The 60,948-nt window shown below is 42.7% G+C and overlaps 2 protein-coding genes across 2 annotated transcripts; both read right to left on the bottom strand.

Moving 5' to 3' along the window:
* Positions 1 to 22,396: 22,396 nt before the first annotated feature.
* On the bottom strand, positions 22,397 to 27,917 carry FBXO5 (F-box protein 5). The gene is made up of 4 exons (XM_065402113.1): positions 27,199 to 27,917; positions 26,508 to 26,598; positions 24,784 to 24,966; positions 22,397 to 22,648 (listed from the first exon to the last, which is right to left on the bottom strand). Exons 1-4 carry the CDS (start codon positions 27,915 to 27,917, stop codon positions 22,397 to 22,399), a joined length of 1,245 nt encoding a protein of 414 aa, XP_065258185.1.
* Positions 27,918 to 35,890: 7,973 nt separating this feature from the next.
* Positions 35,891 to 59,906, bottom strand: MTRF1L (mitochondrial translation release factor 1 like). The gene is made up of 7 exons (XM_065401788.1): positions 59,606 to 59,906; positions 48,296 to 48,375; positions 45,443 to 45,626; positions 41,614 to 41,777; positions 40,517 to 40,634; positions 37,278 to 37,414; positions 35,891 to 36,106 (listed from the first exon to the last, which is right to left on the bottom strand). Exons 1-7 carry the CDS (start codon positions 59,904 to 59,906, stop codon positions 35,891 to 35,893), a joined length of 1,200 nt encoding a protein of 399 aa, XP_065257860.1.
* Positions 59,907 to 60,948: the final 1,042 nt, after the last annotated feature.

Consider the following 60,948-nt stretch of genomic DNA (forward strand, 5'->3'; position numbering starts at 1 on the left):
CCAGTGCAAATGGGGACTTACAATGGAGCAGTTTAATTCAGCAAGTGTTCAGTAATCAGTTTTATAGTCCTTTTTTTCTAATCTATTCCTTGATCATGCAAGCACTAATCCATGTTAATTGTTTTTACTTATTGTGGCAACTTGGTCAATGGAGCAACTTGAATCAGCGATTTATCTTTGTGAATAAGGGATTGCAGGACATGCCAGTGGACAATGACCCTGTCTAGACTAGGACATGACAAATTATGCTATCCTGGTTAAGCCCCACTTTGTGCCAATACATCATGTCTATATTAGGGCTTTGCATTGGTGTAACTCCATTGACATAAATACACCAGTGAAACTTTTATTAATGTTGATAAACCCAGTGTCTTCTAACAAAATAAAACTTCTATATTCAAATTTCTCACCTATCATATATATTTTTAATTTTGTATGTGTTAACTTGGAATAGTGAAATGCTATCTGTTCTGCAACTCCCACGTGTCCTTTTTATAGAAATTCAATGTTAGTCCTCAGAATTCAACCTGCAGGCCAAGATTGTACAGTAAATAGAATTAAGGCAGTATGGTCTAGTGGATGGCATTGGTTCTAGTCCTCGTTCTGCCACTGATCTCTGGTTTGCAGAGATTTGGAAAAATCTCTGGTCCTCTGTTTCCCCTCCCACCTTTAGTATCCTAAGCTCCTTGGGGCAGGGCCTGTCTCTTACTGCATGTATATACAGTAGTAAGAACTTTGGGTCCTCTAAATGTTCCCACAATATAAATAATAATAGTTGGTCTACAGAAGGAGAGCTCCAGGACAGATAAACAAAGGAGCAAGCAAATAATAAACTAAAGAAAGTAACTTTATCAACTTTATCTACTTCAGACTTAGCAATACCAAACCAAAGGATGTTTCGTTAACGCTTCCTGCGCTGGGATGGACAGCAAACTGCCCAGATGTATCTTTTAGTTTTGTTTCATCCTCAGATTATAGAGGAATAAGAAACCAGGAGCGTAGGAAGGTTTAGTAAACTCTTTTTTTAAAAGTAGTCTGACTCTTTTGTACTTGGTCCCCGGTGGCCACTGACTAAGAGGACCTTCTCAGAGGTCAAGTCTGCTGATTCAGAGAGTCTTAACTTGAAAGCTCATGAAAGGCTCTTGAAAGTGTTTAAATCTGCCATATCAGCAGCATGATGGGAATAAGATGATGGGGATCAGGGATTAAAACACAAAAAGTTTTATTAAAATTATACAAAGCCCTAAACTGACAATAGAATTTAAGATTTTATAAAGTACACAATAAAGCTAAGCAAACTAGATGACATCTTCCATTATCAAGTCTTCCTTTGCTTAACTAAATATCTAACTATATCTAATTACACTTACTGGAGGGAATTTTATTCTCCTTTTTCTATTCATTCAATTTAATCTTAAGCAAAAGTCCTATTTTTACTCTGAATTCGAAGTTGACGCCATCTAAGGTGTAATGTGAAATGAAAGTGCTGCTTTCATTTCACTCAGAGAGCCAACACTCATCACTTGGAAGAAATGGCTCTAACTTCAAAACAGTTGAATAATGTTAATGTTACAATCTGAGGGGAACTGGTTCTTCGTAATTGTCTCACAACAGCAGTGCAGCAAACTCTCTGAGAAATTCATTCATCTCTCATGCGACACTACTGAGTACACTGGTGATGCACCAGGGAAGAATTTGGCCCTTCACTTTCCCGAGCTGCCTCTACATTGGCTAGCTCTCTGGCATATTCTGTGCATAAATTGGCAGAGGTTTGTGACACCGTTTTTTGATTTTCTCACATTTAGGTTCACAGTCCTTAATGTTTTGCATCTCAATCCTGCAATGAGCTATATGCAGGCCCCCGAAAGACATGCTTGGGACAGGCTTTTGGGGTGGTGCCTCTTGTTATGTTAAACTTTAAACAGACACCCTCATTTGCTGGGTTTAAGTAACTTTCAAAGATATGCTTTATGAAGGGTTATCAATGTGAAGAGAACTGAAATGGTGACCTACTTTCTTCTGATCCTGCAAGCATTACCAGGTATAGCGCTTGGTACCAGGAAATCATGAGATTCGTGGTGTCTTATAATGAAATACTGTGCTTTTAATTAAATACACTTTTTAGTTATGCATCTTTTTGATCTGGAATGTGACATGCTGTATTGAGCACTTCTGTGATAGTTCCATGAATTTCTGAAGAATTTAAAGTGCAGTTCTTATTCTATGTCTATCATCTGTCTAATCCCATTGTCTTTGACAAATGGGCTTTCATTTTAGCTCTATGACAATTTTACCTGAATTCAGACTTAAATGATCAAAAATGAAAGAAAGATCAAAACTAAAGTGGGTCAAATTTTTTCGGTCAAAAATGAAACCTGTTGCCAAAACTTGTCAATGTTATGGTAATTTTCTATTTGTTTCAATATTTTCTGTGATTTTAACTGAATATTTTACAAAGTTCATTTTAATAAGAACATGCTGTTTTGGTAAAAAAATTTAAAACGATCTTGATAAAAATGAGGATTAAAATATGGAAAATGTCACAAAATATGGAAAATGGATCCATTTTGAACACTGAGAAATGGAAACAACTGCAAAATTTCAAAAAGAGTCTGCAAAATATTTTCTCCATAGCTCTAATCACAACTTTTAGTGGAGGATTGTGACCAATATAATGTATGTATTAGCCTTGAGTAAGCGATCTTCAAAGGAACAGTGACAAGTGCCTATAGAGAAACCCCTGGAAAAGAACAATTCTTTAACCTGAAGTAATAAGTAGAGTTGGCTGGAATATTTTATAAAAGAGTGAAAGTTTAATGAAAACTGAAAACATGTTCAAAAATGTTTACACACTTTCTTTTCCATGTTATGACCAGCTTTCTTTATAAGTGTATTTCTCTGAAGATCTCTTTGCCCTTCCATATGACTGGTTAATCCAAAGAGTGTTATAAATTTGATATAAAAATCTGTCGCAGATGATCCTAGTTGTTTCTTAGATGGAGAATGAGACAGGTCTTCACTTACATTTGGAATTAAGACATTTCATTGATTCCCAAGGACTACACATGATAGCAATACCCAGAGTAAAACACCTGCTATCCTCTTCTACCCATTTGAGGCCTGATCCAAAGCTTTCTGAAGTCTAAGGGTTACACACAAATAAAATCTAGCCCAGCGTTACACACAAATAATATCAAGTTATTTTAAAATGCTTTCTCTGGACAGATTTCACAGCACTCCAGGGTCTATCTAGCCTACTCTGGGCACTCACTGGCTGCTGAGAGAGTATGGGTCTTATAATTCTCCACTGCAAGCAAAAGACACAGACTCGCTGTAAATTCGTCCTGTTCTAATCTTCAAACAAATTGTCTGCACAGGATGAAGCTGTAATTGAATGTGCTAACTCTCCTACCAGCCAATTTTCTTTAATAGTGCCAGAGTTTGTCATCATTTCACTTAGCACTTCAATACTTCTCACTACTGTTTATTCATATACAACAGCTGTTTGCTCCTTAAATATTTTGTATATGTGTTTTGCTATAACTACTTAAAAATATGCCCCAAACTTAGCTTTGATTTTAGATACCAGCTTTCTGGGTATTAGCAAGGAAATGAACTGATAAAGTATCTCACTTTACATCAGAATCATGTAATGGTACAAAGTATTTTAAAGTCAGCTTTGCCCAAGCCTGGCATATAAACAAACACTTTGACCTACCATAGATGAGAAGAATTGTGACAAAATCTATTTGTCTGAAGGCAAAGCTGAATAGGTCCACTGCAGTCCACACTCATTACAGGAATGGAGGCTAAAAGTGGAGCAAACCGTTTCTCAGTTGTGGTTTGCAGAGCACACAAAAAGGGGCTCTATGCATCCAAAACAGCAGCCAAACCTTTCCATTTTTTATTCTAGAGTTATGACACTACCATGAGAGCACTCTGACTTGGAAGAGCATTCTGGGTATTAACATGCAAATGATCACAAGATCACATTCCCATATCTGTACCATGAGTGTTCTGTTTCATGGTTATCTCATAGCAGTGATATGACTTTGGTGGTTGCACTGAGCACTAAGAACGCTAGATATTCACACTGAATCTTCAGTGGATCAGGGGGTTGGTTCATTAAAGAGGACATGTCTTTATTTTGAATTATTTCTAAATATGACATTCCCAGGGAAAGGGCAGGGGGAGGGGAACAATGTATAAAGCAAGCCAAATGCACACAAAGGGCTTCTCTGAATTGGAATCTAGTGGAGTGCAAATGTGAGATACTTAACTGTTGGGTTTTTTTTGCCTACATCTAGAATACAGTATGTGGGACAACGAACAATGGGGAGCTACAGAAAATACATGGAAAAAATAACTAATGTAAAAATATAAAACAAAACCGACCAACCAAAACCCCACACATGCACTTTTTGTGAACCAACCCCTTAAAGTTTAACCTGAAAAAGTAACTTTTTTTTTTATTAACTTGTCAGTAAATGAGAGACAAGTAATATGTAAGGAGTGTGTAAAATGCCTTTATTTTGTACATCAGCTACCTTCCTGATTTCCCAGTTTTTGCTATTTAAAGAAAAAAACAAATCAGGATGGGGAATGGGTTAGTTGGCTGTGTGAAGTTAAGTGTGTGTGTGGGGTGGAGGAGATCAGGGCCTACATTTGTACTCAGAACTTAGAGATGACCTACACATGATTTTCTAAAAATGTGATTTGTGCCCCCTTTTTTTCTTTATGATGTATAAAGAAAGCCTAAAAGGTGGTGTGGGGGGGGGGGTTGGTTTCCAGGCCAGATTTTACCTTAAAAATATTCTGAATGTCGAGCCTGTTTTTCTGGCAGACTCTCACAATGTCTCAGGTCATGCATGGTAGTAGATAGTGCACCGGACTGGGACTCAGGACACCTGCGTTCTATTACTGGCTCTGTTGCTGGGAGATTTAGGGCAAGTCATGTCAATGCTCAGTACCTCAGTTTCACTATCTGTAAAATGGGGATAATGGCACTGACCTCCTTTATAAAGTGCTTTGAGATCCACTGACAAAAAGTGTTATAAAAGATTACTTTTTTTTTTTACATTGTGATGTCTCACACTTTTATGGTAGAGCCTTACACAAAAATATTTAGGTCCACAATAAATATGTACTGTGGCATATAGAATCTTCCCAACATGGACAGCAATAATGCTGTGGCATGTCAGTAGTGCTGTAATAATTGGCTCTACAAATTTACCCTAATTGTGCCCTCAACTGAAAAAGTATGCAAAATTTCATAAGATGTCACAATAACCTATAGTAGCAAATGAGACTGGGAAAAGGTACAAAAGGAAGACAGAAAGACTGAATTATTCCAAATAAAAAGGCCCACTGATATAACTTGGGGACCGTGTTAAGATCATGGTCAGTAAACAAAAGAATAAAAAAGGGTGGAACTAGAAATCAGTGAGCCAAAATTGGTGTGTCAGAAACTAGGCCTAACTGGTGGACAAAATAATGAGGGAATAGGCTATTCCACCCATCACTCCCTTTGTAGGTCCTTAAAGAAACAGACTTTGGGGAGAAAAATTGGCTACTGGAGTGAGCTTTGCCATCATGGCTACCACCTCCACCATCTTCTGGGACCACAGACTTTCTTGATCCTGAGAGATGTCCTGACCAGACCTGGCCAGAGAGAGGGACCCAAATGACATTGCTATCTCCACCAGCTCCAGCTGAATCCCAAACACCAACTGGGATATGAGGCTCCCTCCCTCCCACAGTGTGTCCTTTTCAATCCTGCCTTATTTCTCCTCATCCTGTCTTTTTCCTTCTGTCTAATGAGAGTCTGGCTTAGCCAGGCAAGATTGTATATTTTGCAGTGTTGCTATAAGCCTATGATCAGAGAGGGGCAAATAAAAGCAATGCCCTAAACAGCCCGATGCTGGTCCAAATTTGCCAAGTCTTAGAGTGGCTGATAAGACTGTGCCTTGCCTGTGTTTTTCCAGCAAGTGAAAGTCAACACCAAAGACAGAAGCTGCATTTTCTATCTTTGCTGTTCTTTTCTCTCCTCTTATATATGTGTTTGTCTTGTTTTGTCTTCTTAGGAAATGGGGTGAGACATAAACAACAAAAGAAACAATAATAGATCCAACCCATCTCAACTAACTTCTTATTTCCTCACAGAGGACAGTTATTACCATCTTTGATACGATCTAAGACTGTCAAACAAGGGTTTTTTTCCTTCTAAAACTCTCACCAGCTAAAGGGAAAGGGATGTTGTTAAAATGAAAGCCTGATTTAGTACTTTATTTTTCAAATGTTTTAACTGATTGTCCTTTTCCTGTGTCTGTATTAAAAAGGTAAAAGGATTTTAATGGTGTATTAGCCATGGAACTAAACAAACTGAGATCCCTATATGCCAAACCCCAGAATGTTGAACAGTGACTGGGTTATGTTTACACCTGTAGTCCATATATTCCATCTGTGAAGGGGCACACCCTCATTTTGGTGGAGAGGAGACTGATGAGGGCTTCTGGGCACTAATGAGACACACCTGTAAGGGGAGTGTGGGCCGGGCCGGGGGTAAAAAGGGAAAACCTGCCACAGGGGGTAGTAAATAGGAGGAAGACTGCCACACCTCAGAGATTGATCACCCAAGAGGGAAATAGTTGTAGACCTCACTGCCCCTGAAAGTGCATGGACCAGCTGTAAAGCAGAGTACCCAAGAGGAGAGGCTGGAAGATAAGGACAGTAGGCCTAGTTAAGGACAGTAGGCCAGCTGATAAACCAAGTCCCAAAAGGGCTGGTGCCAAAAAGACTGCCTACAAGACAGGCCACATGAGTTTTTCATTTCTTTTACTCAGATTCCCCTTTCTCATAAGGGAGACTGAGGGAAAAGGACCTTTCTTTAGTTTGTTTGGGGAGCTCCTTGTGCTACAATCAGGGGAAGGACATTATAAACAACTTGAATTGGGCACTGGTGTGGACTCAAGGGTGCCCTCCCCCACACTATCTAAATTCCTACAACAGTAGGAAAACAACAAAAATATTCTTAATACAAGGAAATACCTTTTCTTGTAAAGGAAACAGAGAATAACTACAGTTGTTACCATCAGCTGGCTGTTCAGTGGTCTAGGTGAGTTAGGTTGGGTGGTAACAGTCCAGTTCCCTGTGCAGCATCTACTACCAAAAGGTCACTACCAAAGCTGTTGACAGGCTGAGCAGAGAGGCCAAACACTGAATAGGCTTTGGAATAATAATAATACTGACCTCTAATAGAGTACTTTTCAGCTGTAGCTCTCAAAGCACTTTACAAAGGAGAGCAGAATCATTATCCCAGTTTTACAGGTAGGGAAACCAAGGCACACAGCAGTAAGGTGACCTGCTCAAGTTCTCCCAGCAGACCAATGGCAGAGTCAAAAATAGAACCCAGGGCTCCTGGTTCAGTATGCTATCCACCAGGCCACACTCCATCTATAAGATAATACTCACTTCTTGCATCTAGAGGAGACCCCAGTAGTTTAAGCTTGAGCCACACAAGCATGGAAGCTTGTACAGATGCTGCCCGTGCTGTAACTGTACAATAAATACTGGACTTCAGTCTCTAGGACTGTCATTCAGGCAACTGTCACACACAAAATTTAAGTGAATGTAAAGTGTTACCTTAACATAAGAAGGGAAGACTAGAATTATTAGCAACCAGCTGCTGTTCCAAATTGCTATCTAGAATCTATGCTGGCTAGAATAAAACCTTGCTTTATTTTCATTGCTTTGTTTTCCTTCAACATATGATGACAACTCTGCCATCAGATTGTTTCTACCCACCAGAGCGAGCTTTTCTCGCTATAATTTATGTAATGATCCATTACACAGTCATTAAATGCAGTAAGTAAGGAATGGCAGAGATATGTGAGCCATTGGGGGACTCTTTCATTTTCATGTCAGCACCTGGTCACACCACGTAAATGTATCAGAGGGAGCTAGTGCTACATTATTCCACTGCCTCGATGTAAATATGTTTTGGTTTGGGCAATGCAAAGCATTCTAATTTGAAATAATTTGTATGTTCTTTTGCAAGCAGCTGGTGTTTAAAATGTATTTGTAAGCAAATTGCAACTGACTTCTTCCCTAGTAATTTGGTGTCCTGGGACAAGCTTGAAAAATTAGTTCTAAATACGACTAAGGAAAAACTGTAGTATAATGCAATTAGCTAAACAGAGATAGACTCTCATAAACTGACATTAAATGTACAAGGTGTCTCTCACAGGCCTTGTATCATACTGTTTGCATTATGATTCATGCACTATAAAGCTACCATAAAGTCCCTTGGATGAGAGTTCGTCACTCATGTAGTTTATTGAAAAGGTGTTACTGCGACCTCTAGTGGAAAAAGAAAAAATGAGCACAGAAATCCAGAGTTTCAACAGGTAACAATCATTATCATACTTAGCAGTTATATAGAAGGTTACAATATTCATTGCTCTTTCCATACAATAATCTATTAAGTAAAAACAACATAAAATAAAAGACAGTGTTCAAGCCTTTGGCAGTGCATGATGATGGGCACTTTTGAAATGCTTAAATGCAAAGGCAGACAGAAAATACAAATTACACTCTAAACTTGGTTAAGAGAATGATACATCAATGTTTCGGGTAAATTCCCTGATTAGAAAATGACACAAAGGCAGTACGTTAACTTGAGGAGTCAAATGGTTTGTTTTATCTTCTTTCTTAGTCCTATCAAAGGAAAATTGTTTCTTCCTCACACTGTAACTGATTGACTTGATCAAAGGGTACACACAAGTTGCCTTGATTTAAGTATTGTGATATAATAAGATATGCAAAATTAGCCCTATCTAATAATCTATGCTTTAATTTAGTGATGATTGGAGCAGCTCAGAAAATGAGCATTTTTCTGAAACAATAAATAAATAAATAATATACTTCTCAATGAAAAGTTGAAAGCCAAAAAATTTCAGTTCTGAACTGCTGCCTTGGTGACTTGTGGAAATTATAGTTGGGGTGTCTTTATGCTCTCATTCTGCTCTGTGTGATGGCTCCCTGGGTAGACTACATCTCCCATGATAAACCATAGTCTCTTCTCCTGGTGAAGGGAAGTGGTTGCATCATGGGAGATTTGAACAAATAAAATTATGGACTTCTGAAAAAAAAGGGGAGGAAAGTAGCAAATATGGAATAAACTGCAGTTTGCTAGGAAGAGCTTGGATCTTACACAAATCTTTCCCACACAGACCTCCAGAATTATTGGCTGGTTAGTATTTCAGAAACATCATCTGAAATACATCATGTACTATTCTCAAGGAAGCAGGCAATCTCAGGTTAATTACTTTCATTTAACAATTACATCAACAGCATAATGGATTAATCTGAATTCAGTATGTTATTCTAAGAAGCGCTTATCTTAACCTGCCTCCATGGCTCTGTCCAGCCTACTTCCTCTTTCATAGCTGCAGTTACCACAAGATGGCACTTTGATACAGAATATGTGTGCACATGCTGGCTGTGGTTTGGACATCGGCTTACTTCCTCTGTCCCTCCCCCATATTTTTTGTTATAAAATATTAAACTCCTATTATCCAACACAAAACACACTCTTCCAAGAGTATATTTTAATGCACAGAATTATAAACAAGTATGTACCAATACAATGGAAATAAGAAAAATAAGTGAGAAAAACTTGAAGTTTGTAACAAAAATATTGCAATCAGGCAACAATGTTGTCCTAAGAAATATACTAATGCAGTAATCCTAGGAGGAACTATCTCTAACCATAAGAAAGGGCAATAAAGGCTCTATTGACCTCAACAGAGCTATAGTTTACACCATCTTAGGACCCATCCCTTTGCTTGTGCTGTGCCTTCTTGCTGCTTCTTTACATGTCAAGACAGCCTCAGAGATCCTCTGCTTATTTTGTTTTATGTTACAGATATCAGCTCTTGACTTTCCTGCCTTTGCTAGAGTGCTCTCTGGTGGACTGGAGAACTACAAGAGTGGGATAATGATAAATTGAGTGAAGCCTGAGCTGCTGTTTCCACAACCTCAGCTAAGAGGAGAAAGGATGTGTATGTAGCCAGAATACACAAAACTCGGAGTTCTGTTTGTTTGTTTTTGTAGAAACTGATTTAATTCAAACTACTGAAAACTGCTGAAGAATCCCTCTGGGCTAGACTGACCAAACAGTGCATACTGGTGGCAGCCCAGAGTGAGAAGCACCACTCCAGAGGGATTGTCAGGAGGCATTCTGTCTCAGGAAAGCAGACTGTCTCCCTAGCTTCCTCCTGTGCAGAGGGAGTGCACACATACTGTTAGCCCCCTCTGGGGTCCAGCAGACTCCCTTCCTTTGAGTGCAGATTGCAATTCTGCCAGACTCTTAAATAGCCCATGTGGTGATAGGAGAATCCTTTCTGCTTTTGAAACTTATTAGCTAAGGTTGCAGTATCACCTGATGCCTCTTTTACCCAAAGACTGAAGTGCCCCAGAAATAAAAGAAAACATTGTTGAAATTGTAAAATATTTTGGAATAACCAGTCTACATCAGCTTCTGTAAAACAGCCAGAGGGTCAAAATTTTCCTACCCCAAGATGTAGAGTGGAATTTGGTGGCTGTTTGTTTTGATCACTTTGTTAAGAACTGGCCTATCATGATGATACTTTGTGAGTAAAATTATGACAAACAGATGGTACCATCACTACCAAGAAGTAAACAAAGAACTGGGAGAGAAATGTAGGAGACATGCTCAGTTCATGGAAACCCATTTCAATTGCTTTCATCCAACTGCAACCAGACAAGCAGTTACATTGTTGCTGGGGTTGAAATTTGGAAGGAACTTTAGGAACCACTACAGAAAAAGATACATAAGGATACATTGCAAGCAGTGAAGAAACTGATCAGCAAGCACTTAGTGCTCCTTATTTTTTGCCCATATTTGCACCCCAAAATACTAATACACGTTCAAATACAAATGAGATGGATGCTGCAATGACATGGGTAACTACAGATCAACCATCAGTCATGCCTACCATGATACACTTCAGGGCTGGAGAACTATTCAAAAATATATTTGCTGCTGAAGATATCAGTAAAAGTAAACAGCACTGATGAAAATTGCTGATCAGCCCTATCAATGTAGAGTTCCTGGAAATTAATAAACCAGCTAACCTCTACAGTAACAGTGAACTAAATTAAGGTAGCAAATGAAGATACTGTATCCTAGAAAAATCTCTCAATTACTTGTTTATTTGGTTTATTACTGAAACTTACTTTACCAGCAACTTATTGACTTTTATTATACAGCACATCAGCAAGTTTTGATTTCAAAGTAGTATTTAAAAAAAAATCAGTGAAAGAAAGGAATATTCTGAAGAAGCAGAAACAACCTTCAAGGGATAAAAAGTATTAGCTATTTAAAACAAAAGCCATATGATGATGTAGCTATGTGGAATATTTTGTTATTGAGAGTATAAAATCCTAATAAAGGTAATTGTAAAAAAACCAAATCTTCTAACATGCACCTTTTAGAGATTTTGTTTGTTTTAATTTGTTTATTTAGGTCTATTTACACACTAAATAAGAATGTCTATCCATTTGCTATCAGTGCCCTTGACATAACTTAAAAGTACAACAGAATTAATACCTAAGCATAATTAAAGTGCATCAGTACAATTCAATATAACCCACTCGGAGCAACTAAGACAGGTAAAAGCTCAACTCCTCTTCCCTTCCATCAATTCCCCACCTTTATAAATTCCCCCTCCTTCCCATTTTTAAGTGCCTTGTGGGGGCAGGGAAGAGCTTTTTCCTCATACCCCGAAGGTCATCTGATTCAGTCTATGTTGCACTGTGGGTGGGGACTGATTTCCAAAACTGAGAGCACAAGCACATCACAGAGCATGCCCAATCCACAGCACCATCTTGTAGACAGTATACCACTTGGGGCTTCAGTTCAAGCATCTCTGCTGATTTCATCTATGGCAGGATGGCACAAAGAGAGGAACTCTGTCAGATCCTCCTTAGCCATTTAAGGCTTTTTAGGTCAAAACCAACACTTCCAACGTCACTCAGAAACAGCCAGTGTAATGCTATTATATAGCTTACATGAATGTTGAATGAGTGAAAGCCTAGTGAAACAGAGATATTCAGTCAGATCCCCAGGCCTGGCCAAGCTGCACTTGCTGTGGGACCTGAAATGGGGGAGGGAAGGAGACAGTTTGGCAAACAGCATAATTTACAGCAGCCTAATGACCATCCCCCCTGCTTGTCCCAGAACACCCACTGTGTGAAAGCTGGTGAGCAGAGCTGGATGAAATGTTTAGCCCCAAACTTTTGAATTTTGCAAATTGTTTTGGTTAAAAAATGATCAAGCACAAATGTTAGAAAAATTGAAACATTTTGCTTTGACATATCCAAACGAAACATTTTAATTTTTCTATTCAAAATGGATTTTGTTTTTAAATTTACTTCCGTTTTATCTTAAGGATGTTTTTAAAACTTCAAAAGCAAAATGAGCCATTTCATTTCAGGCTGAAGAAAACATTTTGTTGGACTCTCCACTCCCACCTCCCCCCAAAAAAAGTAAAAAAAGTTTTGGTTTGCTGAAAAATCAGTTATTTGCACAATGCCAGTAGGGAGTCAGCAATGTTGGGTCAATTATTTATTATTCCCAAGCCCTCCTCAGCTTTTCACCCCCTTTGTGTCTTCAGAGTGGTACAAAGGGCACAGAGTTGGGGGCCAGGACTTGGCCCATAACATTTAGTAACTTTCATGGTAACAATGAAGTTTCTGAAGAAATGTAATTTATTTAGTAAAGCAAGTCACTGCTTGAACAAGATGCATACATTTTACCGAACAGCACTGTTAGCCTTTTAGATAGGTAGCCTACACTTCATCAAATAGAGATAACAAAACAGGATTGCCTCTGCTATCAACAGTTGAGAATGAACATTACTTTTGGAACCAAAGTTTAAAATCAGGGCTTAAATTCAAGTTTGTTTGTTTTAGCTGTTGATTTAAAACTAATACTATGAACACTAATTTTTGACTGCAAAATCCATAGCAAGTTAATGATCAGTTTCAATGCCATCACTCTATATGCAAGGGAAATAGATTAAGAGATTCCTGATGATGCCAGCAAAAGGAAGTTTATGAAACTCACTTTGTGCAATGTTTCAAGAGCACCATCTTGTGGTTTTCCATTTGCATGGCACATTTTAGCTTTAAGAACTCTTTAATATAGTATAATTGCCAGGAAGGAAAATTCTAGTCTTATCTGAGAGTTTCCTTTCTTGGACTCTTCATATCTCACAGTCTCACATGGGTTTCTTCTCCTGCTATGTGATTTGACAGGCAGACAAAACCTTTGGTCCTGATTGGAGCATACTGCCTTTGAACCTTTCCCAGAATGATAATTTCCAAAGCTATGAAAGACTAATTTTTTTGTTAACCAAAATACTTCATCATGTAAAATGTAAGCCATTTGTAAGTGAGCCTTCAGCTACTGGCAATGTGTCTGAAATATAGCTTAATTCTGCAATTTCTTAGACAATCTACCACGTGAGGGTCAGAATAGGTTGTGGAACATGAAGGGTCCAAAACCCAAATTGATCAGGTAAGTTTTTCCCTTATGTTTCCTCCATGCCAATCTCAAGAATGGGATTCTCACTGCAGGAAAGGCCATTCCTCACAGGTGGATTACATTAATAGCTTAGATTCTGGGGGAATATGCTTTTCTTTGGAGTTTTTGTCATCCTTCACTACATCTGGCTGCTGAGGTTGGATCTTTAATATAATTATCTTCTTTGAAAATAACAGGAGTACTTGTGGCACCTTAGAGACTAACAAATTTATTAGAGCATAAGCTTTCGTGGGCTACAACCCACTTCTTCGGATGCACAAGTACTCCTGTTATTTTTGAGGATACAGACTAACACGGCTGCTACTCTGAAACCTATCTTCTTTGACTATCTGAAAAGGTACAGGAGAAGTCTCCTGGAGTGTCATCTTCCTCAATCTCACTGGGACAGTTCCCTCTTCTTTTGGGAACAATAAACTAAAGTGACAAAACTTTTTCTTGCTTTTTGATTTCTTAGACTTGTCTTGAGGTAAATGACTTCTTTGAATTGCAAAGGGCTAAGGCTTAAAAACCTTTCTAATTCTTAAGGGGCTAGTCTGGGTCAAAAGCAGAATTAGGGCACAAGATTATCTGTCTATTGTCTTTCTTCCTATTATTAGATCTTTAATGTTGGGGTGGGGTGAGTTCTGGGGATAAGTGAGACTCATGGAAGGCATTTTTCTTTTTGCTTTACTTCTTTGGGGCAGGCTGAATATCCCTCTGACCGAGGATTGTGGAATTGGTTCTCAGCCCTTTCAAGTATCGATTCTGACAACTGGCAATCTGGGATTGAGGCTGGGAACCTTGGACAGCAATAGAAGCCATAGAAGCAATGTCCCATGAATTGGGATGCAATAGTATTTAGAGCAGGGGTTCCCAAACTTGGTTCACAGCTTGTTCAGCGTAAGCCCTGGCAGGCTGTGAGATGTTTTGTTTACCTGAGCGTCTGCAGGTACTGCCTCTCGCAGCTCCAAGTGGCCGTGGTTCGCTGTTCCCGGCCAATGAGAGCTGTGGGAAGCGGCGTGGGCCAGGCCACCATTTCCTGCCGCTCCCATTGGCTGGGAACGGCGAACCGCGGCCACTGGGAGCTGCGAGCAACCATACCTGCAGAGGATCAGGTAAACAAAGCGTCTCAAGGCCCGCCAGGGGCTCACCCTGAACAAGCTGCAAGCCAAGTTTGGGAACCCCTGCTCTAGACATAGTGGTGCTGGAGAACAGAAGACACATTGGCCCAAATCCTCAAAGGTGCTTAGACCAATGGTTTTCAAACTGTGGGTTGTGACCCAGTACTCCATCGTGGTTACCTTTTCTGTAACTGGTGTTCTTCGAGATGTGTTGCTCATGTCCATTCCACAATAGGTGTGTGTGCTTACCACGTGCACCAGTGCCAGAAAGTTTTTCCCTTAGCAGTACCCATAGTGGAGCGCCCCTAGTGACCCCTGGAGTGGTGCCACCATGGCGTGGTATAAGGGGTGCTGCGCGCTCCCCCACCCTCTGTTCCTTCTTGTCAGACAACTCCGACAGAGGGGAAGGAGGGCGGGATGTGGAATGGGCATGAGCAACACATCTTGAAGAACACCAGTTATGGAAAAAGTAACTGTCTTTTCTTCTTCGAGTGATTGGTCATGTGCAGTCCACAATAGATGATTCCAAGCTATATCTGTTGGAGGTGGGTAGGAGTTCACAGACACTCAGGATGGAACACTGCCCTGCCAAACCCAGCGTCCTCCCTAGTTTGGGAGACGATTGCATAATGTGAGGTGAACGTTTGGACCGAAGACCATGTGGCAGCCCTACAAATGTCCTGAATAGGGACGTGAGCCAGAAAAGCAGCTGACGAGGCTTGCGCCCTAGTCGAGTGCGCCCTTATAATCGGCGGTGGGAGAACTCCTGCCAGGTCGTAACAAGTACAGATACAAGAGGTGATCCAGTTGGAGAGCCTCTGAGTGGAGATTGGCCGACCTTTCATGCGCTTGGCCATGGCGATGAACAGCTGCGAAGACTTCCTGAATGGTTTTGTATGTTCTAGGTAAAAGGCGAGAACCCATCTTACATCTAGCATGTGAAGGCGGTGCTCCTCACTGGATGGGTGGGGTTTGGGACAGAGCACAAGCAGGAAAATGTCCTGGCCCATATGATAGGCGGAGACCACCTTAGGGAGGAACGATGGGTGCAGGTGGAGCTGGATTTTATCCTTATGAAATACCATGTACGGGGGCTCGGAGGTCAGGACCTTGAGCTCCAACACCCTCCTAGCAGACGTGATCTCCCCAAGAAAGTCTACTTTCCAGGAGAGGTGAGACCAGGAGCATATAGCAAGCGGCTCAAATGGAGGTCCTGTTAGCCTGGCCAACACCAAGTTCAGGTCCCACTAAGGGACCGGGGGTCTAACAAAGGGAAAGAGGTGATCCAAGCCCTTAAGGAACCGACCGGTCATGGCACGAGAGAATATCATGTGGCCCTGCACTGGCGGGTGAAAAGTCGATATGGCTGCCAGATGCACCTTGACGGATGAGGGCGCAAGGCCCTGGGCCCTAAAATGAAGGAGGTAATCTAGTATGAGCTGGATCAGAGCAGCCACTGGTGAGACGCCCCGATTGGTGGCCCACCAGGAAAACCAAGACCATTTCGCCAGGTAGGCCTGACATGTGGAGGGCCTCCTGCTCTCCAGGAGGACGTGCTGGACTCCCTCCGAGCAAGTTCTCGCCTCCCGGCCTAACCATTGAGCAGCCACGCCATGAGGTGAAGGGCTGCTATGTTGAGGTGGAGGAGGCGACACTGGGAGAGAAGGTCCAGGCAGGTTTACAACAGCTGGGGGTGGGTGACTGCCAAGTTTGTGAGAGTCCCGTACCAGTACTGCCTGGGCCATGCCGGGGCAATCAGAAGGGCTCGAGCCCTGTCTGTCTTTATCTTTTCCAAGACCTTGCCGATTAGCGGAATCGGGGGAAAGGCATAGAAAAGCTGACCCGACCAGGACAGAAGGAAGGCATTGGAGATTGTGCCCCTGCCCAGCCCTCTCCTGGATTAGAAAAGGAGGCACTGGCGGTTCTGCCTGGTCACAAAGAGGTCCACTTGGGGAGTGCCCCACGTTCAGAAAATCCTGCGCACCACCTCCGGGTGCAGCGACCATTTGTGCTGAGAGGAGAAGTCTTGGCTCAGCCGATCTGCCCAAGAATTTCGGACGCCCGGTAAGTGGTGGGCTTCCAAGTTGATATCGTGGGCTATACAGAAGTCCTACAGCCTGAGGGCTTCCTGGCAGAGGGCTGAGGAGCGGGCCCTGCATTACCTATTGATGTAGAACATCGAGGCCGTGTTGGACCACCAGCGGAGGGGGGCTAGCACAATTTGGGCACAGTGAGGACTTTGTCCATCCTGTCTCTAGACTGGGAGAATGCCAAGGCCAACCAGAGCTGCAGGGGCCACATCCTGAGTCTGGCGTGATGAACTACGTACGTACACGCTGACATATGACCCTGGAGTTGGAGGCACACTCTGGCAGTCATCACAGGAAACCTCGTGACCACCCTGATGAGCTCCCTCAGGGTTTTGAATCTGTCTGGTGGGAGGGAGGCTCTGGCTGATGTCGCGTCCAGAATCGCGCCAATGAACTCTATGTTTTGCACCGGAACCAATGTGGATTTGGTATTGTTTACCAGCAGCCCCAGTGTGGTGTACGTGGCCAGGAGGAGTGTTACGTGATCCTGTACCTGTGATCTGGAGCTGCTTTTGACCAGCCAGTCATCGAGGTAGGGAAAGATCTGGATCCCCTGACGCCTGAGGTAGGCCGCTACCACAGACATACACTTTGTGAAGATTCTGGGTGCCGTCGATAGGCCAAACAGGAGGACAGTGAACTGGTAGTGCTCCTGCCCTACTGTGAAGCGGAGGAAATGCTCGTGGCCCTCGAATATATGAATGTGGAAGTACGAGTCCTGTAGATCGAGGGCGGCATACCAGTCTCCGGGATCCAGGGAGGGGATGATGGAGGTCAGAAAGATCATGCAAAACTTGAGCTTTACCATGTACTGATTCAGGCCTCACAGATCCAGGATGGGCCTGAGCCCCCCTTTTGCCTTTGGGATAAAGAAATAGCAGGAGTAGTGCCCCTTGTATCTGAACTCCGCCGGTACCACCTCCACTGCTCCTAAGGAGAGGAGCCTCCACACCTCTTGCTCGAGTAAGCTCTCATGAGAGGGGTCCCTGAAGAGGTACGGGGAGGGAGGGAGATACGGTGGGTGGCTGGGGTAGAACGAAACTGGAGGGTATAGCCCAGGAAAATGGAGTTGAAGACCCATCAGTCCGAGGTCAGCAGCAATCACTCCGGGAGGAAAGTACATAGGTGGTTGGAGAAGGGAAGGTCGGGTGGATCCCTGATACAAACTGGTAAGTCGCTCCCGAGCATCCCATCAAAACTGGCACTTACCCGTCTGCTTGCCCTTAGAGGGCCCAGACTGGGGCGCAGGCTGGGATTGCCGTTGTTGGCGCTTTTTATAGTCCCTTGATTTTTTATAAGGGGCTTCATATCTGGAGTGGGTGGCCTGACTGGGAGCCTACTGCGGTTTGAATTTGGTCCTGGCCGGGGCTGGGACATAGAGACCAAGGGTCTTTAATGTTGTGCAGGAGTCCTTAAGCACGAGACCGTGATCTCGGTGTGGAGGAGCAGGAGTACCGTCTGTAGTGGCTGCTCCACGAACGGCTTATATGGGCGGATCCATGACGGCATGGTGCTGGCGATCTACATCTGGGGCAGTGGGAGCAGTGCCATGGTGGGGACCTCAAGCGTGACGATGAGGGGGAGTGGCGTCGACATCCGTACCACAAAGGGCTACGATAGCTTCTCGGAGACGACCTCCGGTGCCGTCTGTCCCGGTGGGGCATGCTCTCATCGCGAGATCTGCGGTTCCTCGAGGCGAAACAGTGCCTGGAACCCCTGGTGCTCAGCACCCAGCCAGACAACCTGGTGGGGGTCGACGGAGACTGGTGCGGGCTGCGTGCGGGACGGTCATTGTGCAGAGAACAGCATCGGGAACCTTCCCTCAACCGTGAGCGATAGCATCCGGGTGCTGACTGTGGAGGTCCAAGCGGCGGCTTGCCTCTGGACTGGGGAGCTGCTGGCATCGGTGCAACTGGTACCGGTAGAGACATAACATCTCGAGCCGCCTGCAGGGCCTCCAGCGTGGAGGGGACCCAAATGTGGGCACTGGTGCCTGGGGAGGTCGGCTCGGAGTGGGCCGGGCTACTCCGCTCCACTTGAGTGGGAGGCTGCGAGGCTGAGGGGGATCGAGAGCTGCCCAACGCAGGTCTAGTCTCTCCCCCAGCCTCGCTCTGGTGCCTTGGCAGAGAAGACCACTTCTTTGCCTTTTTAGAGTGTCCCGTGGATGGGGAGCAGTGCTGACTGGTGGAGGGCACCATTGGGTAGCCACGCATCAATGCTGCAGTGCTTGGTGCGGACTTGGAGGTGCAGCAGTGTCGGGGTCAGGGCCAACTCCATCAAAATGGCTTGGAGCCGTATGTCCCACTCCTTGGTCTGAGGCTTAAAGGATCTGCAAATTTTGCAGTGATTGCTGAGGTGGGTTTCCCCCAGACAGCACAAGCCAGGGGTTCTCAAACTGGGGGTTGGGACTCCTCAGGGGGTCATGAGGTTATTACGTGGGAGGTCACGAGCTGTCAGCCTGCACCTCAAACCCCACTTTGCCTCCAGCATTATAATGGTGTTAAATATATAATTTTTTTTTTAATTTATAAGGGGGGGGGTCACACTCAGAGGCTTGCTATGTGAAAGGGGTCACCAGTACAAAAGTTTGAGAACCACTGGCGTAAACAGTCCGCATGCAGATCACTCACAGGCATAGGTGGCTTGCAAGTGTTGCACAACTTAAAGCCCGGGGCACAGGGCATGCCCCGACCTGGGCGCACATCAATTTTCTTCAACGGGGTCACCAGAAAAAAAGTTTGAAAACCACTGGCTTAGACATTGCTCAGTTCAATATTGCAATGCCTGCCTGCTACATGCCCTGTTGCCTAGTAGAATCCTCAGCCACCAAGTAGGCACTCACACTTCCCAAATAATTCACCATGCCGGTTAGGTCTCTAAGGACTTGTTTACATGATGTGTTAGTGCACACCAGCTGGGTGGTAAATTCTAGTGCACACCAGCATGTCATGCACTAACCTGTCCATATGGACCCTGCTGGCTCATACCAAGTTTCTTGTGTGTGCTGACATAGCGCTGTGAAACTGAACTACAACACACACTAGGAACTTTTAATGGAAACCAGCAGGCTCCACATGGCCATATTAGCACACAACACGCTGGTATGCAGTAGAATTCACACCCCAGTTGGTGGGCACTAACACTGTAGACAAGCCCTAAGAAAGGAATTCTCAGAAGCCAGCAAGCTGAGCAGGGAGCTGCCCAAGCTAGCTAGGAATAAAATGCTGAGAATGGCTTAGGCACCTAAGCAGCTGACTGACCTGGTTGGTGGGCTAGATAAGCACCGCACTCTACTTGGAATCCTCAGCTGTGAACTTCTCCTGGAATTAAACATCTAAGCCAGGTCAGCTGCTTAGGTAGCCCATGTTTAATAGCCAAAACTGCATGGCTCCTGCTCATTCACAACACCTCATGCTTGCCTGTTTCCTGGCTTTCTTGAGTGCTGTCCTGCACCCAACCGATCAGTGGCCTGCATTAGAGCACATCTACAGAACTGTGTCCCGCTGGCAAGATAGGTGTTCTCCTTAGTCTGACTGCTCCAAAAGGCAAATTTGCTGGCTAAATAAACCTAAGTTCCAAAGCAGGCATAGAAAAGTTTTGAGTTAAGACATCTGAATGTTCTGCCAAAAAGGTCCGAGACTTAATGCTTGACTCTGTTGGCAGAGATCTGCAGAAGAAGGGGAAGTCCTATGGCCCCAACCAAAATGTCTGTTCTGTAGAAAGTGTTATAACTGTGAGACATGATGGATACAACAAAACATATTTTACAATCCATAAGTTTGTTAAACTATAAATCTTTGTATTGAGCTCAATGTATCATCTTACAACTATATGAAAAAGCAATCACTAAAGCAACCTTATCTTTTCCAGTTCCCGGCCATCTCCCCTGCAAACACTATTCTTCCCCTGGCCAGAAAAGCATGTCTACATTAGACTTAAAAATATTCTTACCATTATAGCTCCACTTGTAGGAGCACTAGTATAGATGAGGCTCAGGCAGACACTGGCATGTTAACCATTTAGGTCTGAGTTAACCAATGTTAGACAGTGACTAACATGATAGAGGTTGATCTGCACTACTATTCCCAACATGATTGCAAAATTAAGAAAAATGCTGAGCATACACCAAGTCAGGATGCAGCATTCTGACAGAACTCTATGAACAAGCACTAAGAACAGGAAGGCTTGAATTAAATATGACCTACTGTGCTGCTCTCTCATTGTCTGAAATCTATCTACTGAGGCTGTAGCGGCCCACGATGGTTGACAAAACTCAGGTAGTTACATTTGGCAGCACAGTCAGTCGGCTCCTGTTTCAGAGCCTGCCTTTAAACACCACAGAACGATAGTGACAAGTGGTCTGTGGGCTGGACCCAGAAAATTAGGACCAAAAACTACTCAGTCCACAGTAGATCTTCCACATGGGCTTGTTCTTGGAGTGATGAGCACTCACTTCATTATCTTTCATGGGAATTGCAGATAGCCTGAACCTCAGGAATAGATTCAATGTGAGTTTTACACAAAAAGGGAATGTAGAATTTTTTTTTATAATTAAACTTTTAGGGATTGGAAATCCCAAAAAATGTTAGATGTGAACTAATATTAGAACTGATATTATGATGTAACAAAATCAAGAACTACAGAGCATCTACATTAAATTCTGTTGAAAACATTTTAATTTATTTTCACATTTACAATACAAAAGGTAGACAGACAAATATTTAAAGTCATATTTACATATATACAAACACCTAAAATTTAACATACAATTTGGAGAAAAGTGACAAACCATTTCTCTAGCAATGTCACAATATATTTTTTACTTTTTGGGATGGAGTCAGTATGGCAAGAGTCCTAGGTCAGTTTGTAGCTCCTTGATCATACCAGCAGGGGAGGAATGAAGAAACACCAGTCAAATCCAAGATTAATTTCAGGTAAATCATCAGACCAGCTAGTGTTTTGAAAATTAAACTAACGTACAGTTCCAATTTTAGACTGATGAGGAAAAGCTCAAACGCAAAGCACGTACTCTAAAACGAAGAGTCCCACAATTTTTTGACTATACAAGGACCTCATTAAGATGCACACTCCAATTCAAATTTCCACTGTAAACTCATTTAAAAGACTTTTCTGGAGCAATAAAATCAAATATTATTTAATTAAAACAAAATTTAATCCTTAACAATTCTTCTTCCACCCGCCATTGAAAAATGCTAGCTTCAGACATGCAGGAATACTTGCCAAAAATGACCAGTTAACCTTGCTCTTTTTTTTTTTAAGTTAATAGTTAAGAACATTTTTTAAAAGATAATGTAGAATTCATATCCAAAATTTTCTTTTAAATTTTATAAATCAGTAAAAAACATGTTTGGGTATGGACAAATTTCTGAAAATTCTCAAAAGTTTTTTAAAAATTGCCTATAACTGAGAAATGGATCTAGAATATATTCAACTTATTTTCTTTTTAAAAACAGATATTTACTAAGAACCACTTCCACATTCACTTTTCTTTAGGATAACCTTCATCTCTGAATTAACCTTGGTGATATAATAGCTGCTCCTGATAGCACAACAGATCACAATCTCCGCAAATTTTGTTTGCTCTTTTTGGTGCCAGGAAGAAGTCCTAGCTGAGAACTTGATTTCACAGGTTTGCCACTTGCACAGTCTCTGGAATTGTGGTAGCAGCACAGGCACTTGGTGCAAAAGTCAAAGCTACAGCTTTCACGGCTGCATGTTGCCCTCTGTAGATAGGAGTCATATTTTGCAGGTGAGCTGCAGCGACTACAAACCTTAAGGCTTTCAGTGTTTTTCAAGGTCTTGGCAGCCTATTGGGAAAATATACATTTATTTTTAGTGAAATAATCACTGGAACAAGTAAATACACAAACACCAAGTCTTCCCCCTTGTTTTATAAAAGCCTGAGTTTGTTAGTCTCCAGGGAATGTTGCAAGACCCTTGTTTTCTCCCTTCTCCCTAAGGATGAGTGAAAGAGCTGGAGAGTGGTGGTGTGGAACTCTGGTGGGGATTCTGTGGTGAGTTTAATCAACTTACTAGAGTTATACTGTTAATGAGCTATTGGATATGTACAATTTTAGGGAAACAGATCTAAGACACTTTTAAAAACATTGTCAAGGGTAACCAGAACATTGGACTAAGTCTCTCATTGCAGAGTAATAAATATATAAATAAATAAATACAAATAAGGCTGGATCCCTCAGCCCTCATCTAAAGAACATATATGATGGGGCCTCAACTACATTTACTTTCACAAGGGACAACATCCATTTAGAATTACATTCAACTTAAAACGCTGTAAATAGAACTAATTTTCAGAAGTGGTGAGCACCCACCCTCTGGAAATCAGCCCCTGTCTCCCAAAAGATGCCTCAAGTTGGGCACTCAAACAGAGGCAATCACTAATCACTCTTCAGATTACATTTCAATTTTAGTCTTATGGATTTTATGGAAAACATTATACTAGAGTTTGATGTGGAATGGCTAAAAGTAGCAGCAAAAGAACAGCAACGCTGAAAGTTATGAATGTGGGTTTACAGAAACTTTATACTTGTTTGTATTGGTGAAGTCAGTATCTAAATGTATCATCAGATGAATTAACAGATCCGCCTAACCTGGACACTTTGCCGTGGACTGTAATATTTGTAACTTATTCCAACTATGAAGCACTTGGTTAACCTCAAAATCATCTCTAAACAGGTAAAATACTGAATTTGCAGCAGCTATTAGCCAAGCAATACACCCAACTAAAATGAAGTAAGAAACTACTCTGATTTGAAAGACACCAGGCAAATGAACTGAACTGGAAAATTTGGAGGTTAGTACACTGTTGAACAGCAAAAGCCACTGGTCCTACAGTGCAGATTCAGCACATCAAGGACAACAGTCCTGTGGCCAAAGTAGGAAAAGATTAGTCTTAATTTTGAGGCAAACTATAAAGACAAAACAAGAGATACAGTTTACCACAGAAACCACACAAAACTATGCTCAATGTTCCATACAACTTGATCGGGGAGGAGTGGGGGGAGATTCAGCACATGTATTTACAATTCATCTTTAACGAGTAATTAGAATTCTCTCTTTTCACCATTTATGCTTCTTGGGAGATAGACTGGTCTGTTTAGTCAGTTTCACCATCTGGTTGACAATGCTGTTATTTGGGGAACAACATTTTTAAAACATAGTTGTCAAGAAGTTTCATTGAAACACAGATTTAGCCTAGTTTTAGAGGCATGGCTATGATCCCTTCTACACAAGATGAACTGTGTTATGAAAGGCTTCTTCAATGAAGGTTGCAGAGTAGGTGAGGCCTTACTCTTGGGTGAGTAAAGGGGCTAAGAATACAACACAAAGTTTCAGCAGTCTCATTATAAGGAACGCTAGTATGTACATTTTTTGAAAAAGAGTCTTTTTTCAATTCCATACAACTAGAAGTAAGAGAAGCATAGCACGGGCAGGCAATATACAGATTTCCTTCCACAGTTATGCTGATATACGTCAATCTTTAAAAATAAGCTAGTACAGGCCTATTAGTCATTGACTTTTCTTGAGTAGACACTGCTAGTCATGTTATATTACAAAGTGAGACAGTTCTTTGAGGGCAGGGACTGTGTCTTACTGTATGTTTGGAAAACACACTGTGCATAGATGGCAATTAGGGGGAAGCCACAAAATTACTTTTTGCTTGTGCCCTGAGCTAAGCTTTACACCCAAGTATTCTTCTTATTCAATGAAGAACATCCCATCGTATTATATAACTCCCCACCCAATTTTATACATACAGCAAAAACAGGTTCCATAATCTAAATTTGACAGTTATGCTTGGAAAGTGTTACTCGCGGTTAGAGTTGTGGTGTTCATTTTAGAAACGCGAGTTAAAAACTGCTCATGTGCTATTCTTCACAGCACATCAGTAGTTGAAAAGGAATAAAAACATCAGCATTACCTCAGAAAACTCCAGGTGTCGGCTGTAAGAACCATTTTGATTGCTCTGGTTGGATGCTTTGGATCTGGATGCTTTTTTGGATGAGCTGTTTGGAGGGGCTGCTGTCTGAACAGAAGCTAAAGCTGCTCGATACAGAACATATTCCCTTGTTACAGTATGTTCTGAGGGCTGTACACAACCATCCTGTCAAGAGGTAAAATGAGGTTAAGCTTTAACAAGGCTCCTCTTTAAGTAACAGTCAGAATAAAAATTTCACTTTGATGTAAAGTAGCTGTGTTTGTCTTTAAAATAAAGTATTGAGGTTTTCTTTGTAAACTTTTCTCTGGCTAGCAAGTCCATGGTAATTTTTTCAAACCTTGATAGTAAGCTATGTGGCTATCATTTTACCTGTACCTTTGGTGTAAGTAGCTATTCTCATTACTATTTTAAAGTAGGGCTGTCAAACGATTAAAAATATTAATTGCAATTAATCGCAAGATTAAAAAATGTGATTAATCACACTGTTAAACAATAGAAGACCAATTTAAATTTATTATAAATATATTTGGATGTTTTTCTACATTTTAAAATCTATTAATTTCAATTACAATGCAGAATACAAAGTGTAGAGTGCTCACTTTATATTGTTTTTTATCACAAATATTTGCATTGAAAAAATGATAAAAGAAATAGTATTTTTCAGGTCACCTCATACGAGTACTGTGGTACAATCTTTTTATCGTGAAAATGCAAAAGATAGTGCAATCTACAAGTCGAAGCATGAAGGGGCATAGGAGTATTCAGCATATCTGGCACATAAATGCCGGCTACAACAGTGCCATACAAACACCTATTCTCACTTTCAGGTGACATTGTAAACAAGAAACGAACAGCACTACATCCCGTAAATATAAACAAACTTATTTGTCTTAGCAACTAGCTGAACGAGAAGCAGGACTGAGCGAACTTGTAGGCTCTAACGTTTTACATTGCACTCAAAAACAAAACATTATGTAAAAAAAATAATTCTACATTTGTAAGTTGCACTTTCACAATAAAGAGATTGCACTGCAGAACTGAAAAATACTATTTCTTTTTTACAGTGCAAGTGAGCACTGTACACTTTGTATTCTGTGTTGTAATTGAAATGAATTATATTTGAAATTTGGTATCTATTATTTAAATTGATATCTATTATTGTTAACAGTGTGATTAAAACTGCAATTTATTTTTTTAATCGAGTTAATTTGTTTCGAGTTAATTGCTTGAGTTAACTGCAATTAATGGATAGCCCTATTTTAAACATCCAAGGGACAACATGGTTTAGGCCACCATTAACTTCAATAGTCTTCAATTATGCGGAACATTATTTCCAAGTTACCACAACTTTTAACCATTTAGACAAATCATGCAATTGAGACAAGAGCAAAATTTTAAAACAACAAAAATTTTTCATTAATGTTTTGTTGTGATGAATAGGAATGTTTGTATCTTTTCCACCAAAAAGTGAACTTTTAGTTCAGATTTTTCAGGTTTGCACTTCAGGTTAAAAAAAGGATGTCAACCTGAACAAGATTTCAACACCTCAGTTTAAATATCACAGGACCCAGCTCAGAGAACACATTTTCAATATATAATCAAATAATTTTTTTAAGATCTTCATCCTCAAGAGCCACAGCTAGCCCTCAGGCAACAGGTTGTATATCACTGATTCAGATTTAAAGTTATCAAATGCAGGAACTTACAGAAAGGCTTTTCACTGCTTTACTATACACTTGGAAAGCCCATTTATCTTCCTTTAGAATTTTCTTCCATGTTGGACTCACTTTAGCCACACTGTAGTGAAAACACAAACATCTTAACAACTTCTGAAAGTAAAAAATAAACTTGTTGCTCAACAATATGTCCAAGATCTAGTCCACTAATGTAAGTGTTCTCAAGAGACTGAGTCCACACCCTCCCCCTCCTCCCCGCCCCCTCTTTCAGGAGGCAGGCTACTCCATCACCTCATTACTATTTATATCTGGCAGTACTCAAAATGTCCTAGACTTGTGCAAATATAAAAGGTGACAGGGTGCCTGTCCCAATGAGCTTACCATATGAATGGAGAAGAAAATTTTTTAAAATTTTGAACAGGCAAATAAACATTGTGTCATGGTAAGGGCGGATGAGCAAATTTTGGTAGCTTTTCATGGTAGTTTTGTAGAGCTGGAGTATTATATATTATAAGTTTTCTATGAAAGATGCACATCACTACTATATAGGAACATGCATCATGTTGAGTAATGCAACTTTTTAGAATACTTTTGAAGTTATAACATAATACTAACCAATGTGCAGAAGTCAAGCTCATATGGACAGAGCAGCATCCCTTCTGCTTCCCACTAGCACTATCCCTTTCCCAATAACAAACTCCCACAAGGTTAGTAAACTTACTTTATTAAGTCCATCTCCTCAAGATGTCTTAAGATGTTTGCTAAAAGATGTCTGAGGTCCCTTTGGAAGAGTTCACCAAGAATGTCTATTGCATTTAATCCCATTTTCCTGCCAATTAGATTCCTAAGTCCAATGCTTCCCCGGGAAACAATTCTGTCCACAATAGCCCATGATTTAAGATTTCTTTTACCACTTTTTTTCAAAGTTGAGCAAACCAGTTCTTCAAAATGGGTAACTGGTAGCAAGGTTTTTTTGGAAAGCTGTGCTTGGCTTTGGTTCATGAGACAGTGATTTGGTGTGCCATATATATTTCCCGCCAGTAGTATACTGTCCTCATGTTCTGTTGGATCATTGTACTCGCTGCTCAACATAGAGGAGTAACCACTCTCCTCATTAAACCTACTGTTTTCTAATGCCTCCATTTCACAGGCACCTTCACCAAATCTGTACAATACGTGCTGGTTTTCTTTGTTATGTACAAGCCTTCCTTCAGTTTTGTGGTCAAAATTCCTGGGGGTTGCATTCTGCAGTTCACTATGCAATAGCCTCTGAGATTCTTTAACACAGTCTTTACAAGACCCTTCCTCATAATTCGAGATAGAGGATTCTTCTAGTCTTTTCTTTACTGCATCAGTCTTTAACTGTGCAAGTCCAGAACGGACATGGTTACAATTAAAATCACATTTCATTTTGGCGGAGTGGTTAAGGTTTGCTTTCATTATTTTCTGGTTTGTATCCTGCAACAAAACAAAAAAGTATTAATCCAAAACAGCATTAGCCAGAGCAAGTCAGTTGCACAGTTAATCCACATTTCTCTATGGCAAACAAGTATTGTAGGCTTCCACCTAAGTGATGAGATTCCCTGTGACAAGAGGATTCACTAATCCCTATGCTAAAAGTACACAACACCAAGAAGAAAATGTTTAAATTGGAAGACATTTACCATCATATAAATACCAGGACAACCTGCCAAACTACTTGGCTCACCTGTCCATCTAAAATTCATCCTATATAGAAATGCTCTAAGAACCTATCAATACAAGACATCCGTCCTTTCCAAACAGGCCTTTACTCTTAAAGAAAAACATTCAAATAAATGTTTGTATCAAATTTAATACTACAGAATAGATTATGATGATCTTTTTAATGAAAGAGCAAGTAAAAAAATGTATTTGAATGTTTCACCATGCATCTTACACTAATGGACAATTTGTGTCAATTTCCAGTTTTCCACAGAATACACACCTATTCTCCTATACCTTCTGAGATGTCTGGGATGGAGAGTTCTACCTTCTCACTAGCTGCTAGATAGCATAAGTGGAGAGGGGGAGCTTTCCTCTCTATCCTTACAAAAAAAAATGCTGTGAAGGAGGGAAAGGTATCACATAGCTCCGCTTCATTTCTTTTCATAGTAGATAAACTCCATTTTATAGTTTCTCTATTTCTCTCCTGCAGACATGAAACTCCAGAATATCTTGGACCATCTGGTATGTGCCTAGTCAGCCAGCTGCCCTGCATTGACTGAGTGAGCATGTGTCCCTAAGCTGAAGTTCTACTTATACTGTCTGAATTTAGTCAGAGCCAGTTCTTTTAATGGGGCTCCACAAAGACCCAAATTCCATAACTGGGAATTCCATCTATCATTTACAAAACTGACATTCACAGCACATTTGAACCACTTGACTGCAGCCAATTTGGAATGAAATGCAAAAGCTATTTTAGACCAACTCCACTATACATTTTTCAGAACAAAACTGAATAACTTCTCCAACTGAATATGCAGGAGAGTGAGTTAGTGGGCAGAATGCAATTTCCCAATTGTAATTTGGATACAATACAGGCATCACTTTTAACTCTTGCAAAAAGTGCCATCAGATCTTATTATGAATAGCTAGCTCTTCTCCAAATCCACACAAAACAGTACTTACTGAAAATAGTACTAAAAAAACCCCACGTATCTTGCCAGCTTTCAAAAGCCAAGCACAGTTGGGCCAAGTCAGTACTTGAAGGAGATCCTGGGAGAGGAAAACAACACAGTGCTGTAGAAAGTCAAGTAGGTGATTCAAAATGTGGCATTCTCTCCAGAGACAGTTCTGAATCTATACTCCAGCATGGTGTTAGGGCACTCTACTGCTTGAGTGCATGCCTTTCAGGTCCCAACCAGTGATAATTAAAATTCCAACAGCACCTTTTCATAAGAATAGAGTGTTACTCTGGATATAATTGTGCTAAAAATAATTCACTAAAACTTCCCCCCCCCCTGTCTTTTAGGATGGATATAATGGCACTCTCACTTCCTATCTTAAACGCCATGGTACAATTCAATGTATTTCCAAGCGGCCCCTAGAACAGTGGTTTTCAAACTGCAGGTCATGGCGGCTCTGGTCAGCACCGCTAACCAGGCAGGCTAGTCTCTACCTGTTCTGACACCGTGCTGCACCCCGGAAGTGGCCAGCAGCAGGTCCGGCTCTTAGGCAGGGGGACCATAGGGCTCTGCGTGCTGTCCCACCCCGAGCACTGGCTCCGCACTCCCATTGGCTGGTTTGCACCCCAACCGCAGCCCAGAGCTCCCTCCCATACCCTAAACCCCTCATTTCCAGCCCCACCCCACAGCCCTCACCCTCGCACCCCAACCTTCTGCCCCAGCACTGATCCCCTCCCACGCCCCAAACCCCTCATTCCCAGCTCTGTTGGGTCACAGGCATCAACAATTTTCTTCAACTGGGTTGACAGAAAAAGTTTGAAAACCACTGCTCTAGAAGGAACAGAGTGTTAGTGAGAGGGTTCCATGACTTAAGGAGGACAGTTGGGATGCAGCCAGAAGTCAGGCGGGCAGCCACTGAACTGGACATGCTGCTTCTTGGATATTAATTTGCCAGCAGGCAGAACCATGATAGGGGCTCCTGCACAGAGTACCAGGCCAAAGTACACTTCAGAGGCAAGGTGGAGGTGGCCCAACCCCCACCATGAGGGGGAGGAAGTGGTGGTTGAGGGGGAGGAGAAGCCACCCCAAGGCACAATTTTGTTGACTGGGGGCAGGGCATGTGTTTGGGAAGCTGAGAAGTATCCCTTAATGTTAATAGAAAGATCCCTTCATATATGTTAATGGTGCAATAGGAGGGTACCCCATGTATGCTGTGATGGATATTTCTCCTATGTGTTCATAGTGTGGGGAAGAGAAGTGATCTCCTACACACTGGGAAGAACCTGAGAAGTGTCCTTCCATGTGGTCAGAGTACAAAGGCAAAACCATCTCATGTGTTTGAGGAGACTGAGGAGTCTCCAGGATTTTTATGTGGTTACAGTCATAGGCATTTCCAGGAGTTTGGGGAAAAGGGTGTTCCATAAATTTTTGAGGTGGAGGGAAGAAGTGTCCCCTGTATATTTAGGGTGATGCATATCCTTTTTTTTGGAGTGAAATAAAAATAATTGGTTTCCTCTGTGTACTGTGAATGGGGCAACGATGTGGTTCTTGCATAGCTGAATTAGTGAAGGTGAACCCCCCCTCCGGGGTGTGGTTAGAGAAGGTGCCCCTAATGGCCTAGGTTGCAGCACAGATAAGGTCGTTGCCGCCTTCTGGGGTCACTAAGCTACATCAGCTCAGTGCATCTGTTCCTAGCGTGGTTAGTACATTGCAGGGTCTGAGAGCTGTCAATCTATTTCCATGCCTAACACCCTGTGCCTGAGCTGGGCCGCTGCCGGCAGAAGAGCCCCCAGTTCTGCCATCCTCATACTGAGGCAGGTCTTGCCTCCTCTTTCCCTCATTTTTAATCGTTTCCCCCCAAAAGGGGGCCGCGGGGCCAATCTGCCGCCAGTTTGGGCAGTGTCCCCTCCCGGCGGCATGGCCTGGACGGGCGGGAGACGGGGCGGCGCGGCTCCTCCTCAGCCTTCCTCCCGCCCGCCGAGACCCTCGGGACTGGTGCTTCCCTCGCTTGGGGGGAGCAGCGCGGGGCCCGCCATCCCGCGGCAGGGGGGGGGAACCCGAGAGGAGTGACCGGGGGGCAAGTGGCTGCAAGGCCCTGAGATGGGGGGAGGGGTGATGGGAGGCAGGCAACTCCCCAGGGACCCCCGGGCTACCCGAGTCTGTGCCACTCGGCGGCTGCCCTGGGGAAGCCCCCGCCCCACAGCACGTTCGGTTTCCCCAGCACAAGAACCGAGGCCCGGAGCTACAGCCCCGCTCCCGCCATCCATCCCCCGGCGCCCCAGCCCGGCCAAGGATGCCCGGGCACCGAGCCCGCCTTGACCCGGGACGTGTCACAGCCCCGCGGCCCACCGCCTCTGAGACGGGGGCAAGTCAAACCTCCCGCCGCTGCGGCGGCTCCTCAGCCCCGTTCCCCCCCGGTCCGGCCACAGTACCTGGACGCTGCTCCCTCCGCGCGAACCGCGGCCGGTGAGTGACTCTAGGCGGCTACCGCGCTTGCCGGGTACTTTTAAAAACTTTGAATTTGGTATCCAAAATCCCGGCGGCCAATCAGGTGCCGCCCCACGAGCTCGGCCGCCAATGGCGGGGAGGCTGTAAACGGCGGCCAATCCCGGGCCTCGCGCTGAGCCCCGCCTCCCTCGCATTTTCCCTCTTTTGAGGGAGAAGAGCGAGGCAAGCGCGAGCCCGCGCCCATGGGCGTGTCCAAAAGCAGGGAGGGAGCCTGGCAGCGCGCGCGCGCGCTCTCTTCGGGGGTGGACACGTGGAGCGCGGGAGAGAGAATGCGGCGCCGCTCCAGCAGCGGTGGCGGCTTTTCTGAACCTCCTCATTGCCGCTCTGGGTCCCAGCGCTCGCACTGCTCCATACAGTCACCCCGCGCCTGGGTTCTCTGCACTGGCTGTGCCGATCACTTTTTCAGGAGAAAGTATTTACTGCAGAGGACTGGGACATGCGGTTGCTACTGAGGTTTAGTTCTAAGTCAGGGGTCGGCAACGTTTGGCACGCGGCTCGCCAGGGTAAGCACCCTAGCGGGCCGGGCCAGTTTATTTACCTGCTGACGCGGCAGGTTCGGCCGATCGCGGCCCCCACTGGCCGCGGTTCGCCAGTGGGGGCCGCGATCGGCCGAACCTGCCGCGTCAGCAGGTAAATAAACTGGCCCGGCCCGCTAGGGTGCTTACCCTGGCGAGCCGCGTGCCAAACGTTGCCGACCCCTGTTCTAAGTTCTCTGACCATGGGTAAATCATTCCCTCATCTTTGTGTCGCAGTTTCCCCAATCTATAAAGTCGGGATAATTGTACCCCATTGGCAGCCTGTAGGGCGGCCTAGCACCTATGCAAACTCCTTGGGAACATCCCAAGGGAGATGCGGAAATGAAGGTCATTCCAAGGTGCTAGCACAAGTAGAGCAGGCTCATGTTAACCATAAGCTGCAGTGTAGTCCACTCCCACTGGAATGCTGCACAATGCAGAATTAATATTCTCTGCAACATTTTATTTTTTCCTGCAGAATTTCTTACCCCCTCGTCCCCACCACCAGCACTCCCTGGCAGGGGCAGCTGGGGCTCCCACAGCCAGAGAGCCTGAGTCTGAGAGCTGGAGCATGATGATACTGTGTTATTCTGACAAATAAGATGTGCTGAATTTTAAAATATTTGGTGCAGAATTCCCCTAGGTGTAATATTCCCTGCAAATTAATGTTTCCTGCCCCTTTATATGTTATTACACCATTTAATTATTCCCTTGAACTACAGGAGCTGCAGTTTCACTTACCCTTTGCTGTGGTTTGGTTTATGTTATGTTGTCAGGTTCCAACCTTCTCCCTCACCCCCAGTTGTGAGCTGACCAAAGTTCTTCAGTACCCCCAAATATTCAGTGTCACCTAGACAATAGTGGAACAGAGTTTAGCAGGCAGAATCCTGACTCAGCACTGGCTTGTCTAGCACTTCTAGGCTGCGCAAAATATGTTTAACAAGGATCCTCCATGTGAGCAATGTGGGATTTACTTTATTTGGAGGAAGGAGAGGATGGAACAGGTTGCCATGCTCCCCCATAATAAAACCAAAAATCCACTTGCTTTAGACTCTGCTTGCCTGGCTACTAAATAAATTTCCAAGGCTATTAGAACAATGGCAATGCTTATTCCTTTAAATACTTCTTGTCTATAAGATGCTCAGTTGCAGTGGAGAAGCAATTCAGGATTAAGTCCACCATCTGCATAAGACAAGAGTCCAGGTCTAGAAATAGGCAGCAACAAAGGATACTGGCTGTGGCCAAAGCTCTAGGTGGCAATGGAGGACATACTGTCCACGTGGGCAACTATTAGGTTTAAATAAGCCCTTCTCTTTCCAGCAGCCATTTTGTTCCTTAAGTGATCCTGTATTCTGACCTTAGTACTAGAATGGCAGGGAGGTGATTTTAAGAACTCAAGAACTTGAAGAGAATGGGGGTTGCACTTACAGATACACAATATGACCGTACTCTTCTGATTTTGCATATAAATATATCAAAACTGTGAAGAGTAGGGCTCCATTCTTGCAAAAAGTGGTGCAGATACCTAACTGAGTGTAAGTACTCCCATGACTTCAAAGGAACTAATTTAATGGGTAAAGTTAAGCTTGTGCATCACTGCTTTACAGAATAGAGCTTAGTACGAAGGCCAGCATACAGGATCATTTTAGGAAACAAAATAGCCTCTGGAAAGCCAGGTTTAAATGAGCCCTTAATTTTATACAAAGAGCTTGTATATTTACTGGTTCAAACTAGAGCAGCAAGTAAATGTAAGATAATGGAATGTAGATATAAACTCGATTATGTTTCGTTTTATAATTGCATTCCTTAATTTACAACACATTAAATTACATTTTATATATACATTATTGAAATTATGCTTTTTATAAGCAAACTCCTGCTAAGTTTGTTGCAAATACTAACTTATTTTTATTCTAATATGTTATGGTGATTTTGTTAAATAGAAATCAGAAGTAAACATTTTTACCCATAGCAAATTTTTTCCTCATTATATGACTCATTTGTTGCCTTATAGATTTTATTATACATGCAATACATGATGGTATGGTCTGGTATAAAGAGTGTGCTGATCATGAGTGTGTGTGTGTGTGTGTGTGTGGACAGTCACAATTGTTTTCAGTGTTTTGCATACCCAAATATAAAGGTAATGTTTCTCATTTATCCTCTGTTTTAACCACACAAAAAATACCAGCATATCAGAAAGGCAGAATTTTTCTTTACATAAATCATGATTTGTTCCTATACCTGGTACTGAAATAAGACTCACCGGTCTATAATTTCCAGGATTACCTATACCACCTTTAGAAAGACAGACTCAAATATAATTGCTACCCTCCAGTTCTCCAGTACAGTAGCTGATTTTAAGGAGAGAACAGGTATTTTTGTTATCAGCTAAGATACTTTATATTTAATTGGCATTTGCCTTACTCTTGCAAGAATTGCCATCGTTAATGACACTGGCAGGACAATTTGCATTGCCATCCCCAGGCTGGGCCATTCTGAGTAAAAGGACTTCAGATCTCCAGGGCTGCTAATGCAACACTTAATCAGCACAACAATGTATAGAGACAATAAAAACTCCACCTGAAGTTCAGGCTTCAAGAAAGTACATCCAAAATTCACAAAGGAACATGGGCATTGCAATACTGAGCCTAGCTTTCAGATGCCTTGAAAATCACTGGAACCACAAAGCCTATGTTAGGTGTCTAGGCTCCCTATACAATGCATGGGGAGAGAGAGCACCGGAAAATGGGATCCACGAACGTCAGCAAGCTAGGCACGGTAGGAAATGCTGATGAGAAAGGTGTGTCCTAAAGCCCGGTCATCTCAGGTGCCTGTTAAAGTTCAGTGCCTAAATCTGGTCTGCAGGGAAGCACCTATTTCTGCTTGTGATCCACAACCAGGAACCCATCTCTTGGAGTCAGGTGACTTAGGTGCCTAAGACATTTTCACAAGAAACAGTTTAGGTGCCTGTCTCACTCCACACAAAATGGCTGTGGGGAAGAGGGGGTCTCCCTTGTAGTTTTTAGCTCAGTGCTTGAGGTACTCAGTTGAGATATGGGAGACCCTAATTTAAATTCCCCCCTTTGCCTGATGAGAAGGGATTTGAATAGGGGTCTCCCACCTCTCAGGTGAGTACCTTAGCCACTGGACTATGGAATATTCTGATGTAGGTCTCTCTCAATCTCTCATTGAATTCATTCTACTTTAATAAGATAATTAAATATTAATTAGTCCAGAGACAGAAACAGAGTCTTTGTATAGTCAAGTGGCTAGGTCACTCACCTGAGAGGTAAGAGTAGCCCACTCACAGTTGAGCACCCTAACCACTGGCCTAAATGTTATAAAAGGGAGGCTCCCTGCATCCTTGGCTTTATACTGTATGGAACAGATTTTTATGCTCAGATGAAGCCTAGAACTAGAAGCAACTCAGTTTTTCTGCATACCTTTTGAGAGTAGAGCAGCAATGTCCTCAGGTGAGAAAGTAAAAACTGCAATCACTTCAAACTCAATCATATTTACTTTAGATTTTCTACACTGTAGTCATCTCATACAAAAGTCTATAGTCTTCTACTCCAGCAAGTAGGAAAAACTGTTTAGCAGTCATGAAGAGATAAATTAATCCTTTTTGATGATCTGAAATGCAGTTTACACCTCCTGTGTGATGCTCCAGCAAACAGCCATGCAGCTAATTTGTGTCAGGGTAGCCATATCTGTCATTACAGGGCTTAGCAAAGAACAAAGTTCAGGTCAGATTTGTTTTTACATTTTCTGAAATAATTTCCATTAAACTTTCATAATCAGCATATTCCCTCAGGGATGTTATCATTTCATCTAGCAGTTCTTCCCCTAACATAAAACTTTCAATATGATGCACTGTTCTGTTTATCCTGTGGTCAGTTACACGATCCTGTGGAAAGTTGTATGTTCTGATCTTCTCGGATCTTCCTTTGGTCCCAATCTACCACATAAGAAGAATCAGTTTATTATCATGGTATTCTTTTTAAGCATAGAATAATATACTGGTTAAGCATTTGAATATCAGTTGTTTACTTCCTACTGGAAATACACAATATTCATGACAGAGATTTAGTAATAGGACTAACCTACAGACCTGTTCACTATAGCTATGGCTAAGAAAAACAAGTTCCTAGAGTTCTTAGATCATATATATTATATATGTATGAAGAACTGTAGTGTTCTTATAGTTACTACAAACCTATATGAAGTGCTAGAGTAGCCATCACTGGATAAGAAATGTGCTGTATCCTACTGCAAAGCCATAAGTCTTTCCTTTCTAATGGCACATAATTTCTAATTGCGATGGGTTATCAGACATCAGACCTTTACCCTGTCACTGACCCAGGACTGAATATTGTCCATCATGTACCTGAGATATTTTTCAGGTATGTTAATTTAAAAAACAAAGTCAGCAGTTTGAAATCTATTCAGAGATTTAATATGGGTAGTACTATGTCCTGATGGAACTAGATGAGTAGTCAAAAGTGCAGAATGCTTGATCATGCTGCTATTGACATTACATGCATGGTAGATAAGTTTTTTTCAATCCCTGTGTATGACAGCTAGCTCAATGTGTAAGATTACTAGCCAGGGTGAAAAATACCTGTGCCACCAAGCCCTACCCAATCCTTATGCACTGCAATTTAATGGAATAAGACAGCAGTTCTCAAATTGAGTCGGGACCGCATTTTAATGGGGTCGCCAGGGCTGGCTCAGACTCGTTGGGGCCAAAGCCTGAGCCCCACCACCTGGGACTGAAGCCAAAGCCCAAGGGCTTCAGCCCTGGGTGGGTGGCTCAGGTTACAGGCCCCTGCCTGGGGCTTAAGCTTTCCCCCCCCTGCCCGGGACAGTGGGGCTCGGGCTTTGGCCCTGTCACCCGGGGCAGCTGGGCTCAAGCTTCAGTCCCCCCTCCTGGTGTCATGTAATAATTTTTGTTGTCAGAAGGGGGTCGCGGTGCAATGAAGTTGGAGAACCCCTGGAATAAGACATTTGTGCACTGCATTTAACTATAATATATAGCAATTAACTATCTTTTAAATCTAATTTTAAAATGTAACTTGCTATCAGCAGCCCCATATGCACGAGCTATTCATTTGCAAAGTAAATCCTACCTGAACCTTTCTGGCATTGTATCTCTTTCTTGTCTCTTCTTCTAGTTTGATGCTGTATAGTTTAGCACGAAGCATTTGCAAAGCCTTCTCTTTATTTTTGATTTGAGATCTCTCTTGTTGACATTCAGACACTACACCTGATTACAGCAAAAATGTAATCAGATTTAACATTTAATAAGAATAAGTACAAAAATATTGTTGTGATTGCATCTTCAATGGAGATTATTTTTATTTTAAAAGTAAAAACAAGCTACTACCTTCTTTACCACGTTAAGGGAGGCAAAAAAATAAAATCCAAAATCTGTAATAGTTAAGGATGCGATTTAATCATGGAGGTCACGGATTCTGTGATTTTAATAGAGTTCCGTGACTTCTTCAGCTTCAGATTCAGCCCTGTTCCAGCTTAGGCTTCAGTCCCGCTGTAACCATACCCTGATCTTTTCCTTTTTGTACTATGACAATTCTGTGAATTTTGCTTAAATTTACTGTAACAAAATTGTATTCATAGTAAAAGTTTAGCCTGAGATTCAGGTTAGGGTTGAATTGCGCAGGTCCTTTACCACACACACAAGATGTTTAAATTTATAATTGAATATGATACGCTATAGGGAGTCTGTGGAAGAAGAGATGAGTGATGTAATCTGATTCACTGGTGTGGAAGATAATCTTAGCATCTATGTTTTGCATGATCTTGATTAAAGAAATTTTGAAATTAGGGAGGCTAGGGAAGAAGAGGCTGCAGTAATCAATGTGGGAGAATCAGGGTGTGGACAATTATTATTATAGCACCACACAAATGTATGCTAAACTCTTCTGCCATAAAAAGACATGGTCCCCACCCCAAAAGCTTACAGTCTAAGCTGGACAAAGAGCAAGAGGTGTGAGTAATGAATACCGGGAAGAGAAATAAACTGGTGGGAATACAGGGGTTACAAAATAATTTCATATAATTTCTTGGATTTGTTTATATATCTATCTATATCTTGCTGGCTCTGATAAGATTGTGTTTTTAATACTGATTGTTTATAACATAGTTTAAAAACTGTAATTTTTTTTCCTGTAGCCATAAGGGAGTGTGAATGGAGCTGATACGATAGGAATAATGGAAGTGGGAGAAAAGGAACATAAAAGGAGGAGGTGTGATGTAGACAGGCACAAGAGGAAAGAAGAAACAAAATGATATAGGAAAAGGTCAAGAGATGAGGTGTGTCATAGCATGCAGATCAGATAACAGTTCATTAGCTCATATAGCAACCAATGTAATTGGTTGCTGAAGTCCAACATCTTGGAGTGTAAGTCTAACGTTAAGAAAACAGTGATTGTAAAGATGTGCTGCTGCTGTTCTGGTTCCCAAGGGAACTGGGATATTTAATGCTCTGTGGGGACTTGGCTTCCTATGTGGGTGTTCCAATGTTCAGTGGAGGATGAAGGGAGGTTTAAGATCTAAAATGCCCATTGCTAGATGGGACAAGTATTTTAGTAACCAGAACAGAGTAATAGTTGTCCTCTTCTGTAAAATAAGTGGTAATATTCTGGATATGTTGGGAGAAGGAGGAGTAAGAGATGACTGATGTTGCAAGACTGCTGGCAATGGGAGAATAGAGGGAGCTCAAATAAAAGGGGATGCCAAAATAATGAGAGAAGAATGGAACCTTTGAAAGAGATATCTGAGAGGTTGGAGGAGAATCTGGACCCGTCACGGCTATAAGAACCAAGGGAAAACAAGGTGTTGAACACTGGAGTGATCAGCAATACTGAGGCTGCAAAAAGATCAAAGAGGAGAAGATAACAGAGATTCTGGAATTTGGCTCTGATGATATGTTGGAGATGTTGGTGAGAGCAGTTTTGGTGGAGGTGAAGAGTGGAAGCTAAATAAGAAGGGTCCAAAAGGAAGCTGGATGAGGGGAAGTCAAGGCAGCTGTTGTAGATGGCACACTGAAAGAGCTCAGAGGTGAGTAGAAAGAAGATTAAGTGGCATTTAAGGGCATTTGAGAATGAAGATACGAGAGCATACCTGTATGCTATGAGGAAGGAGCCAGAAGACAGATGAAAGTCAATAGCTGAGAATGGGAGACAGGTGGAGGAGTTGCAGTTAACTGCATTAAGGTAGCACCAATGCACTTCAGTTAGGAGCGGGGCCCCACAGCAATAAGTACGGTGTTAAATGGAGAAAGACACTGCCTGCTTCAAAGAGCTAACATCACAATGCTAAGTAGAAAAGGAGATACCCTGTTCTCCAGATGCTGAGGGGGGAAGGGGCGACCCACCAAACACAACTGTTCAGTGGGTCTCAAGCTGGCTCCTGAAGATCTGTCTTCTACTGCCTCTCATCCTTTTTTCAGCTGCTAAATTGCATTAAAAAACTAAAAATATAAATCTTCCATATAAGCAACTGCTGCAGTTGTCTCAAGGACGTTATTGTGAATAAAAAGGGAGATGGTTTAATGAACTGGATTGTAAAAGGAGGTGGTCTGCAAAACTGTGAATGGGGGAAGAAGTGGTCGACAAGACACTTTATATTAATGAGCTATGAAAACATTTGAGAATGGAACTCTAGTGTCTTCAAGGTTTCAGAATAAGCTAGAATTGTGTCAAAAGCAACAGAAATTGATTTGTGTGATAAAATTATCATTGCTAACTAAGAAGAGGTAAAATTCCAAGTATAGAGTACTCCACACTCAAGTACTTCCACTCTCAAGCAAACCATTGTCCTAATAGTCTACCCTGCTTTTAAGCACTACTTCTCTTTATATGTGAAATTTAATAAACATGGAAAGTGATAAACTGTAATCAAGAGGATTGTAGGCTACCTCCCCGAAAACAGACATGTATCCCAACGCACCTCAATCTTCAGTTCCAACACACTAATAATTTAGTACTGGACCTATGAAGCAGAAGCCACCAGGTGTGCCAAGAGGGATAGTGGTTTTGTGCTGTGGAGAAATGTCCACTGAGATCTAAATTTGGATGTAGTTTTATAAAGTTTGCAGAAATGAATGGTTATTTCATTAACCCTTTCCAAAACCCTTATCCCATAAGGATTTTCCAATATTAAAATACATGATTTTTTTGTCTCCCAGTACTGAAAATTGTTCTTACAAAGAGAATGAAGAAGTAGGAGGAGAACATAGGTAGAATTATTTAGCTTTTTGACCTTTCAACCTGATAAGATATCTGCATTTTAGTTATGACAATAGTTTCATATTGTAGATCCTTTATTAGGAGTAACTTGTAGGTACCTGTTGGAATATGAACTATCCGTACAGCACTGTCAGTTGTATTTACATGCTGGCCCCCAGCTCCACTGGCTCTCTTAGTTTCAATTTGTAAATCTTTAGGATTAATTATCAGATTGATCTATGATAGGGAAGAAAAAAAAAACCCATACACATTTTGTTTTTCCTTTCTAGACAAATGACAGTTATTTTTAATATAAACACTTGGATATTTTTTAAACAGTATATTTCAGTAGGAGATCAAAACCATTTCAAGTTGATGAGGAGTGCGATGCAACAACCAAACAGTTTCAGAAAGCACAATACAGTCCTGGTGATCAGACTGCAGTGCAAGCTCCTGTGAGGCAAAGATCAATACAAAGTTTTAATTCTCAGCTAGTTCAGGGTTGTTAGCTCAGCAAACCCCTGATGAGAACAAAATTCTCAGCAAATCATTTTAGGAGGAGGAAAATATGGAATTTAGAGAGAATGCATAGGTAAATGAAATCTCTGAGTTCCACATTTTTTTGTTCCAGTTTTTTTGTCACTGTGTCAGAGATACAAGTCTCCGTTGACATACCTCTGCTGAAGTCCAGCTAGGAAGAGCCAAAATTTGGATGAGGGATTCCTGAGACCTTTCTCTCCCCGCCCCCGACCAATTTGTATTCCCACTTCCCATATACTAAAGCATTCTTCTGGAATTGTAATAGACTTTGGTTCTAAAAGTTGTTTTTGAATGGAACATTTTTCATGCTTAGCAAACACTTAATGTATGTAAAATATAGAAGCTAAAGAGATCTTACTTCATACATAGCTTGTGGCAAATTACTTTGTAAGAGAAAATCCTATTGAACTCACAACAGTTTGTTGGTGGGAAAATTTTGTGAGGCAGGAATGTGAAGAAATCTACAAACACACACACTTGTGTGTGCCCCTGCTATCTAGCCTCTCCGGACATAAATATGATAATTAGACACAACATGACTTGGGGTTTTGGAATAACCCCATAAAAATCAGGGAGAGGTCAAAAGATTGAAAAGGGAAAGATTTTACATGTCTTCAAGATGGCAGGTAATGGGGGTTGTTCATGGGACAAGTAGTTATATTTAAATACATCTTACCTCCATGGGTTGGGGTAATAGTGCGATAGTCATTGTACTGGTGTGAATACGGCCTTGCTTTTCTGTCTTTGGCACTCGTTGAACACGATGCACGCCTCCTTCAAACTTCATATGCTTGTATACTTCAAGACCTGCTATACTGGCAGCTGCATGTCTCAGGCCACCTTAAAGACAAAAAGAAAACTGTCTTACTATAACTATCCTATTATAATTTGAAACATTTTATTTAGATGATACTGACATTTGTTCTTGGGAAAAAGTTAGGAATAATTTATCAATGACTTATGTGTAGTCTGAATCAGGCTTTACTTAATTATAAAGTACCTCCTCACCAGCCAACCTGTGTTCCATTCCTCAACATTCTGCAGCACTCTTGCTTTCTGTATGTTGTCTCATGTATCTTTCAGTGTTGGGGAAAATCAAGATTGCTGATTACACAATGAAGAGGCAGACTTGGCTGAGTGTTCTACTAGGAAATTTCCATAGGAATTATCTTCTAATTTTTAAAAAAACCAAGCAGTTAACAAGGAAAAATGTTTTAACTAATATCTTCAGTCAGGTTTATACCCAATGATGAAAAAAAAAAAAAACGCCCAAGAACAAAAATTCCCTGCAGGTTGTTTGTTAAAGGGAGGCGTGTCAAATTCATTCTGTGGAGGAGGCCAAATGCCATTTTAAATTATGTCTATGGGCCATGATATATATTTACAACTACATATCTCCCTCCATTCATGGAACTCCCACTGATGTCAATAGTAAGTTTACAAAAAGATCATGAGTGGAATATGGTCTCTGTATAGTAACAAACTTACTTATTATTCGTTAGTATCTTGCCATATTCAGCATTACTCAATGGAAAAATTTGGTCAACTTTAGGACCACGACTATTTTTGTTCTTTGTGTCTCTTTCCCATCCACCTTTAGTCCTCTTCCCCTCTTCCCTGTTTTTGTATTTCTCTTCCTTTCTTCTTTCTCTGCATTTCCTTTCCTGCTGAGAGGTAGGAAAAACCCTCAATTCCCAACCACCCCTTTCCAGTCACTAAAATTAACAGCAATGAAATAGTTAAGGCTGACAAAGTGTCAACTGGAATTTGGAGTTAAACCCAATGAGATTAATAGGAATGGGACGGTACATATCACTAAAAGCCATTCCTGCATCAGTATACATGTTAGGTTATCTCTTCAAGGGCTAGATAGAAGCTTTCTAAAATGAAAGCCAAAACAGTGCAGAAATCTGACTATGCAATCTAGGCCACCAAAAATACATTTAGCAGGCCAGATCCACATTGTGGGACTGGTGTTTGACAACTGTAATTAAGGGGTTTGCAAATATTGCTGTTCTCTGCAGACTCTTAATATTCTATTAACATTTTCTCACAAAAAAGAAATAAGTTTTGATTCCATTAAGTCAGTCTGTAGGGAACACCATCCCCTCTGGCCCCCCCGCCCAAATGGTCTGTATGCCAACCTTACCATTTCCCTCCCTGCTTCCTTACAAAGCCATCTGACCTATCGTGGTGATTTCTTTTTAAATTTTACCCATACTTGCCAATAAAACAGGGTTTTATATGAATTTGTAAATGTATCGCTTTGTTACCTCAATGCATAATTAAACAAACTTTATAGCTTAAGTGATTTGTCAGCATGTATCAGTTTATTATGTTAATACTGTATGTTAAATCCACCACTTAATACCAACACTAATAAATACAGCTATCCAAGATACAGTTTGGATATGTCTGTTAAATAAGAATGGCTGCCAAAGAAATCTGAAACTTTAACATACGCTCTCCATGCTAACAATTCTTGTGAAAAGCAACAGAGGGTCCTGTGGCACCTTTAAGACTTCTGTTAGTCTTAAAGGTGCCACAGGACCCTCTGTTGCTTTTTACAGATTCAGACTAACACGGCTACCCCTCTAATTCTTGTGAAATCTTTCAATTGTATAATATGGCCATCATCAGACTGAGTAAAAGATTTATTGCTGTATATTCAAGGATTCTTGCTCAATTACATAGAATTTAGGCTTACTATAATATTAATGCTTAAACACGTTTATTTCTAATTAAAAAGCTAAATAAGTATCACTTCTACATAGCAAGCTGAAGAGGAAGCTGATTGATGATCACAGTAAAAATATTTGAAAGTGCACTATGGTATTAGTTTATTTAGATTATTAAGTTAGTTTCTAGTGGATTTTAGTGATTCAGCTTCTTCTCTATCTTTCCCATGTCTTATCCCAAAAGTTAGTATGTTTCCAAAATAGATGTATGTTAAAGCTATACAGGTCAAACATCTTATTTGTTTACCATTTGGTGAACCTACATTCATGTCTTTTGTGAAACATTTTAGTGAGTTAATCTGCTTTAGTAAACCATTGTATATTTAATTAGAAGCTACCACAGCATGTGGAAATAAAAAAAAAAAATAGAATGGACATTAATTAACTTGATTAAGAAACAAAGTACCACCCACACCTAAGGCATACCCACAGGAATGCCTTATACCATCTGTACTGTGACTTGGAAAGAAAATTTACTGGCAAACTGGGTATGCTTGACCACAACAATCAGTTTACTTGTGATAGAATTAGTCTACCGGATGGATGTCCTTGAATTATAAATCTTGGCATGTTTAAGAATTAGCACTTGGAATTTGCTTAATCCAGTTAACAATAACATCTCTAGAAGGAGATTTTGAAATAATAGAAAACTTGAGCTCATCAGTGTCATTAGCAACTAGCAGTCCAAATTGCTCAGCTGACAATGAGAAAAGAACTGAAGAAGACTGTAGCATAGACCAGTTTTATATATTTGAATATTTCTGCTTTTAAAAAAAATCCTGTTACACAATTTAACTTTACTAGATTGAATAAAAGATACAAATTAATAAATCCGATCTTCATTAAGATGGAGTCACAAGGATTATTTTACGACAGTCAGAAAGTGACCAGTCTAGCTTACGAAGAGGATGGGTTTCACAAAGGAACCAGACCTACATTTTCAGAAGTACAAATGCATGCAACAACTAATTCATGTGTACAAGGTTTGCCCATTAAAATATGGCCCTATAATTCCCAAAGGGTAATATTCATTTCAGTGAAGAGTTCCAGGGAAAGGTCTTGCACACTATTTAAGCCTTTATCATAAGAGTTATATGGTTAAATGGAGATCACGAGGTTTATGTAATGGCTCAACCTTTAAACTTACTGTTCAGGTGAATTTACAATTGAGCACGTGTGATACTGAGCATGTGCATTTTTGGTGCAGATTAGTGAGGTTTTATTGTACATTTTTACTGAAACAAAACTTAAATGGATGAGAAAATATTTGGCAGAAGACAACATTTCAGATAAATTCAAGATATTTCAGCGTAGACACTGAACATAATTTTAATTAAATAGTGCCCCTTTTTGTGCCAAAGCACCTAGAGCACTGAACAAACATTCAGAACAGAATGAATATATTATAAAAACAAGAATATTAAATAGCTATATAAAACTACTGTTTCCAAATCAATAAAAAATATACTTAATATATAAATATACCAGTATGCAGAGATCTTCACCCCAAACATGTAACTTCAATTCATATTGATTTTTCTCAAGCTACGCCAACTACATTGTGTGAAGCTATAGATTTTCATCCTTTCATTCTCACAGTAAAAATTGAGAAAAATCTTGTTTATATATTAAAACAGCTCTACTGATTCTGTTTACTTAAATTTGGAAGTGAAGTGCTTATAGGCAGGCAACAAAACCCTCATGTAAGTACATTGCTTTTTACTATACAACTTTTCGATTCAAGTTATTAGAACATTAATTACTAACCTATTTCACTCGGAAAATATTCCAGTATTTCAAATCTCCAGTTTTTATATGCAGCATATTGTTGATACATATCAAATATCTCTGCAGTGAACAGCATGGCTTCCTGTCCACCAACTCCAGCAGTTACTTCCATGACCAAATCACTGTTGTCTGTTTCTTCTGAAGGAATCAAATGCAATACTATCTGTAAATACAAAAATTACACACCTTTTTACCTGTTTAAGGGCTTGTTTACACTAGCAAGTTTCTGTGCAGTAAAGCAGCTTTTTGTGCTCAAACTGCAGACGTGTACACACTGCCAAACCACTTTGTACGCAGAAACTCCTCAGTTGCAGCGCTGCAAAAAAACCACCTCGACAAGAGTCGTAAGGCTATTTGCACAGAGGCTCCAGCTCTCTACTGCCAGTGTAGACACTTGATTGCTTTCTGCGCTGTAATTGGCCTCCGGAGCTGTCCCATAATGCCTCAAGTAACCGCTCTGCTCATTGTTTTGAACTCGGCTGCCCTGGAGACATGCGCCCCTTCCCTTTCAAAGCACTGTTTCTGACAGCGGTTGTGTGCTGTGCTGATCTGCTCCGGGATACAAAGCAAACCATTAATGTGGAATGCTTGCACTGTTGAACACAGAGGTAGGTAGGGGTGTGTGTGTGTGAGTGTGAGAGAGAGATTGCAGTGCAGAGAACCCAGAGAGGGAGACGGGGGCTGATGTCAGGGTTTCTCCCTGCCTCAGGACTGGCTGCTTCCTGTCTCTGTTTGAACTTACAAGACAGCATGCTGACACACGCTCTGTCCCCCAGAACACATTGTCTCTCTCCCCCCCTCCATACACACACACACTCCCTGTCACATACTCTTCCCCGCCACACCTTCAGTTAAAAAGCAGCTGGCAATGTAGTCGGATACCCCTGGAACAATGGGATTGGGAAACCTGCATTATGTGACGCTGTGCCTGCCCCATCAGGCATTGCAAACCCTTCCCAAAGCACCCTGCGGCCAGTGGGATAGTTACCACAATGCACTACTGTCTTTGCCGTTGCAAGAGCTGCTAATGTGGATGCGCTCCAGCGTCACAAGGAGCACAGTGTGGACACGCAACAGCGGTTTAATTCCAGCGTTTTAATAAAAGTGGTATAACTTGTGGTGCAGAAACTTGCCAGTGTAGACATACCCTAATATTTTCTTCCCCTGACACCTCAATGCATACTTTAAATATTTCACTATGTTCAGATGGTATGAAAATGTCATACAAGCCGTCAATCATTTTATTTTGCAGTCTGTTAAAGTAGCTCCTTGACATTCTCCAGCTAGGTAGTTTTCTTAATGCTCTTTCTCCCCACTCAGTGTTTAAGTTCAACCTACTTTTCTTTGTACCATAATTTTCCCCAGGCAACTCCCATTAATACATGAATATATAATATTTACTAGCATTTATCTGTAGACTTCAAGGAAGGTAAGTATCATTATCCTCATTTTATAGGTAGGAAACTGAGGCATAAGTGAAATAACCTGCCTAAAGTCATACAGCAGGTCAATGGAAGTCCTAGGAATAGAACCCAAATCTCCTGACTTCCAGTCAGTGCCCTTTTTGTTAATACACTACCTCCCTGAAGACTAACTCGAGTCAAGTGTGCATTTGTTGAGAAAAGCCTTTTTTGTGTTTGTCTGTGATGGTGAAAGGCTCTCTTCAAGTTGACCAACAAAACCTTGTACAGATTTCCATTAGCCAGAAGAGGACTCTGCTTTTGGAGACTACAGAAATCACTGACCAATATCTGGAAACGGAAAGTCTTTTTTAAATTGAGATCTTCTTTTAACTCAATACTAGCTTATCAGCTAAGTAGCTCTATGACTGAAAAAGTTCGGAAGTATGTCATGGAGTTGTTGAGGATTTTTGTTTTGTTTTATTTTGTTATTTTTTTTTAAATCAGGAGAGATGTGAATTTGTATTGAATCACAAATTAAAAATGCACTGATATTAAAACCTGAAACTACATCATTAATAGCCATTATAAAACAATTTTACACATTGGACCAAGCTCGCTTTAAACACTTCCCTGTAACGTTTTCCACCCATTACTGCTTGCTGGTACTGAGTAAAGTTTCTCTATATATCTTTGTCCTATCTGTTCTTCCTGTAAATCTATACATTTTTGTATGTTTACAAAAAAATAAACATATAAACCAACTGTCATTTTGGTGCAGGATGAGCATGTGGCAAAATTAATCAATTTTCTTTAACAGATCAGATTTAGAAAAAAGCAATAGCTTTTTACCTTGTTATTGTGCACATTCCAGAGGGAATTATTTTGATGAAACTTACTACTATGCAGATGCCTATACAAACTAACAAGTGTTTAAACTATGTAACCAGTTCCCATGTCTTTTGTAAAAGCAATAGCTTACTCTCACAGTGATCCTATGTGTATTTGCCCTGGCCCTGGGCACATATATATAAGCAGTAAAACTAATTAACTGTTTCTCTTGCAGCCAGAGAACGGAGGACGCCTTATTAGCGTTTATAGTTTGAAACTCTTGAGAAGTGCCCACATAGGGCTCTATAAATACAAATAAATGCCTTTCAGGGATGGTCTAAGGATATTTGGTCCATGGAGGGATGGACTAGATTACCTCTCAAGGTCCCTTCCAGCCCTGTATTTCTGTGATTCTATAATATGTCAACTTTGCAGTTCTTAGAATGAAACACAATCCCATGTTTCTAGCAATCAACTATAAAAAATGAAAAACTAATTTGAATGAAGTTGTATGGTTGTAAATGAGGACAGGATTTGGCTAGTGCTCATTTAACTTTGGATAGTAGACGGATATATGACATTACTTTACAAAGGACTATACCTGGCGCTTCAATTCAGTTATCTCTTCCTGACAGGAAACTATTTCCTCTTCTGCAAGCTTCTGCAAATCTTCATTCTCATCTGCAATATTGGAGTGGGTTAATCCTCAATAGCTATGATTTACACAATCTCATTAATCCTCCCTCCACAATAGCTGTATGACAAACCACACTTCTTACTGAATAAAAACATATTTTGCATGTCATTAAAAGTTGAAGAATATGATATGTGATTACCTTAGACCTTAGTCCATCCCGTGCTTTGCTGCACATTGGGCTACCCCCACATTTGCCATAATATGTGATAGAGATGAATAATTATTTTTAATAGTATTTTCTGGTATTGTCTAGATTAGATATGGGGAGATCCACCCTATTTAATATCTCTCTATTCTCTCCAGAAAGAAATGTGAAAACTAACTAGGAGTTAATCTTAAAATTCTCTATTTACCTAAGGGTTTGGTTGTATCACAACATTCCTACCTCTACCCCACCCCTCAGCACAGATAACATTTCTTGAATAATACAAGCAATTCTTAAAATGCATTAATCCAGCCCAGACAGACTTTTAAACAGCCTGCAGTTACCACTTCTAGCAATGAAGGGGGACTGTTATATTTGTCATGCCCATTCAATCCTTGATTGTTCTTCAAGAATGGTGCCAATGTGGTGGTAGTTTTTGTGAAGCTTACACCAGTACACTAGACACTGAACTAAAAATACTACTTATATTTATCTAGCACACAGGCCAAACCTGTCATTATATTGCAATAACTCTTGGCCACTTCTGACCTTGACTGGATTCTGAATGGTAACCCAGAAGTTAAAGGCCTTATATCCCATTAACAGTCATTTTATAAAAATGTTTTCAAACCATACAGTTCTAAACAATAGTTTCTTTTCAATGTAAAAACAAGCCCTTTTGATGTATAACAGCTAAAAAAAATTACATTTAATGTTGAAAGTTGAAAACTGTTGTGTACCTATCGTTAAAAATTTCACTGGAATAGTGTTTCACTGTAAAATTCCTGACCATGCTTGATTTTAGATACTACCAATATTTGTACACAAGCTTTTTTTAGGACCAGTCGACAGGAGAAAGGCTTTGCTGATACAGCTATATTGGTATAGCTATATCAGCAGAGCCCCGATTGGAGATGCAATTTATATGGGCATAAGGAGATCTTTGCAGGTATAGTTAAATGATCTCCCAAATGACAAGGACTCTTTTGCTGATATAACTATGTCTACACAGGGTTTTGCCAGTATTGCTGGGCTCGTCACAGCTATGCCAGAAAACACTGTTACCTAGTCTTAGGCCCTGTCTACACTGGCAAGTTTCTGCGCAGTAAAACAGCTTTCTGTGCTGTAACTCCCCAGGTGTACATACTGCCAAGCCACTTAGTGCGCAGAAACGGCACAGTTGTAGTGCTTTTAAAAAAAAGCACCCCAATGAGAGGCGTAGAGTTTTCTGCGCCAGGGTTACAGTGCTGCGGTGCCAGTGTTGACACCGTGGTGATTTCAGTGCTGCGATTGGCCTGCGGGAGGTGTCGCACAATGCCTGTTCTCACTTCTCTGGTCATCGGTTTGAACTCTACTGCCCTGCTCTCAGATGACCAACAATCATCCCCACCCCTTAAATTCCTTTGGAAATTTGAAAGTCCACTTCCTGTTTGCCCGGTGATGCGTGCAGTCGTCTCAGTGCAGCTTTCCAGGTGGCCATGCATGCACCAGGCGATCCCCCGCTTGGAGCAATGCCGAGCTGCTGGACCTCATCAGCATTTGGGGAGAGGAGGCTGTTCAGTCCCAGCTGTGCTCCAGCCATAGGAATTATGATACCTACGGACAGATTTCACGATGCATGACAGAAAGGGGCCATGACCAGGACACATTGCAATGTAGGGTCAAAGTGAAGGAGCTGCGGAACGCCTACCACAAGGCGTGGGAGGCAAACCGCCAGTGCTGTGCCCACGAGCTGCTGATTCTACAAAGAGCTGGGCGTGATACTCGGCGGCAATCCCACCTCCATTGCGAAGGCCCCTGTGGATACTTCGTTGGCTCGCGTGCCAGTCGAGAGTGGACCGAGCCATGATGAGGAAATCTTGGACGAGGCTGTGGAGTGGTACCCAGAGGCAGAAGGTGACTCGGAGGCCAGAGATGCATGTAGCCAGGAGCTCTTTTCTATCCCGGAGGAGCCTAGGCAGTCACAGCTATCGGAGACTGGCGAAGCACAAACAGGAGATGAGGCCCCAGGTAAGTGGATCTGATTTTGGGAATTGCTGAAGCGAGCTGTTGGGGGCAGGAGGGTTGCAGAAAGCAGGCTTGTCTCCCACCGCATGCCTAGTCTGAGTGGCGGAACAGCCTGTTGGTTGACTCCCTCACTTCACGGGAATCTCCCTCAGAGATCTCCAGGAAACTCTTGTGGAGATACTGGGCAATCCACTGCCGCAGGTTCCTCGGCAGAGCTGCTTTGTTTCTTGCCCCATTAACAGTAACTTTCCCGCGCCATTGTGCCGTCACGGGGAGGCGGAGGGTGTGGGGGGATTGCTGCACACAGACGAGCTGCATAGGGGCCAGGCGGAAGCTGCAGGCTTGGAGAAGACCCTCCCTTGATTCCCTGTTCACCCTCAGCAGCGAGATACCTTCCATAATGATCACATCCTGTGGAAAGTGTGGGGACAGGAATGATTATCAGGCCTCCCCCATAGTGTTGGCTCTCCCCCAGAGCCACATGCCCAATGTACAGCAGGGTCTGGAAAGAGTGATTTACCCTGCCCCTGCGTCTACTCATCATTTTGGGGGTCTTGTGGCTCATGTGTGCTTGCCTGGGGTCAGCCAGATAGTGTGAGAGTACTGGCTGTGTTTTAAAGCACTGAATCAGTGTTCAGAGTAGCAGCCGTGTTAGCCTGTATCCGCAAAAAGAACAGGAGTACTTGTGGCACCTTAGAGACTAACAAATTTATAGAGCATAAGCTTTTGTGGGCTACAGCCCACTTCTTCGGATGCATATAGAGTGGAACATATATTGAGGAGATATATATACACACATACAGAGAGCATGAACAGGTGGGAGTTGTCTTACCAACTCTGAGAGGCCAATTAAGTAAGAGAAAAAAACTTTTGAAGTGATAATCAAGATAGCTCAGTACAGACAGTTTGATAAGAAGTGTGAGAATACTTACAAGGGGAGATAGATTCAATGTTTGTAATGGCTCAGCCATTCCCAGTCCTTATTCAATCCTGAGTTGATTGTATCTAGTTTGCATATCAATTCCAGCTCAGCAGTCTCTCTTTGGAGTCTGGTTTTGAAGTTTTTCTGTTGTAAGATAGCCACCCGCAGGTCTGTCATTGAATGGCCAGACAGGTTAAAGTGTTCTCCCACTGGTTTTTGAGTATTATGATTCCTGATGTCAGATTTGTGTCCATTAATTCTTTTGCGTAGAGACTGTCCGGTTTGGCCAATGTACATGGCAGAGGGGCATTGCTGGCACATGATGGCATATATCACGTTGGTAGATGTGCAGGTGAACGAGCCCCTGATGGTATGGCTGATGTGATTAGGTCCTATGATGATGTCACTTGAATAGATATGTGGACAGAGTTGGCATCGGGCTTTGTTACAAGGATAGGTTCCTGGGTCAGTGTTTTTGTTCAGTGATGTGTGGTTGCTGGTGAGTATTTGCTTTAGGTTGGGGGGTTGTCTGTAAGCGAGGACAGGTCTGTCTCCCAAGATCTGTGAGAGTAAAGGATCATCTTTCAGGATAGGTTGTAGATCTCTGATGATGCGCTGGAGAGGTTTTAGTTGGGGGCTGAAGGTGACAGCTAGTGGTGTTCTGTTATTTTCTTTGTTGGGCCTGTCTTGTAGGAGGTGACTTCTGGGTACTCGTCTGGCTCTGTCAATCTGTTTTTTCACTTCAGCAGGTGGGTATTGTAGTTTTAAGAATGCTTGATAGAGATCTTGTAGGTGCTTGTCTCTATCTGAGAGATTGGAGCAAATGCGGTTATATCTTAGAGCTTGGCTGTAGACAATGGATCGAGTGGTGTGTCCTGGATGGAAGCTGGAGGCATGTAGGTAAGTGTAGCGGTCAGTAGGTTTCCGGTATAGGGTGGTATTTATGTGACCATTGCTTATTAGCACAGTAGTGTCCAGGAAATGGACCGCTTGTGTGGATTGATCTAGGCTGAGGTTGATGGTTGGATGGAAATTATTGAAATCATGGTGGAATTCCTCAAGGGCTTCTTTTCCATGGGTCCAGATGATGAAGATGTCATCAATGTAGCGCAAGTAGAGTAGGGGCAAACAATACTGCTTCTGTAAAATGTTGCGTTTAAACTTCACAGAGATGACCTTGGGAGCCCAGCCTCCCTCTTTGTTATCGGCGGTTGAACGGCTGCGTAGAATTAAAAGTGGCCAAGAAGAACTAAGGAGGACTTTCTGCATGAGGTTATGATGCACTCCGCCACCGAGAAACAGGAATTGAAGGAGTGGCGGGACAGTGAGAAGAGGGACCGAAAGGAGAACGTGGCACACCAGAAAGAAGCCACGGACCGGCTCTTAAACGTTATGGAGTGCCAAGCAGACACACTCCAGGCAATACTAGCTCTTCAAACCGAGCAGCTCCGTGCCCGCCCTCCCCTGCAGCTGCTGTCGCAAAACTTTTTCCCATGTGCCCCCCCCAGACACCACCAACACACTTTTATCAACCTCCTGGCTCCAGTCTGTACTGCAGCATTCCACTCCTCCCTCCTCACACTCCAGCACTGCGGACTCCCACTACACTCAACACCCATCCCTCTGCAGTTTGGCCCTGCTGAAGTACAGCATCTGCTTCATTGTACTCCAAAGGAGAAGTTTGGATATGATCCCAGGACATACACAAATCTTTAGCCATCCCGGGACCCCTCCTCCTCCTGGGACCTTCCCTTCCCCTATCCCCCCTCACTGCTGATGTATTTTTTTGTTTGACTCTCTCCTCCGGTTGTTGTCTTTTAATAAAATAATTGTGTTTGTTTGAAAGCAATCTTCATTCTATTAAGTGAAAGTAAAAAGAGCACTGCAAAGCAACATACAACTATGTTAAACCCCCTTATTGCATCATGTGCACCAATCACCTCCTAGCATTACAAGCACTGCAACCCCGTGCATAGCAACAAATATTAGTGGCTTTCAGCTTCAAATTGCTGCCTCAAGGCATCCCTGATCCTTATGGCCCCACGCTGTGCCCCTCTAATAACCCTGGTCTCTGGCTGTTCAAACTCAGCCTCCAGGCGCTGAGCCTCTGGGGTCCAGCCCTGAGTGAAGCTTTCACCCTTCCCTTCACAAATATTATGGAGCGTACACCATGCGGCTATTAGCATAGGAATATTGTCATTGGCCAGGTCCAGCTTCCCACAGAGGCAGCACTAGTGGGCTTTTAGGGCTAGTCTACACTGGCAATGTTAAAGTGCTGCCACAGCAGCGCTTTAATGTGGCTGGTGTAGTCACAGCAGAGCGCTGGGAGAGAGCTCTCCCAGCATTCTAAAAAACCCATCTCCACGAGGGGCGTAGCTACCGGCGCTGGCTGGTGCACGGTCTACACTGGCGCTTTACGGCGCTGAAACTTGCTGAGCTCGGGGGGGGGGGGGGGGTGATTTTTCACACCCCTGAGCGAGAAAGTTGCAGCGCTGTAAAGTGCCAGTGTAGATAAGCCCTTAAATGGCCAAAAGCACACTCAACAGTCATTCTGCACTTGCTCAGCCTGTTGTTGAACCGCTCCTTGCTGCTGTCAAGTTGCCCCGTTTATGGCTTCATAAGCCACGGCATTAAGGAGTAGGTAGGGTCTCCCAGGATCACAATGGGCATTTCAACTTCCCCTACGGTGATCTTCTGGTTCGGGAAGAAAGTCCCTGCTTGCAGCTTCTTGAACAGGCGAGTGTTCCGAAAGATGCGTGCACCTTTCAGGACCAGCCTGTGTTAATGTCTGTGAAACGTCCATGGTGATCCACAAGAGCCTGGAGAACCATTGAGAAATACCCCTTGTGATTAATGTACTTGGTGGCTAGGTGGTTTGGTGCCAGAATTGGAATATGCGTGCCATCTATCGCCCCTCCGCAGTTAGGGAAGCCCATTTGTGCAAAGCCATCCACAATGTCACACATGTTGTCCAGAGTCACGGTCTTTCGGAGTAGGATGCGATTAATGGCCCTGCACACTTCCATCAACACGAGTCCAACGGTCGACTTTCCCACTCCGAACTGGTTAGTGATTGATCGGTAACAGTCTGGAGTAGCCAACTTCCACAGTGCAATCGCCACACGCTTCTCCAACGACAGGGCAGTTCTCATTCTCGTGTCCTTGTGCCACAGGGCTGGGGCAAGCTCATCACACAGTCCCATGAATGTGGCTTTCCTCATCCAAAAGTTCTGCAGCCACTGCTCGTCATCCCAGACGTGCATGACAATGTGATCCCACCACTTGGTGCTTGTTTCCCAAGCCCAAAAGCGGCGTTCAACTGTGGTCAGCACCTCTGTGAATGCCACAAGCAATCTCATGTTGTACCTTCTACGCGTGGCGAGAACAATGTCGCACTCCTTTTGCCTTTGTAGTTTAAGAAATAACTCCATTGCCACTTGTGACTTGTTAGTCAGAGCGAGCAGCATACTGGTCAACAGCTCAGGATCCATTCCTGCAGCCTGAAGAGGCAGGGTGCACAGTACACAAACCGTTGAAAGATGGCACCAAAGGCAGATGGAAGCTAAGGGATTTCTGGGATGCGAAGCAATGCATCACAGGTCATTGGGACAGTACCCAGGATGCCCCACGATCCCCTCCGCCTTCCCACAAGTCTTTGCAGCAGAAGGGAAAGAGGTGCTCTGTGGGATAGCTGCCCAGAGTGCACTTTGCCAGTGTAGACATGCCCTTAGGCTACCAAATACAGTTTCACATACAACAAAACACCACACCCAAAACAATCTCTTAAGAGAACATTCTGACCCCACTGAAAGGAGAAGGCTCTTTGTGTACAGTCTACTCAGAAAATGAAGGTGTGACTGGAGTGGGCATATCCACACTAGCTTTAATCCAGCTAGCATAGATAACAATAGTAGTGAAGACATGGCAGCAAGGACTTCAGGGCAGGTGAGCTCAAGTATGTACACAGGGTCCTTGGTGGGCTTGTACTCAGGTGACTAGCCTGCACTGAAGTCCATGCCACCACATCTTCATTACTGTTGTTATCCATGCTAGGTAGATTAGTGTGGGTATGCCTACCTGGGCTACAATTACACCTGTGTAGATATACCCTCAAGTGTCTGCTGCTTGAACACAGTGCGGGATAAGGAAACAGTATCAGCATGGATTAAGCAGGTGTGCGTTACACACACACACACACACACACACACACACACACACACACACACACACACCCCTCCCTTCCCTCCCCAGTTCAGTTAGTAGATACAGAGCATCTCTTTCAATGAGTCTGCTCTCTACACTGCATTGCTTCGGCTGCACTGCTACTCTTTGCTGAGAGCCTTTCACTCCCCTGCTACTTCTGTTGGCTTCCAAGTTTAAGTCTGAATTAAACTTTTGACACAACAAGCCTAGAGTAACATAGAAAAGATGCTCTGTTACATTGCCAGCCTCAGGAAAATAAAAATATCCTCCGAGGGAACACTGGTAAAGAGTGCAAAAAGTGGTATTTGCCAGATGTGCTAATGCAGGTTAGAAGCATAAATTGTCATGCACACTCAAAAGACCAAATGATGCTCTAAACAAGGATGGATGGACTCAGAACTGATTTGCAATAAATGCTTTTTTTATTGTGATTAAGAAAGTAGCTGTATCTTTTATCTTCCTCTGTCTAGAAGGGAAATGCTGGGCACTGTCCAGTTACTGGTGCTTCATTATTTCCCACACATGTCCAATTCTAAATTGACCTGCAAGTATGTTTAAAAGGATGGATCATTAAATAAAGCTGGTGATCTGCATTTATAGAAAGGCTCTCAACACCACGTAAGCCTCATGTTAAAGGCTTAAGTAGTGTGTAAAACCTTGAACTGGCACTCTTCACTAAACTGAATATTACCCATTACATGTAGCGTAGTAGCCATGTTAGTCCCAGGATATTAGAGAGACAAAGTGGGTAATGTAATATCTATTACCCCTTGTGAATTATAGGGCCATATCTTAATAGGCAAAAAAAGTTTTGAATTACGATAGCTTAGTCAAGTTATCTTAGCACAACCAAAAGCCCCGTTAGGCCTTACTGTCACTAGGAAAGAAGGTATGCTTTTAACAAATTAATTTAACATGTGTTAAAACCCTAGTGCAGTCAACGTTATTTTTAGTTTTAACATGTTAGTTGGTCAAGTAAACTGTAGGCTCCCCACTATGGTTTACCTCAATCAGCTAATGTGTTAAAGTACAACTGCTTGTCTACACTAGGATTTTAACGTTAAAATACACATTTTTCCTAGTGACAATGAGGTCTAAGGCTATATCTTCACTGCCAAAAAAGGTGGGTACCTTTTTGCAGTGAAATAACTAATGCAACCGAAACAATCTAAGAACAATAACAACAACAACAAAACAATCTAGGGGCCTGAGCTACACTAAAACTTATTTCTACATAGTTACAGAGCTCAGGGCTGTGAGAAATCCACACACCTGAGCACTGTAGTTATGCTAACCTAATCCCCAGTCTAGACACAGCTAGGCTGATGGAAGAATACTTGTGTGGATCTAGCTATTGTTGCTTGGGAAGGAAGTGTTTCTGCAGCAACCGAAAAACCTACTCCATCACTGTAGGCTGCATCTACACACTATGAGGTTATGCTGGCATAGCTATTCCGCCAAAACTATGCCACTATCATCCCCGTAGCATAGACATAGCCTATAATTAAAAAGTCAAATGATTGCCAGGTGGAGGTGGCTGAATTATTTCTATTTAAATCTTTTCATTTGTAATTGTTCAATGAAGAGCCTATACAAGCAAATTTTAGCCCATCATCTATTTGAAAACTACAAGGAGTCTGGTGGCACCTTAAAGACTAACAGATTTATTTGGGCATAAGCTTTCGTGGGTAAAAACCTCACTTCTTCGGATGCATAGAGTGAAAGTTACAGATGCAGGCATTATATACTGACACATGGAGAGGAGGGAGTTACTTCCCAAGTGGAGAACCAGTGTTGACAGGGCCAATTCAATCAGGGTGGATGTAGTCCACTCCCAATAATAGATGAGGAGGTGTCAATTCCAGGAGAGGAAAAGCTGCTTCTGTAATGAGCCAGCCACTCCCAGTCCTTATTCAAGCCCAGATTAATGGTGTTAAATTTGCAAATGAATTTTAGTTCTGCTGTTTCTCTTTGAAGTCTGTTTCTGAAGTTTTTTTGTTCAATGATAGTGACTTTTAAATCTGTAATAGAATGACCAGGGAGATTGAAGTGTTCACTTACTGGCTTGTGTATGTTACCATTCCTGATGTCTGATTTGTGTCCATTTATTCTTTTGCGGAGGGACTGTCCGGTTTGGCCAATGTACATGGCAGAGTGGCATTGCTGGCACATGATGGCATATATAACATTAGTGGATGTGCAGGTGAATGAGCCCTTGATGGTGTGGCTGATGTGGTTGGGTCCTCTGATGGTGTCGCCAGAGTACATATAGGGACAGAGTAGGCAATGAGGTTTGCTACAGGGATTGGTTCCTGGGTTGGTGTTTCTGTGGTGTGTATTTGCTGGTGAGTATTTGCTTCAGGTTGGGGGGTTGTCTGTAAGCGAGGACTGGCCTGCCTCCCAAGGTCTGTGAGAGTGAGGGATCATTTTCCAGGATAGGTTGTAGATCGTGGATAATGCGCTGGAGAGGTTTTAGCTGGGGGCTGTATGTGATGGCCAGTGGTGTTCTGTTATTGTCCTTGTGGGGCCTGTCCTGTAGTAGGTGATTTCTGGTACCCGTCTTGCTCTGTCAATCTGTTTCCTCACTTCCCCAGGTGGGTATTGTAGTTTTACGAATGCTTGATAAAGATCTTGTAGGTGTTTGTCTCTGTCTGAGGGGTTGGAGCAAATTCGGTTGTATCTTAGGGCTTGGCTGTAGACAATGGATCGTGTGATGTGTCTTGGATGGAAGCTGGAGGCATGTAGGTACGTATAGCGGTCAGTAGGTTTCCGGTATAGGGTGGTGTTTATGTGACCATCACTTATTTGCACTGTAGTGTCCAGGAAGTGGATCTCTTGTGTGGACTGGTCCATGAGTGGCTGGCTCATTACAGAAGCAGCTTTTCCTCTCCTGGAATTGACACCTCCTCATCTATTGACATCTCTACATCCACCCTGATTGAATTGGCCCTGTCAACACTGGTTCTCCACTTGGGAAGTAACTCCCTGCTCTCCATGTGTCAGTATATAATGCCTGCATCTGTAACTTTCACTCTATGCATCCGAAGAAGTGAGGTTTTTACCCACGAAAGCTTATGCCCAAATAAATCTGTTAGTCTTTAAGGTGCCACCAGACTCCTTGTTGTTTTTGTAGATACAGACTAACACGGCTACCCCCTGATATTTGAAAACTGACAGTTATGATCTTTTATAGTCTGGGGAAAATATACCATGTTAGAAAATATTAATTTTGGGCCTGCACACACTAGGGATAAGGTAAGTGTTTTTAGACTGCATTGGCTAGCACATTTTAACACAATACTGCCAACATGCAAACATTAAAAAATCATGAGTCAGGCCCCTCAAAAACATTAGTTTTTCTAAAAGTAATTTTAGTATTTGCTTTTTTGTTATGGCGCCTTTAGGGTTCACATTTGCAATTTTTTCTCTGCATCTCTGAAGGCTGGAAACTTTTTTCAAAAATGAAAGCTGTGATTCTCACTTGAATAAAAACAATGGCAGGAACTATGGCCCAGATCCCCAAGGGGATTTAAATCCTAGACAGGACCGTCAGGAACACAAGCCCAGTGAACACTCACTGATACTGGAGACATTATTTCAGATTAAGGTAAAGTGTGAATTTAAAGCGGAACAGCTATTGCTGATTAACTCCTTGTGTGCACGCTCTTATTCTGCAACAGAAGTGCCTTAATCTGATTTGGATTAAGCTAAAATGCAATACGACACTCTTCATTCCGGAGTTAATCAGGAATTAACTCCCCGTGTAGACAAACCCCGGAGTTAGCAGCCACAGGCGCGCGCACACAGCAAGCTCAGTCACAGCACCTGGAGTTTGCGTGTCCGCGCGGGGGGTATCCAGCAGAGCAGGTGGGCGGGGCCAGAACCAGGGGGCGGGGCCATGCGCGCTCGGCCGTTAGTGGGGGTGGGGGTCTCTCACCTGCTCGTGCCAGCTCTTGCGTGTCCCGCAACTCCTGCTCCTTTGCCCACAGCCGCTGTATCCGCGCTCCCAGCTCGGGGCCGGCTCGACCCCTCGCCTGCTCCTCTAGGAAGCGGCGCAGCGCGGGCGCGGCGAACAGCGTCTCCAGGCCGGGCCAGGAGCTCAGCGGGCGCCGCGGCTGCTGCGCGGCACGTCCCCCGCACAGCCCGGCCCCGGGGGCGGCCCCGCGGCAGCTCCTGGCGGGGGGCGGGGCCTCGCGCAGCCCTTGCGCCGCGCGGAGAGTCCGCGCGAGCAGCCGCATGTCCCAGGCGAGGGACCCTTTGCGGAAAAGAGCGAAGAGACTCGGATCGGTCTCCAGCCGCGGCCGGAAACGCTCGGGTGGCAGCCCTTGAATACCGGAAATTGCCGAAGGCGCTCGGCTCCCCACAAGCTTCGGAAATAGCCGACGAGGTTCGGATTAGTTGTAGCAGGGATCGGATTGGACGGCCAGGAGAAGGGGGCGGGGCGGGGCGGAGATGGACCCAGGCGACACTGATGTGGGGGTGTCTGAGCCAGCGGCTCCTCCCTCGCTCCAGTACGCGGCAGCCGGAGCCTTCGCCATAGGCTGGGAAACGCCCGGGGAAGGTCCGAGACAGGCACCCGTGATCATCACCCGGCATCCCCACAGCCCCTGCCCCCCCTCCAAGCTAAATATCCCTACAGCCCCTGTATATTCCTACAGCCCCTGCTCTCCTAGCTATACATCTCTACAGCCCCTGCTCTCCTCCTAGCTAAACATCCCTACAGCCCCTGCTCTCCTAGCTCTACAGCCCCTGCCCCCCTCCTAGCTATACATCCCCACAGCCCCTGCCCCCATCCTAGCTAAATATTCCTACAGCCCCTGCTCTCCTAGCTATACAGCCCTACAACCCCTATATATTCCTACAGTCCCTGCTCTCCTCCTAGCAATACATCTCTACAGCCCCTGCTCTCCTCCTAGCTATACGTCCCAACAGCCCCTATACATCCCTACAGCCCCTGTGCAGTTCCTAGCTAAACATCCCTACAGCCCCTGAACCCCTCCTAGCTATACATCCCTACAGCCCCAGTACATCCCTATAGCCCCTTTACCCCTCCCTCTTAACATCCCTCCCTCCTATACTTTGTCACAGCCTCTATTCCCCACCTCTCTATAGATTGATACAGCCCTCCTATCTATACATTGCTAAAGCCCCTGTACACTTCCCTCCCCTACATCCTTGCAGCCCCTCTTCACCTCCCTCTCCTACATCTCTACAGCCCCTCCAGTTTCTCCACAAACCATATTTGGTGCAGTAGTAGTGCAAGCTTCCATCCACTGCCCA

Source organism: Emys orbicularis, chromosome 3, assembly GCF_028017835.1.
Source record: "Emys orbicularis isolate rEmyOrb1 chromosome 3, rEmyOrb1.hap1, whole genome shotgun sequence".
Taxonomy (NCBI): Eukaryota; Metazoa; Chordata; order Testudines; family Emydidae; genus Emys; species Emys orbicularis.

Excerpts from the sequence above, each read along its gene's own strand:
- MTRF1L (XM_065401788.1), bottom strand. The coding sequence starts at position 59,906 with ATGCGGCTGCTCGCGCGGACTCTCCGCGCGGCGCAAGGGCTGCGCGAG. Across the intron at positions 48,376-59,605 it reads GCAAGAGCTGGCACGAGCAG|ATGAGAATGAAGATTTGCAG; the intron begins GTGAGAGACCCC and ends CCAATATTGCAG. Across the intron at positions 45,627-48,295 it reads TAACTGAATTGAAGCGCCAG|ATAGTATTGCATTTGATTCC; the intron begins GTATAGTCCTTT and ends TTGTATTTACAG.
- FBXO5 (XM_065402113.1), bottom strand. The coding sequence starts at position 27,917 with ATGAAAGCAAACCTTAACCACTCCGCCAAAATGAAATGTGATTTTAAT. Across the intron at positions 26,599-27,198 it reads GAGGAGATGGACTTAATAAA|TGTGGCTAAAGTGAGTCCAA; the intron begins GTAAGTTTACTA and ends TTTTCACTACAG. Across the intron at positions 22,649-24,783 it reads GACACCTGGAGTTTTCTGAG|GCTGCCAAGACCTTGAAAAA; the intron begins GTAATGCTGATG and ends TTTTCCCAATAG.